General features: G+C 47.6%; 2 protein-coding genes across 6 annotated transcripts in view; one reads left to right on the forward strand and one right to left on the reverse strand.

Annotated features, from left to right (window-relative positions):
• Positions 1-18,012: 18,012 nt before the first annotated feature.
• CD40 (CD40 molecule) lies at positions 18,013-29,746 on the reverse strand. 2 transcript variants are annotated; one of them, XM_049650656.1, is made up of 10 exons: positions 29,624-29,745; positions 25,784-25,862; positions 25,325-25,450; positions 24,924-25,070; positions 24,477-24,570; positions 21,838-21,899; positions 20,134-20,220; positions 19,991-20,019; positions 19,218-19,386; positions 18,903-18,993 (listed from the first exon to the last, which is right to left on the reverse strand). In XM_049650656.1, the coding sequence occupies exons 1-9, from the start codon at positions 29,672-29,674 to the stop codon at positions 19,222-19,224; spliced, it is 840 nt and encodes a 279-aa protein (XP_049506613.1). In that variant the 5' UTR covers positions 29,675-29,745; the 3' UTR covers positions 18,903-18,993; positions 19,218-19,221. The 2 variants fall into 2 exon arrangements, with proteins under 2 accessions (XP_049506614.1, XP_049506613.1); XM_049650657.1 differs by lacking the exon at positions 19,218-19,386 and having other exon boundaries at positions 18,013-18,993; positions 29,624-29,746.
• A 16,571-nt stretch (positions 29,747-46,317) lies between these two features.
• The window catches only part of NCOA5 (nuclear receptor coactivator 5), a 31,693-nt gene continuing 7,254 nt past the window's right edge, over positions 46,318-70,756 (forward strand). For 2 of the 4 annotated variants that reach the window (XM_049650652.1, XM_049650655.1), the window contains exons 1-4: positions 46,318-46,460; positions 59,555-59,621; positions 68,302-68,628; positions 70,230-70,366. In XM_049650652.1, the coding sequence (XP_049506609.1) occupies positions 59,584-59,621; positions 68,302-68,628; positions 70,230-70,366 (502 nt within the window). In that variant the 5' untranslated portion in view covers positions 46,318-46,460; positions 59,555-59,583. Of the gene's footprint in view, positions 46,461-58,852; positions 59,622-68,301; positions 68,629-70,229; positions 70,367-70,756 lie in introns of those variants that run through there. The other 2 variants (XM_049650654.1, XM_049650653.1) reach the window with 2 other exon arrangements.

Below are 70,756 nucleotides of genomic sequence, written 5' to 3' on the forward strand. Positions count from 1 at the left end.
GGGCCCAGCTGCAATGAGGATCCCAGATGGAAAAAGGGGCAGAAGGCTAAAAGGGTGAGACAAGACTTCCCTTAATGGAATCCCAAGTCCACTGAAAGGGGGAAAAAAATGAGGCATCGGGGGCAGGGTAACAGGTGAAAATATCTCTGGGGCCTCCCTGGCCTGGTGGGAAGGTCCACGGCCGACCTGAAACAGCCCAGGTCATTGCCAGTAAAGCAGCTTCCCTGTACCTGGGGGGCACGAGAGCCAGAGCCAGCAGTGACCCCCAAGGCTCAGTGTGAGCTTGTCTGGGGGAGCCTGGGGGGATCCCTCAAAGTCTGGTGGTATCCCAAGGCCAGGGAGTGCCCAAACTAGGGTTTGGAGTCCAGTATAGGAGATGTCTGAATCTGGGGTTGTGCCCGATCTGTGTGTGAGCCCAGGTTTGGGGGCTGTCAGTACTGGAGGGTGAGCTCTGAACTTGGGGCTGACCCTGGCTGTGATCCTCTAGCTTTGGGGGGTCTGTGTGTCCACATTTGGTGTCATCAGGCCTGAGCTGAGCCCAGGTCTGTCTGTCATCCCACACCTGGGAGATATCGGGATTCATGAAGCGAGCTCTGAATTGGGGTCCGCTGATAATGAACCTCAAAATCTTGGAGTATCTGCGAGCCCACGGATGTGAACCCCACGTCTGAGGGATGGGGTCTGTGAAGTGTGAGGCGTGTTCAGGAAGGGGCCAGGCATCTCAGGGCAGTAAGGTGTGAGCCTTGGGTGGGTCCCAGGCAGCAGGTGAAGACCCGTCTGGTTCCCCCATCCTTCTTCGCTTCCCTCCCCCTCTCCCAATGCACACAATCTCCTACTTTGGGTCTCACCCTCCACCACCCATTGGGTCCCCCTCCCTCGTCCCCACCTCTGCCTGGAACTCCAGACTCTCTAGGAGTTCTGAACCTCAAGCCTCAGGAGTCTCCACATTCCTTCCCTGGGCTGAGGAGAATCAAGGGATAGCAGCGGGGAGAGAACCCACCACCCCCTCCTCCTCCAACAGGACAAATCCTCCCAAAGCACCCTTTGGGGCCCAGGGAAGACAGATCCTGGTCCCGGGGAGCTCAGAGGCCTGCTTCCTTATCTAAGTCTCTGGAACAAGCATTTTGCATTTATTCCCCCAAATGTGTTGCCGAATTGCGTTCCAGCCCATGGCTCCCAGCCATCTGCAGAGAGAAATCCAGTTAGACCTTGTATAATAAGTTCCTGACAATCTTGCCGAGGACACTGGGTCATAAAAGTCTCCTGGTTTTATCGCCGGTAACAGACACGGAGTGAAATTAAGTTGTCTTATCAAATTTAGATAATATATATCCCTCTAGAGTAGAAGACTCTGCATGGGGCTTTCATGGTATGAGCCCAGGAGGGGAACGGGCATCGGGGAGTGTTCCTAGGGATGTGGCATGGGGTGGGGCCCATCCCAGAGAGCCCGGCAGGACTGACCGACAGCTGGATGGCTACTGACATCCCGGGTTTCCATGGCAGCCAGGCCTGGATTTGAGACCTGCTTCTGTCATTTCCATGATGAATGAACTTGAACAACCTACTTTATTTCGAAGGGCCTCAGCTTCTTCAACTGTAAAGTGGGTGTGACCGTAATAATGCCTGCCTCCCGGGTGGTTGTGATATTTCAATGAGAGGCTACATCCAACAGGCTTAGCTCAGTGCATGGCATGTCGTGAGCGCCCAACACGTGTTTTCTGTGATTTGGGAACGGGAGAAAAGAAACAAACGGTAGACATTACTATTCTCTGGCTCGTTTTCTTCCCATTTTACCGAGTGGGTTGCCGCGTCACCCCTGTAAGACTAAGTCATCCCAACTGTCTCCCACTCCAACTTGTAGCTCCCAAAGGGGCTGGAGGTTGCCACTTTCCCGCCTCTGCCCTCAGTCCTACCATTCAGTGCCTTGCTCCAGGGGACGGGCATGCGTACTAGGAAGCCCGGCTGCCCCTTTGCCAGCAGAATGGACTCCCAGGATATTACCCGGCACTGCAGCTGGCCTTGGGAATCTTGTCCCACTGTCCCGGGAGGGCGCTGTCACACCCCAAGCAGTATCTGCCTGGTGGAATTGACCTGCCTTTCTCCCACAGGGGGGATCCTCTCTGTGGCAACCTCAGGCTTCGGCATACCTCCACTTATGGAGAGCTCACTACCTTACCAGGAAATCATTCCATTTCCCTAGCCTGGGCTTCCAACAACCTCATCTCATCTGACTCCTAAGCTAAGGCTCATTCATTCACCACAGCCGTCTTCCAGCACAGCCTGAGTGTATATGAGCCTGTGTGTGTTCATGGATTCCTCTCTGTGTGTTCCCCACACGCAGAAAACTGGACCGGTATAACTCTACGCTCCCGAGGAACACACAATAAGACTAAAAATAAAAATAATAATAACAAGGGGCGCCTGGGTGGCGCAGTCGGTTAAGCGTCCGACTTCAGCCAGGTCACGATCTCGCGGTCCGTGAGTTCGAGCCCCGCGTCAGGCTCTGGGCTGATGGCTCGGAGCCTGGAGCCTGTTTCCGATTCTGTGTCTCCCTCTCTCTCTGCCCCTCCCCCGTTCATGCTCTGTCTCTCTCTCTGTCCCAAAAATAAATAAAAAACGTTGAAAAAAAAAATTTAAAAAAAAAAAAATAATAATAATAATAATAATAATAATAACAATAGCTAACCTTTATCAAGGACTTACTACGTGTCAGGCTTGAGTTACATGCATTAAATCATTTAACCACTCTATTAACCCCAAGATGCCATTGCCATTATGATCTCCAACTTACAGAGAGGAAACCTAAGGCACAGAGAGGTTAGGTAACTTGGCCAAGGTCACACAGCCAGGATACGATAGAGCAGTGTGAGTCCAGAACTATTACTCTCCTTTCCCAGGTATTCCTACAGATTGTTTGGAAGGAAGGAAAGAAGGAAGGGAAGGGAAGGGAAGGGAAGGGAAGGGAAGGGAAGGGAAAAAGGAAGGGCAGACCCGGGTGTGTGTATCCACCTCTTTCAAGTCATCTGGGCTCCTGGAGGGCAGGAGATGGAGATTATTTATCTCCCTCTCCCCCAGCACCTAACACAGTGCTCAGCAAGCATAAGATTCTCAACAAATATGTGTTAAATGACTATTTACTCATCATAGGCTTATTTTTCCCGGCCATTATCCCAGGAACCCTGGGATCAGGAACCGGATTATATTCATCTCTGCAGAGCTTCCACTAGCCCAGTCTGTGTGGATGAGGAAAAAGTAGGCACCATCCATGAACGTGTGGATATGGCTTGCCAAGCTAATGACCCATTGTGAGAAGAAAAAGGAAAACTCCCTTCCTCTGGCATCGGGAGATCCGGGTTAACACATGGAGCCCCGCTCTCCCGCTCTCCCGCTTTCCCGGGGACGAGGCTCTGTGCAGCACACAATCCGAATGACTGTCCATGGAAATCCTGCTCTGGTCCCCTGGGGCCCAGCCCTGAGCCCGAACGCGCAGTGGGCACCGGGTTTGTTGAACAACTATTTGCCAGTATTTGTCTCCCTTCTACCCTCTTTTGCCAGGCGCCCGTCTCAGCCCCAGGAGAAGGATTGGTGGGAGAGCCACCAGCTGGGTGTCATGCGGCCGTGGTGCTGATGGGGGAGTTTGCAGACATAAGGGGGACAGACAGGGTCAAACATAATTGGTAAATATTTGTCTATCTAATCAGAGGGCCTTTTAATTAGCAATTTCATCCTTGCAACTGGTTTGTTTTTTTTTTTTTTCTTTCTGCGGGAAGTCAATTAAATGTAACAGATGGAGGAGAACATGGGGGTTTCCTGGTCTCCTACCATCTGTCCCAGCCCACCGCCGCCCCGCACAGCGGCTCCCACACCTCATTGGTGGCGCTGCCTGCCAGTTTCCAGAGGAGGGCGGGGCTAGGACACCGATGAGCAGAAGAAGGGTTTCAGACCACCTCTGGCCCCAGGAAGCCCTCCTCCCTGCTCCTGGTCACCCTGGCCACCCTGCACATCTAGGCTGATCCTGTCGGCACACCTGTGACCCTCAGGTCCTGAGACCCTTTGCCAGCCGGGCCTCTCCCCTTCCTGCCTGGGCGCCAGGATTATGGATCATGTCCATCCAGAGGAGACTCTAGTTTAGTTCTACAAACTTTGACTGAGTGTCTGATGTCTGCCAGGCAACGTATCGGGCACTGGGGATATAAATCGGGCAGTCCCTGCCTTTCAGGAATTTGTAGCCCATGTTGGGAGCGGGGGGAGGTATTCATTCATTCACTGACTTAGTGGTAAATATGTGTTAATGTATATGCCAAGCTCTGTGTCAGGCCCCCAAGAGCACAGTGATGAATCCATCCCTTCCCTTACTTTTTTTCTTAAGTTTTTTTTTTTTTTTTGAGGGGGGGCAGAGGGAGAGGGAGAGAGAGAGAATCTTTTTTTTTTTAATTTTTTTAATGTTTATCTTTGAGAGATAGAGAAACAGAGTACAAGTGGGGGAGAGGTGGGGGGGGGGGACACAGAATCCGAAGCAGGCTCCAGGCTCTGAGCTGTCAGCACAGAGCCCGATGCAGGGCTCGAACTCACGAACCGTGAGACCATGACCTGAACTGAATTCAGACGCTTAACCGGCTGAGCCACCCAGGCGCCCCTCCCCTTACTTTAAATAACTCAGTCAAGCAGAGGAGACAGGCACGTCAATTCATGTATTCAGTGAGTATTTATTGAGTGACTACATGAGCCAGGCACTGTTCCAGCTGTCGGGGACGTGGCAGTGAACAGCACAGAGTCTACGTCCTTTCCAGCAGGGGGAGAGACAATGAACAGATGGACGAGTAATGGCAGGGGTGGTCGGTGATTTGAAAAAACTGCCTATCACCCTGTGTAGTGTGGAATCGGAGCCTTGAAATTAGAAGCCCAGCGTCTCCAGCATGACCTGCAAGGGCCCAGCTTTCTCTGTAGGATCATTTCTTGCCACCCCCGCTTCCCAGGCTACGTTCCAGCCACGTCCACCTTCTGCTGATTCCTCCCACCTGCCATGCTCTGGCTTCAGACCTTCCCTCAGATTGTTCCTTCCGCCTGCCACCCTCTTCCCCTTAGTCTTGGCCTGGCTAACTCCTCAGCTGAAATGCCCCTCTTTGTCCCCTCTGGGTCTCTCAGGCCATCTTACATTTCTTCCACTGCATTCCTGCAGTCTCGGTACTCCGGGCTTCCCAGATCCTCCTTCCAGCTTGGCCGTTGCCAGATACCCATCAGTCTCCCTCCCTGGTCCTGTGTGGGAACCAGCCCAGGGCCCGCACCGTGTCTGTCCCGCTCCTCTGCAATGTCTCTATCGCCAGCACCAGGCACAATGATCCCCTGATCACCTGTCCCACCAATACTGACTGGACCAAATTAAATCAGGTAGAGAAGAGGAGACATCCCGGCCAGGGGCCAAGATTTGCAAAGACAAGGCAGCGTGAAGGATTCCTAAGCGTTCCAGAAATAGGGAGCAGCCGATGTAGCCGGATTAAGGAAAAGAGCAGCGAACGAAGCTGGAGTTAAGCCTTGAATGTTAAACCGAAATGTCTAGACTTTATCCTTATTAAGCCTCTAAGCCAACTTCAATCACTGTTCCGTGCTTTTGCACGGATCCATGTGGGTCTGTCCTACTGTTGGCTTTTTTCTTCGAGTGGTCGCTGTTTTTGTTTGTTTGTTTGTTTTGCTTTATTTTTTAAATAATAGTTTTGAAGCACCCGGGTGGCTCGGTCGGATGAGTGTGTGACTCTTGACTTTGGCTCAGGTCACAATCTCTTGATTTTGCACTGAGTGTGGAGCCTGCTTGAGACTCTTTCTCTCTCTCCCTCTGCCTCTGTCCCCCTCTTTCACTCTCTCTCCCTCTCTCTCTAAAAAAAAATATTTTAAAGATGTTTCTAATTAGATAATGGTTTTATTGAGCTATCATTCACATGGCATAAAATCCACCCTTTTGAAGCATACAATTCAGTGGTTTTCGGCATATTCACAGGGTTGGGCGTCCGTCGCTGCCCTCTGATTTCAGAACCTGTCCAACACCCCCCACAAGAAATCCTGTGCCCATTATCAGTTACTCCCCATCCGGTGCCCCCGCTAATCTGTTTTCTGCTTTTGTTCACCCACTCTGGGTATTTCATATGAATGGAGTCATACAGGATGTGGCCTTTTCTGACTGGCTGTTTTCAAGCAGCAAACTGGTTTCACGATTCATCCACGTTGTAACATGCATCAGGGCTCCATCCCTTTTTATTGCCGACATTCACGAGCAAGTTTTTGTGCCCGCGTCTGCTTTCAGTTCCCCTGGGTATATAGCTAGGGGTGGAATTGCTGGGTCACACGGTAACCCCGTGTTTCACTTTCTGAGGAAGAGGAACTGCCCAACGACCCTCAAAGTGGCTGCACCATTTGGCAATTTCACTGGCAACGGGCGAGCACTCCAATTGTTCCGCACCCTTGCCTGCGCTTGTTACTGTCTGTCGTTTTCATTTCAGCCGTCCTGCAGCTAAATTCTAATGCGTGTCAAGTGGCAGCTCGTTGTGGTTTGATTTGCATTTTCCCTAATGACCGGTGGTGTTGAGCATCTTTTCATGCGCTTGTTGGCCATTTGTATGTCACCTTGGGAGAAGTGTCTATTTAAATCCTTCGCTCATCTTTAGGGGCGTCTGGGTGGCTCAGTGGGTTAAGCGTCTGACTTTGGCTCAGGTCCTGATCTCACACTCGGTGAGTTCGAGCCCCACGTGGGGCTCTGTGCTGACAGCTCGCAGCCTGGAGCCTGCTTCCGATTCTGTGTCTCCCTCTCTCTTTGGCCCTCCCCAGCTTGTGCTCTGTCTCGCTGTCTCTCAAATAAATAAACATGAAAAAAAAATTTTTTTAATCCTTTGCCCATTTTTAAATTGTGGTATTTGTCCCTTATGGTTAAGTTGTAAGAGTTCTTTATGTATTTTGGATACAAGTCGCTTATGAGTTGTTGTTTTTTTTTCACAAAAGGAATGTTTATATCACTGTCAAAAGTGGAAAAAACAGGGGACTCCTGGATGGCTCAGTCAGTCAAGCATACCACTTTTGACTTCATCTGGGGTCATGATGCCTAGGTTCGTGGGTTTGAGCCCTGCATCGGACTCTCTGCAGTCAACTCCAAGCCTGCTTCGGATCCTCTGACTCCCTCTCTCTCTACACCTTCCCGCCTCTCTCTTTCTCTCTCTCTCTCTCAAAAATAAAATAAAATCATTTTTGATTATGAATAATCAAAATTCATTATGAATAATGAATAATATCATTAAAAATAATAAAATAAAATAATAAAAGGCACACGTGGTCCTGTGTGGGGGTGACTGTGCCGTTGGATGGTCAGGGAGGGCCTCTCTGAGGAGGTGGCCCTCAAGCAGATAGCTAGAGGGAGAGGAGGCACCAGGCATGCGAAGATCAAGGGGAAGAGAATTCTGGACGAGAGAACAAGGCGGAACTGAGTCGCATGTGACTGGAACAGAGTGGGCAAGGGGGCAATCAGACGGGATGAAGAGGGAGAGACAGACAAAAAGACCCAGTCACGTGGGGACTTGTAAACCAGAGCAAAGAGCTTGGATTTGTTGTAAGCACAGAAAATGCCCTTTGAGACTTTTAAGCAGTGGAGTGATGTAATCTAATTAATGGGGTTTCTTTTCCAGTGTTTATTTTTTATTTTGGGGAGAGATAGAGAGGGAGCAGGGGAGGGGCAGAGAGAGAGAAGGGGTCAGAGGAGCCGAGGTGAGCGCCGCACTGACAGCAGAGAGCCTGACGTGGGGCTCGAACTCGTGAACCGTGAGATCGTGAACCTGAGCCGAAGTCGGACGCTTCACTGACTGAGCCACCCAGGTGCCCCCTCTGATTAATGTTTTTGAAAGCTGCTCCGGTGTGGTGGATTGTTGGGGTGCAAGGCGGCAGCAGTGAGACCGGTGTGGAGGTTACGATGTGCAGTAAAGTGTGATAATGGCTCGGACCGGGGCAAGGAGCGATAAAGAGAAGCGGTATTTCAGAATATGTTTCACCAGTGACAATGACGGTTGTGGCCGACCGATTGGATGGGGCAGGCAAGCAAGAGAGGGCAGCCAAGGATGACTCCTGGGTGTTCAGCCATCTCCTCATCTCCTGCGACAGCCGGCAGGAGGGCAGGCAGACCTGGGGGGTACCTCAAGCCTCTATTTTGGACTTCTCAGGAGAGACACCTGTTGACATCTAAGTGGAGACGTCAAAAGGCAGCTGGAAAATTCTGAGTCTGGAGAGACGCATCGGGGCATCACGGGTGGTGTTTAAGGCCACAGGACTGGATAGAGTCCCAGACAAGAAGGGGCCCCAAGTGGAACCCACTGACACAGCAGCTCTAGAGGGCCAGCTGAGGAGGAGAAAGCGAAACGGGAGACTGGGGAGGAGCGGTCAGTGAGCAGGAGGCAACCGAGAAAGGGTGGAGTGAGAAGCCGAGAGGAGAAGGTGTTTTGAGAAGAAGGAAATGGTTGGAGAAATCTACCTTTCAAACATCGTGTTCCTGAGTTCCAAGCAGATGCAGTTGTTTGCATGGCTCTGAGTCTGAGCCTGATGTCTCCGTGGCAAGAGGTGTGAAAGACAAACCGCCCCCAAACTGAGATGTCCTCCCTGGCATTGAAAGCGAACTGGGAAGTCCCCAGGGGACACCAGATCATGGTCCACCTGATGTTATCCCTCAACTTCCCGGGGTCTCCTGCTGCACTGGGGGAACCACTTCTATGGGCAAAGGGGAGCCATGGAGGGCTGTGGATGAGGGCAGCGATGGGGTCAGATTAATGAGGGAGGAGGAGAGACTAGGCAGGAAGAGAAGGGAGGAAGGAGGAGCAGTGGCCAGGAGGGACATGGGAGGTCTGGACTAAAGCAGAGGAGACTGAGCCTAGACATCAGAGGGTCACCTGCACCCCCACTCAACCCTTCAAGCCTCAGGGCTGACACCTGCATTTCCACCTTGCTTTCTGCTCACCTCAAGTCCCATGCCTCCCACCAGCAGTCTCTGACCCTCCACACCTACCCATCCCTTCTCACTCTGCCCCAGACGCTATAATGCTAGAGTTTATTGAGTCCTTACTATGTGCCAGGCACTGTCCTAAGCACTTCACATGCACTACCCATTCAACCCTCACACTTCTCCATTTTAAACATGAGAAAACTGAAGCACAGAGGGGACTAGCAGGTTGCCCAAGGTCACACAGTAAGTGAACAGTGGGGCCGGGATTCAAACCCAGGAGCTCTGACTCAAGTCCATATTATAGTGATAGAGAAAATGGAAGCCAGTTTCCTATCCTGCAAGAAGCCCGTTGTCAGTGAGTCACCCCTTGCATACCTCCAGTGATGGGCAGTTCACCACCTCCCAGTCAGTCTGCTTTGCCGATCAGATTGATTCCTAAATCTCCCTTTTTCTATCCCTGCAATCTGTCCCCTGTGACTTCTTCTGCAGGTGATCCAGCAAAAGGCTTGGGGGTGGTACAGTGGCATAAAGGTTAAAAGGAGAGCTCTGGGGGCACCTGGGCAGCTCAGTCGGTTAAGCATCTGACTTGGGCTCAGGTCATGATCTCACAATTCATGAACTCAAGCCCTGCTTCAATTAGCCCTGCTCGCTCTCTTGCTCTCTCTCTCTCTCTCCTCCCCCCCCTCTCAAAACAAAACAAAACAAAACAAAACAAAACAAAACAAAAAAAGGAGGGCCCTAAAGTCAAGTTGACCTGGATTAGTAGCTGTGCTGCCTTAAGCAAGTCCCCTCACCTCTCTGGGCACCGTTTCTTCATTTGGGAACCTAGCTAATGACAGGTGCTTAGCCTGCGGCCTGGCCCACTGCGAGCTCTGGGCAGGTGGCAGCTCCTGGGGTGATGGTGATGTCTGCTCTGCACAGACTGTCTGTCCCCTCCTCCCCTGAGACCCCTATCCCCTGTCCTCAAGGTCCTCAGATTCAGGCCCTGCTTAAGTTCGGCCCCTTCCCATCCCCGGGGTTCCCCCTCTGCCCCCAGGCTACCTACCATGACTCAGGTGAGCCTGGCTGCACCTGCTCTCTAACCAGGTCGCCAGGAGCCCCCACCCCCTGCAGGGCCCTGCAAGCCTCCTCTCTAATTCCCCTTCCTCAATCAGCCAGCTCTCTCGCGGCCTCTCCGCTGATGGCCCCTCTGTCCCCTGCCAGGCCCACGCCACCTCTAGGGCCTGGCTCACCCCACACGGCCCCCTGCATGCCCAGCCCACCAGGGTCTGTCCCTTAGTCTGTGTCTGGGCCTGCAGGCTTCTGAAGGGGCTGGAGCGTGACTGGGGCGTGTACAAACAAAGCCACCAGGAGCGTGTAGTTGTGCACGTATGTGCACACACACACGCTAAAGAGAAATATCAACACACAGGGCAGGAAGCAAAGCACTTGCACGCATCCTTTTAAAAGACATCCACCCTAATGAAGAAGATACACACGGTTTTGGAGGCAAAAACACACAAATACATACCACCCAGGTGCATGCACACACTCCAGCAGGCACTCTGTCCGTTCCAGCCGATTTCAGCTCCCCCCGCCCCTCCCACCTCTTAACTCTGTGGATGGGTTAGTTAATGCCCAAGGCCCTCGGCCTGAGCCAGCACAGATAACAAGGCAAATCTCATTTCCAGAGCGAGTCTGTTTCGGGCTGCCCCCCCCCCCCACCTCGCTCCCGTGTACCTCGGGGCGGCACTCACAGCCGGCCCCCCACCAAGCTTGCAACATCAGTAGGTGCTGATGGTCTGGCTGTCTGGCCCTTCTCATCCCCCAAAGTCATCGTGCCCCTTCCTGGGAAGAGGAGGCGAAGGAGGTAAGACCCGGGGCAAGCTGGGGGGAGGGCTGTCCTGCCAGGTGACCCCAGCAGGGCCTCAGTCCTCATTGTTTCCCTCTGGCTAGGACTGGCCTTGCTCAGGAAGCGGATGATCGCATCCCAGCCGGCTGGCTGCGTCCACTTCCAGCCCAGTGCTCAGGGTGGATGGGGGTCCCCTGAGAGCTGGGAGCAGGAGGCAGGAAGGCACTCTGGGCTTGGCAAGTCCCTGTGTGCCCTTCGGCACTGGGCCCATCCCCTGATTCACTGGGCCTGAAGCCCAGAGGTCATGCGAGGTGTTGGGGGTGGGGGGGATGGGGCGGGGAACCAGATACTGCTGGCCAAAGGGTAGGGAAATGGGGCACCAGAGCTCTTGGGACCCGCTGCCCCAACCCTTGCCCTGTGCCAAGACTGACTTTCAGGTGAAACACACCAGTCCTGCTGTAGAGGGTGTTAAAGTACTGAACTACTTCCAACATGTTGGCCGAGAGGTGCTGCCTCAAGCTCTCCAAGTGGCCCCACGCGCTGGTCCCTTCCCTGGCTCTCTCCTCCTTCCCAGATATGAAAGGGTCAACACTTGGCTCAGCAGGGAGCCTCCAAGGACCGGCCCCTCCCAAGACCCTTTGATTGATCATCAGGTGGGTAAGGAAAGGTGTGGAGGTTACCCAGGACCACTGTCCTACCCTAATTCTGTTACCCCCACCCCCTCACCCTGGACCCAATCCTTCCCCTCTCCCCCCCTGGTCTAGCTGTCCAGTTCAGTTGATCCTGCCCCTTTCTCTGACTCTGGGAGTCTGGAAGTGTGGGTGACTTGGGACCCAATCACAAATCTGAGGGCCCCGCATCCAGCCCCATATCCTATCATGCGGGGGGGGGGGGGGGGTGGTTGAAGGAAGAGTTGGAGGCATAAATGGAACACAGCCCCCTCCCCCAGTCAAAGATTTTAAAGGGAGGAAAGTCAGCAGAGTCCTTTCTCTGGGTCTCAGCCAAGGGGGAGTGGCTGCCAATGGCCCCCCACCAGCGCCCCAGCTTCCTCTGCCACTCACACTCTTTGCCGCCCCCGCCCCCATCAGTACCTCCATCATCTATACAGATTTATTTCACGATAATTTCATTTCGTCCCTGGCTCCAGAAAGATGGATTGCCCGGCGAGGTGATTGGGGAATCTGTGTTGGGCTCATAAATTTGCTGCCCCTCTGTGAAGCTCCCATGAAGTGTCCCGCACTCGGGGAGGGCGGATGGAGAGGGGTTAGTGTGACCACCGTCCATCTCTCTCCCTGCCACCTAGGGGTGAGGGGTGGCAGGAAAGCACGGGAAAGGGGGAATGTCCCCGTCTTAGAACCAGTAGGGCTCTCTCTCCACCTTTGTGACAAACAAGGCTATTTGTCACTTGGCTGGCAAGATGACCGGCCTTTCTCCACCCCTCACCAGGCCCCGCCACCAGGGGAGGCCTTCTCCCACTGAGCACTGGAGCTGACTGAGGGAAGCGGATCCAGAAGCAGGAGCGGCTGCCCCCTCCTCCCTCCTCTCACTGGTCGGCAGGAGGCACCTGTGCTAGGACGGAGTGGGAAGCTTATTGACAGCTAGCCCCTTTCAGAAGGGAGAACACACACACACACACACACACACACACACACACACACATCTAACAAGCATGCACACACATGCAGAATAGTAGCACGCCCACACTGACACCTGCTAGAAAGAGATTACAAACGCAATAGCAAAAGCGCAGCAGCGTGGAAGAAAGGAGCATGGGATTTGGAATCCAGGAGAGCCAGAAATTGGATACTGGGTGTCCTGTGTTCCCTTGGACCGCTAACTCAACCTTTCTGAGCCTCACCTTGATCCTGTGTAAGGATAAGTAATATTCCCTCAAAGGGTTGTCGTCAGGACCAAATGACATGATATGTGAGAGGTGCCTGGCATATAAATGGTAGGCAGAATCATGATTCCAGTGCCCGCGTGCACACACACGCACACGCACAGGTGCATGCACACTCGCCTCTTTCTGCACCTCTCCATAGCCTGATTCGCCCCCTCTTTCCACTGCTGCACAGTCCCTAACTGATCTCTCCTTTCTGATCTCAAGGAACAGCCCGGAATGGTGCAGCTCAGATTCCCCTGGGGCCACATCCAGTCCTGTTCCTTCTCCTTCCTCTCCAACCCAAGCCACCTTTATCAGCCCAAGCCACACAGTCCTTCCTGCCCCCATCCTTCCTGCTCCTGGGGGTCAGGAAACTGGTGACAGGTATGGCTAGGGCTTGGGGGTCACATGGGACCAGCAGGATGAGAGGACAGACGTGACTAAAGGAAGGGAAGCCACAAAGGGCACAAATTCACAAAAATTCAAAACTGCCGAGCAGAGACTCTGGTAGTGAACTAAGGTCAGAGCCAGTGGTCTTCAGTTCCCGGTCAAATGTTAGAATCACCAGGAAGCTCTGAAAAAAATACCGATCCCTAAACTACCAGCATCACACCCCCAGCCCACGGACACTTTATGTAATTGGTCAGGGATGAGGCCTGGGTCATTCTAGGGGTCAGGACCTGGGGCTTCGTAGCTGGGTGGGGACAGAGCTGGGGCTCAGAGCCAGGACGAACCCCTCCCCTCTCTGAACCTGTTTTCCTCACTGGAGAGGAGGAGGCTGCTGACCCACCTGCTGCGGTGAGAATGGTGGGTTTCAGGCTCTAGCACAGCATCTGGCCCTGGTGGCGCTGGGGAGGAGAGGGGACCTTCCTGAGACCCAGCCAGTCCCCTCAGCTCTGGGCGGGGACTGAGATGTCTTGCCACCCTACCACCCACCCCAGCCCAGCATGTCCCCCGCAGGCCCCATCTGCTGTGCCCTCCTGCCTCTCTCCTTACAACGAATTAGCTCCCTGCCTGCCTCCCTCCTTATTACCAATTAGCCCCCCTGCCTGCCTCCAGCCCCAACATTTCATCCCCAGCCCGCCTCCTCACATTAACCCTTCCCTGGGGTCCAGGGTGACCAGGCCTGTGGTTATATTCGCACAAGGTTTGCCCTCAGCTTCCCGGGCGGGGGGGGGGGGGGGGGGGGGGGGGGGGGGGGGGACAGGAGAGGCGCTCTGTTCCTGATTGTATCCTGTCGCTCCTGCCTAATTAGTATTCCACAGAGAGCTGGCTCCACAGGCCTCGGGATTTGTTTGCCGGCCGGCCAGTTCCCTGTCTCCCCAGTTCAGAGTGAGTAATTCTGTCCCTCCCAGGCCCATTTAAGGGAGTGAATAATTAGTTACATTCAATTAGGCCTCTCCGCTGCCACTGTGGCTCCTGCCTGCCTCACTTGGGGGGACAGGCGCACTAATGAGCCAGCGCCTGTCTGACACGGGGGAGCAGGCATTAAACACCGACGATCCCCTCCACCCCTCCACCCCTCCACCCCTCCACCGGGTGAGGGCTTGGAGGGAATGGGGGCAGGAGAGGAGAAAGGAGGGTGGGACCCTGGAGGTGAAAATGGGAGAGGAGGTGGGGGCAGAATGAGGAGAGGCAAAGGGGGGAAGCAGGTAGGGACTCCAGAGGAAAAGGAAAGAGAGAAGCCGCATAAAAGTCCCTCTATATGGCATCCTTAGGTGAATCAGGCTCAGCCCTACACGGAATCCTATGCAGCACTTAAAAAGCATGTTGCCGATCTATTATTTATCGGCATGGAGAGACGCCCACTGTATACCTCTAGGCAAAAATGGCTGCATACAACATAGTGTATGTAATAATAGCCCAGGTTAAAAAAATAGTTTTGGCACAGAAAACAAAGTCTGGAAGGACCTGTAACTTGTGGTTGGTGGGGGTAGTGGGAAGGCTTACAGGTGGTCTTATTTTCATGTTTATTGCTTAGATGGGGGCTGTGCATTGCACAGGTATGATTTTCATAATTAGCCAAAATAACACTTGTTCGAAAGAGAACAGGGGGAGATAGAATTGCCAGGGGAAGGAAGGAGGTGGGTGGGTAGGGAGCAGGCAGACCGCGGGGAGGGGGGTAGAGGGACAGGCAGGGACTGCAGGTGGGGTGGGCAGAGCCCTGGAGGGAGGCAGAGTCTGGGAACTAACTGGGCGCCTAAGCCCAGTGGGATGTGCCAGTCTGCAGGGAGAGAGGCAGAGAGCCCCAGGGATAGGGGGGTAGGAATGGACGAGCAGTTCCCCTCCTACTGGCCCCATCTGTCTGGGCAGAATCTGCCCAGTGACCCTGCTGAGCCCCTCCCAGAGCCCTTCTCCCTTAACGGTGCTACACCTGCTGTAGGCAGGTGCTGTAGGCTGTAGGCTCGAGGAGCCTCCCCAAGTTGCCCCCAACCCCAGCCCCCAGACTCCAGGACCACAGCACGTGGGGGGGGGGGTTCTTTCTTTCTTTCTTTGTTTTTTTTACAAATTAAAACTGTATCTCCCCACCCCTGCAGGTGGGTTTGTAATTTTCTGTGTCAGAATCACTCTGGGGGAGAGAAATCCTTCGGGGCAGAGTCTTTAATAACTTCTGCTGCCCAAGGAATCCACCACAGGACCTGAAGGCTGAAGGGGAGGGTATGTGCGTGCCTGCTAGGGAGGGGGGGGCTGGAGTGGGGGCGGGGAGGGGGGTGCTGGCAGGGGACAGGAGGGGGGTGTATCACAGAATTAAAAGGACACATACACCCGGCTCAGCCCCAGTCCCAAGGCAATTGCCTCGGTCCCAGAGCTTCCATCCTTTATTTACCCGGTGGAGCCTGAGCCCCCAGGAGCCTCTCCAGCCTCCCAGCTGGGATGCAGAGGAAGAGACAAGCTGTATATGACACTTGGCCTAACTTGGTTCTGGACCTTCCCAGGGCCTCAGTTTCCACATATATGAAACAAAGGGATTGGACACAATGTCATTCCCAGTCTCTCTTAAATTCTAATCCTCTGTGACATGCTTTCTTGGGTTCTCACTGACTTTTCTAGTTCTTGGAATTGGTAGGATTTCAGCATTGGGAGAATCCACACGGAAATCTGGATTCTCGGTGATAATCTGGCTTCTCAGGAACTCCCATTCCTGCAGCGTTGGAAAGGACTGATCGACGCTGCCCCCCCCCACCCCCCGCCAAAGATAGAGCCTCCCCACTTGGCCATAGTCTCTGCCGTCCTGATCCCGACCTGGCCTGCCTCACTCTGTAGCTCCTGTGCAGGAGCAAAAACCACAGGCTTTGGGTCAGCCTCATTAGGTCCAAATCCCAGCTCTAACCCTCCAGACCTTAGCATATCATTTAGCCTCTGAGCCTCATCTGTAAAATGGGTTATGAGACTGTGCGTTACATAGGGTCGCCCTACACACTAAGACAATGCATAGAAAGTTCTTAGCATTGTGCCTTAGTACGTAGTGAGCACTCGATCCTTGCACGCTCTTAGGGTCACTGCACAACCCTAGCTAGGGATGAGGCCACAGTGAGAATGCAGTCGATGCTTGTCAAATGGGGGAAGCAGTGGAGAGGGAGGCCTCCACTGGGGAACGGATGAAGTTTCAGAATACAGGTTGCAGGAGGCTCAGGCCTTTGGGGCCCCAGAGAGGAAAGGCCTCTTCTCCAAAGGGAGGGTGGGATGCAGCTTGAAAGTCCGCGAAAAGCGGCCGCCGGGGTCTTCGCACGTTACGTTGGCGCCACCTTCTGGCTGATACATGCCTCACACCCACCCTCCTCCAAGCGCAGGCCAGAGCGGCTCCTACAGCGGGTTGACCTTCTTCACGTATTTTTAGATTTGGCGGGGCCCTTAGAACTCCTAGGGCACCAGCCCTTCATCACACATCGGGAGGGAAAATTTCCAGAACCAGAGCGTAACTTTCCCAAGGTCACACAGAAAGTTTCTGGCTGAGCTCCATTGAGAAGCCAGAACTCGCTACAGTTGCCAAGAACCCCTTCCCTTTATACAAAGATACACAAAATTGTGCCTTCCCATGTATGCGTTCTGCTGGTTCTTAGGGGGAACCTCTTCCAGAAACAGACTCTGTGGCAAGGAAGGAATGCAGGTAGTTTATTCGGGGTCGAAATCAAGAAGCACCAGTGGGGGAGTGGGGAAGTGAGACGGGGGGGGGGGGGGAGGAAGCCAATGGCAGAGGGGCACAGGGGCTCGAGGCCTTCAGATTTGTCCCTCCCAAGGGCGAGTAGTAGGCTGGGGCATCTACTCTCCACCTTTCATTCCTATTCAGTGGAGAGTATTCTGGGTCATCAACTCCCCTGGGTAGATCTGACCACCGCACACCTGCACCCAATACCGGGGGGAGCCCCAAGTCAATCGATCTCCAGTGCTTGTAATAGGAAACTCATGGCTCATCTGGACATAGCAATGTAGGAATGCCGAGGGAGGGGCGGTACTTCTCAAAGTGTGGTCCCTGGACCAGCAGCATTGGCGTCACCTAGGGATCTTGCTAGAAATGCACATTCCCGAGCTCCATCCAGACTTACCCCAACACTGGCCCTGGGGGCCCAGCAATCTTTTAGCAAGTCAGGTTTTGATCAGGTGGTTCTGGCACATGTTCAAGATTGAAAACCTCTGACCCAGGAGAAAACAAAGAAGACTCAATACCATCTGCTATGGGTATTATCCCCATTTGCCAGATAAGGAAACTGAGCTGGTCCGAGATGAAAATGACGTACCCAAGGTCACACAGACAGCAGGTGACAGAGGAGGGTCTCTTGCCTCTTGCCACCATACTGCCACGCGCAGAAGTGAGTGACACTAGTCTTCGGACTCTAGGTAGAGAATAAGGGTGAGGTCCCAAAGCTCCCCCCCCCCCCCCCCCATGACGCCACCACTCTGTTCTGCTTTCTAAACCAACCGTCTCCACCTGGTGCATCCAAATTGTTCTCATAGCCCTTCTGGGAAGCCTGCCAAGCCAGGTGCCCCTCTCTCGGCTTGCAGCTGCCCTCAGTCTCCATCCAGGATAAGCCCTCTCCACCCCCACCCTCCAGCCAGCAGGACACACGGGAAATCCAAAAGCAGCTATGTACTGGGGAAAAGGTTGAGATCCCTGGGTGAAACCAGCCCGGTCTCATCTTCACTGTGAATCTCTGCGCAGGGGCTTTGCATGGCTCTTCCCTCTCCTCGTCCTACAACCTTCCTCCCCTCCCCTCCCTTCCCCTCTGCTCCCACCCCATCTGCTGCTCCTCCTGGCTAGGCTCCCCCTCAGTTGGCACAGCAGGAAAAGAGAACAGGATGGTTTATTTTTATCCTCAGATACTGCTGGGGGGGGGGGGGAAGGGGGCACCATCTGACCAAGAAGCTGCAGCTCCTGTAGCAGTCGGGAGGTCAGAAGGAAGTGGGAGGCCCAGGAGCTCCCCAGGAAGGAGCCACAGATGTAGGTTTCAGAGAGCAGGAAGATCTGGAAGCAGCAGCACAGGACCGGGAGTGGGGAGCTCTGAGTGGCATCTCTAAGAATTGCTGTGTGGCCACAGGCAAGTGGCTTCACCTCTCTGGGCTTCCATTTTCACCTCTGTTCAAGAGGGAGGGATGTGGAACCCTGGCTGCCCTCAAGGCCGTTTTTTGACGAACATAAGTAAAATGAAGAGAGTGCTTTGCAAAACACAACGCCAAATGCGAGCACACATGGAAACCGCCCTGGAAGGACAGCAGCCTGGGGACATTGTTATTATCCTCAGAAAGTGCCCTAATTCTGTGAGCCTGACAGTAAGTTAAACAGCTCATGTCATCGAGCATTTCCACCCCCGTTTTCCTTTATACATGTTTGATGACTTTTTAATTACATAAGCATTGTATGAACTCACTCTCCGTTTGGGGGGGGGTGGGCAGCCAATTCTTCCTTTAACCCTTTGCCAACCCTTCTTCCCCAACCCAGACATTACAACTCCTGGAACCGTGCGTTTTCTGTGTATCCTCCTGAACACTGGCTATAGCTACACATACACGGGTATGTTCTGTGCATACACATAACCCCAGACGACATATCATGCTGTTGGGGTGTGTGTGTTTTTAAAGAAATGTTTTCATACCCATCATTCTGCCACCTGCTTTTTTTGTTGTTGTTGTTCCACAACAGTGTTCTTGAGATCTTGTTGTATAAAATATATTACACTTTTATTTAGCCAGTCCCCTGCTGCTGGACAATTAAGTGGCTTCCAGTTGTCCAGGGTCACAAACAACACCGCGACGGATATTCACGTATACGTCTTCCTGGGCTCGTCGAAACCACCATGATACATCTCTGGCCACTGAACTCTGGACGGGAGGATTTTGGTGGATATTCCTACACGGCCCCCCAAAAGTTTTGCCTCCGCCTTTACAAGCAAGTCGGGGGATCAGTGGGCTCCAGGGCGGGGTGGAAGGTTCTGTTTCTGCACCACAGGGGTGCAGGCCGGGGGCGCCCCGCACTCTCCCTCTGCAGCACCAGGCTGTCCGGCCACGTGCCCGTTTCCCATGCCGCCACACTCCCGGGCACACACCGCCTCATACTCTCTCCTGCACCGAGATGCGGCTCTCTTTGCCGTCCTCCTGGGTGACCGGCTGACACCCGTGTAAGGTCTCCTGCACCGGAGCAATGGGGTGGAGGGAGACAGGAAGGACCTCCAAGTCCTCCACAGGGTCCTGCGACACAGCCTTAGGCTGGAGGACCTGGGGAGCCAAGGCGGGAGGTTACCCCCGGCAATCCTGCAGAAGGGGACCCCCCCCCCAAACGCGCACGCGCGCGCGCGCGCACGCACACGGAAGCCCCTTCCCCTTTCCCAAAAGGAGGGTCGGTGCTGAGTCAGTGGGTGCCTCCTGCCCCCTGCTGGCCACACAGAGCGTGTCAAGAGGCTTCCAGAGCGGGAGGCTTTGGATCCAAGGAGCAGGGGGGCTGGAGAGGGGGCCCCACCTCATGACCGCTGACCAAGGCCACAGAGACGTGGTTCCCCACGTATCAAATGCCGGGAAGGAACAGCAAATGTCAGATTTTACCAGCGGTGCCAGGGCTGTTCTGTGGGGAGGTGAGCTCCGGAGGTGCCGGAATTTGGTGGTACAGGGGAGTGAACGGGAAGAGCCCTCCGGCCAGCACTGGGGGCGAGGGCATCGTGGGGGGGAGGGGTTGGGGGGGGGGGGGAGAGGAGCCAGTCCTGCCGCCTCCCCACTGGCCACAGGGGCAGACCCTGAATCAGTGTTACTGCCATAGAGGCAACAATGAATCAGGCTTTCTTTCCAGTTTGCCAAAACCCTCAGCCGGTGCCCAGGGTTGACCTACCTTATTCTCTGGCTTCTTGGTCACCTTTCCTAGAGAGAGAGAGAGAGAGAGAGAGAGAGAGAAGGAAAAAACCAAATGGGATGGGGAGTTGGCAAAGCCAATCTCTCCCCCTTCCCTCATCACCTCCCCACCTGGGGACTCACTGATATAGGCAGACACCAACAAGACAGCAAGCAGGACCACCATCGTGATGGGGATCACCACCAGGGCTCTTATCCGATCCTGGAAACCTGGAGAAATCAAGACTTCGGGGACGGCCTCCCACCCGCAGCGGCCCCCCTACCCCCGTGCCTCAAGCTGCTCTGTCCCTTGCCGGACTCTCAAATGCTCCAGTGTCTGAGCTCAGCTGTATCACAGGATTCAAACAGGTGGCCCTGACAAAATGTGGCCAGATGTGTTTAGGGTGACCAGCACTGAGTAGCGATACAGCTGTCTCTCCCGGCTCCCCACACGCCCCTTGCCTCCCTACTCCCTGCCCAATGCTGAGGTCCATCGACATTGATGTCTGCATTGCTGCCTTTGTTATAGATGGAGGGGAAAGTAAAGGGTTTCCTGTACCGAAGTCTCTATCCTAAATGGGAAAATGAAAAAAAAAAAAGACCAAGATGCATGGCAGCAACTAGGGGAAGGCAAGTGAGACATTCACCTTGCAACAAAATTTAAGGGAACACCAAAAAACCTCAGTAATCAAGAAGAATAATGTTTTAATGTCATGTTTTGAAAAATCATATCAACAAGCTGTGGCCCACAGGCTGGCTGCCTCCTTTTTATTTTATTTTTATTTTTATTTATTTTTTTATTTATTTTATTTTTTTAACTGAGCAGGCTCCATGCCCGATATGGGGCTTGAGCTCATGACCCTGAGATCAAGAGTCACATGCTTTACCAGCTGAGCCAGCCAGGCGTCAACAGATGTCTGTTTTTTAAATAAAGTTTTGTTGGGGGTGCCTGGGTGGCTCAGTCGGTTGAGCATCTGACTTCAGCTCAGGTCATGATTCTCACAGTCCATGAGTTCGAGCCCCGCGTCGGGCTCTGTGCTGACAGCTCAGAGCCTGGAGCCTGCTTTGGATTCTGTGTCTCCCTCTCTCTCTGCCCCTCCCCCGCTCATGCTCTGTCTCCGTCTCAAAAATAAATAAACATTAAATAAAGTTTTATTACAACCAGGGCTGGGATTAGGCTGAGGCAAGTGAGGCAGGGTTGGGTCATGTTTTTATGTAAATTTTGATATTGTATTCTTTCTAGACTTTTTTTTTACATTAGCTTTGTTTTTTAAAAAAAAAATGTATCTAACGTTATTGCATTTTCTGCCTGCCCACCTGCCTGCCTCGCTCACCTCGCTCCAGTCCCAGCCCTGCCAAGAGGAAAGTGGGTCTGAAGAAGAAACAGAGTTTATTTTTCTTACCCCTGACTCTTTTGCTCATTAACATGACCTGCCTAGTCCCTGCAGCTATTTGGGCCTATGGCCTGTGCTACTGTAGGCCAACCTCCTCGTTATAAAATCAAAACCAAGGCTCTGAGAGGAAACAGTGGCACGCCCACGCTGGTGTTGAAATGCAGGGTGGAGTATCTCCAAAGTGCAGGAACCCATGCCAGGCACTCCCCCCAACCAACGAAGGAAAGTGGTGTCATCAGCCCATTTCACCGATGAAGAAACTGAGGCTCAGAGTGGGGAGGGGACTTGCCCAGGCTCCGCAGGTAAGTGGCAAAGCTAGGACACCTCAATCCCAAACTGCCTCCTCTCACTTCACCTCTCTCTTTCCGCACCAGGTGTCTCTGTGCGACCCTGCGCCCCCTGTCAGCTCGCCACCTTCCCGGCCTGCTGCCAGAGTGCCTTCTCTAAGACTCACCGCAGACAGCATCCGTCTTGTTGGTCCCCGCCTGAAGCTCCACCAGGCCTTTGGTCTCACACCTGTGCACAGACAGGTGCACGCACATGTGCACACATAGACACACAGTGAGAGAAAGAGACATTACATTTCCCCAACAGTAAGATTTCCAACCCCGGAGGGAGACCATCAAAACCAAAAGTTCAGGTTCACTGAGCACGTATTGTGTGCAATCCCCTGTGCTGGTTATTATGGGAATGACACAGACTCTGTTCTTAGGGAAGTCATGAGTGCAGAGAAAACATTATTGCGCATCTTCAAGGAGGAATAATAGGCCAAAGTTTGTCACATAGGTCAAAGTGAACTGGGAATCGTTCAGAGAAGGGGAGACAAAGCCCACAGTGGCTGGAATAGAGGGGTGATGAATTCAGTTTAAGGCAGGGCTTCTCAGCCTCAGCACTACTGACGTGTGGGGCCACATAACTCTCTGTTGTGGGACTGTCCTGTGCACCGTAGGACACTCAGCAACACCCCCGGCCTCCACCCACTAGTTGCCAGTAGCGGCCCCTCCTCAGTTGTGACAACCAAAACGTCTCCAGATATTGCCAGATGTCCCCTGGGGAGAAAAATCGCTCAGTTGAGAATCTCTGGGTTAAAGGCTCGTCCAGAAAGACTTCCCTAGGGAAGGGCGATCTGAGCGGCCCTGAAGGATGTAAACTTAGAGCAGCAGAACACTCTAGCTGAAGCAGGACAATGTGATTTGAGGGATTAGGTGGGGGAGGGGGGCGTGCCAAACAGTATTAGGAAACTATGGAAAATTGGGTCTTTAGAACCAGATCACCGGTAATCAGCCATGAAGGTTTCAACTGGATTCAGCTGGGAAGTCACATCAGCACCCAACCAGACGCCCCAACAGTGAGAGGACTCGCTTGGCCCGAGAGCTTGCAGGAGGAGAAATTATGGAAGAGTGGACAGCTGGGAGGCCTGCGCAGGGGTCTCAATATGGGATGATGAAGATGTGGTCGCTGGAGGGGTGGGGAGGAACGGATAGAAAAGGACACCACGAAGAAAAAAAACATCTAAAGTGGGAAAAGGGTGAGAAGCTTCAAAGAAAGCACATACATAAGAATGCTTAGGTGTCTACAAGGGACCCCTACATGTCTTTTCCTCATGCCTTGTGAGATGAAGGTCATTCCCATTCTCCAAGTGACGGCACTGAGGCTCAGAGGGTCGCACACTTTCTAAGCTGCAGTGAGGCTGGAACTCAGGGCTCTGATTTTATTAACCAAGGTACCCCCAGTTATCATTCAACATTTATCGGTAAAGATTAATTGAGCACTTACTATATGCATGGACACTGTTCTAGGCATAAGGAATGCATCACCGGAAGAAAAAAAAAAAAGGCCAAGTCCCTACATTGAAGGAATCTGCAGTGGAGCAAGGCAGACAGTAAACAAATAACAAAGTATATACGAGATGCTAGTATTTGTGTGGAAAATACGTGTTTGCATGCGTGTGCATTTATTTATTTGTACATAGACTCTCTGGCAGGACACACAGGGGGAAGAGCTGCTTCCAGGGAGGAGAACTGAGTGGCCAAGGAACAGAAACTCATCACCATAGGCTCTCTCGTGCCTTGTGTTTCATGAGCCTCTCTTACCCGTTTTTTTTTTTTTTTTTTTTTAATTAAATGTAAAAAGTAACTGGGCAGGTGTTTAAGGGTATTCCAGGCAGGAGAGTTTGATGCAAGAGGACAAACAGCACATTGAGGGCATCGCAAGTAGCATGTGGGGAAAAGTCAGGAAATGGTGCCGCAAGTTAGGGGAGCAGGTGAAGGAGTCTGCGTTTCATCCTAAAGGCATAAGGAGTCACGAAGCCTTTTAAATAGGGAGCACCATGATTTGAAATAAACTAGAAAGCTCGCTTTGGCAAGAGGATAGAGACGCAGCTGAAGAGGAGAGACCGGAGGCAGGGAGGCTGGTGAGGAGGTGAAGGCACCATCCAGACCACAGGGATGACCACTGGAGAGAAAGGGAATCCCAAAACATTTGGAAGGCTAGATAGACAGGACCTGGTTCCTGATGTGGGCTTGGAGGTGAGGGAGGGACCACGGGACAAGTGCCCAAACACAAGTGCGTGTCTTCCCAGAGGGTGAGAGGGGCGGGCAAGTGAGTCCATCTGGTGCCTGTGGGTCAACTGCGTGGGGTTGGACCCTTGGTGGTGGCATGTTACTGTCTTGGACCCAGGAGACAGATCCAGACAATAGATGTTGATTGGGAACCATGGATACGGATGAGATGCCCGGGGGAGGCGGGCAAAGTGATTGGGGAGTAGAGCCTAGAACAAAGGTCAAGGAAATCAGTTAGGAGGAGCAGAGGAGAAGTAGAAGGAAAGCAAGAAAGGTGTCCTGGTGCCCCCAAGAAGGGAGTTTCATGAAGATCAAGAGGTCAGCAGTATCTGTTACCGCCAAGACAGAGCAGAAAAAAAAAAAAAAATGCTGAAAAGTGGCCTTTTGGTCAACCATGTGGACACTCTAGAAGTTCTCTATATGCACAAGTGTGTGGACATGGGGAGCAGGGGCCGAAGGACAGGTGGCCGGATAGAATAGAAGTAGTCCCACACCCCTCTTAGGGCAGGAAACAAGGGGTGAATCCTTGTACCTCGTCCAAGGGTGACACTTTTCCGAAGCAGATGACACATTGGAGAAGAAGCCGGCTGGGCACGGATGGCAGGTGGTATCAGAAACCCCTGTAGCTGGAAGGGAGGAGATGGCTTTCATCATCACAGGGGACCACCCACCCGACTCTCAAGGAAACAGGTGGACAGGAAGGGCCAGAAGAACTATCTACGTCAAGTGCTGTCCCCCAGCACAGAGCTTCCCCGACTGCTGCAGCCCCTAAGAAGCCTCCTCCCACTGCCCAACCAAGGCAGATACCCAGGGCTGGAGGCAGGACAAGAAAGGTGCCATTTCCTGCTCACCAAGCAGAGATACCAATGCAGGGTGGCCCCTCCACCTCCGAGACCGAGCGCCCACTGCCCAATCCCTCACCGTGAGTGTCAGCTCCTCTCTCCTGCCCGCAGAGCCAATTCCCAGACAGGCCACTTACCAACCTGCTTGACCCCAAGGCCAGGGGGGCACAGGGTGTGCTGGATGCAGCTTTCACAGGCGTCGCTGGTACAGTGTAGACCTTCGTCACATGTGCAAGTGGTGTCAGTTTCTGAGGTGCCTTCCCTCTGGACCTGGAGCCCTTGGTCTGAGCAGAGATGGCAGGAAGGATGGGGACCCCTTACGAGCCATGCTTGGGGGATCTGCCCCTCACACTTCCTGCTTTTATCAGACCCTCTTCCAAGTAGGGATAGGAATCAAATTATTTAACAACAGGTACAACCCAGACTCCAACCAATCAGAACAGACCCTGGCTATTAAAAAGCAACGGCTACATTGTCAGGAATAAGTTAGACTATCAGCCTGACTCCCCGCGCACCCCTTCCCCAGCAGCCCACGCACTGGGGTCGCAGTACTTGTGCTGGTGACAGTGTCTCTCTATGTTCCAAGTGTCTAGGAATTCGCCTTTTTTGCAAGGAACGCATTCCGTGGAGGTGAACTCTGTGCAGTCATTCACCAGTTTCTTTCCTGGAAAACATCAGGAAATGAAGCAGCTCCAGACGGCTCAATGAGTCAAGACATTTATCAAAAACTGATCAGGCTGCGTTTTAGGGCAGGGGATTCAAAGATGACAGTCTCGGACCCTTCTAGACTTCATAGTCTGGTGGGGGACATGGGAGAGATAGGAGCCCCACTCCCGGGTAGGCAGAGAGGGGACCCAGGACATTCTGGCTGCAGGGCGGGGATGGGGAAAATCCCAGGGGTCATTTGAGACTCGAGTTTACAGTTGACACACGGGGCCTGCACCCACCAGGAAGCCAGGAAGGGTCCCGCTGTGGGGCTAGAGGGTCGGCCGCTCACCTGGCTGGCACTTATCACAGCACCGACTGTTTATCAGGTACTGGTTTTCTCTGCACGTCGTGCGTGGTTCTGGGTGGACCTAAAAACAGAATTGGACGATTTGAGGGGATCTTGAAATCTCTACTGCAGCCTCTGTGGCAGGAAGGTGGAAGTCAGCCAGCACAGAGGTTAGAACTGAAGTGGAAGTCCAAAGCAGAAAACTGGAGCCTGCATATTACTTGGTGTGTTTGTTTTTAACTAAACTGCCAACTGACGTGATTATAAAAGCACCCAGAGGATCGGTCTGGCATTTTACAAAGCGATTGCACTGGGACATCGCAATATTCTCGGCACTAAACAGATCTTCCTTTTGGCTTGACGCCTGAGTCTTTCCGCTTCCCAAACACCCAGGAGCACACGAGGGCTCCGGTACCTCCCCTGGCGTCCTGAGGCTGGCTAGGCAGCTGGTCCTAGGCCTGGCTGGGGCTATATTTAGCACTTGGCCGCTTCCTTCAATTCTTCTGCTCCCCACCCCTTTCCCCTCTCCAAACCCTCATCATCTGATTATCCAACCCCTCTCTCGTGAAATGCCAGGACTGTGAAGCTGGAAGGAAAAAAAATCCAACTTTTTTGCTTTACAAATGGTAAGGCTAAGGACCAGGGAGGTTGGGTCACCTGCCCAGGGTCACACAGTGATAGAATCTGGATAAGAACTCAGCTGTCAATACTCCCCCTCTCCGTCAACTGCACTATTTTTTTACTCCATCCAGGTACCATTAATTTAAGTACATTTGTTTTATTTGTTAACCATTGTGATTTTTATTTATTTTTAAGTTTATTTTATTTATTTATTTTGAGAGAGAGAATGCGCACGCTCGTATAAGCGGGGGAGGGATAGAAGGAGGGGATGGGGGAGAGAGAATCCCAAGCAGGCTCCGCACCATCAGTGCAGAGCCCGATGCAGGGCTCGTACTCACAAACCATGAGATCGTGACCTGAGCTGAACTCAAGAGTCAGACGCCCAACTGACTGAGTCACCCAGGCACCCCTTATTTTATTTCTTTTTAATGCTTATTTATTTTTGAGAGAGAGAGAGAGAACACGAGCAGGGGAGGGGCAGAGAAGAGGAGGAGACAGAGGATCCGAAGCAGGCTCTACGCCGACAGCAGCGAGCCCAATGCAGGGCTCCAAATCACGAACCATGAGATGGTGACCTGAGTGGAAGTTGGACAGTTAACCAACTGAGCCACCCAGGTGCCCCTGAATACATTTATTTTAAATGTAAACCTTGTAGCGTTGCCATCAGAGAAGAACCAGTATCACTTCTCATAAATAAAAGGCAACCCTAAAAATATATTCAACAGAAGCAAAACAATGTTATTAAAACCCAGCCGGTTGCTTTGCTTGCTGACCTTGGCTTTTGTTTCAAAAAGGGGGATTAAAGGGGCACCTGGGTGGCCCAGTCAGTTGAGTGACTGACTCTTGATTTCGGCTCAGCTCAGTGTTGTGGGATTGAGCCCCACATGGGGTCAGCACTGAGAGTGGAACCAGTGCTGGGCAGTAACCTGCTCAAGATTGTCTTTCCCTCTCCCTCTGCCCCTCTCCCCTGCTCATGCTCTCGCTCTCTCTCTCTCTCTCTCTCTCAAATAAAATAAATAAATAATTTTAAAAATAAAGAAATAAAGAAATAATAAAAAAAGGAGGATTAGCAAATGCTGGAGAGGTTTTAACTATATTCTAGCTCCAAAGACCTCCTCCTTGAAAAAAAGGAGGATTTTAACAGAACTGTAAAGTAAATCTATGTTGTTTAGTCCCGTACCCTTGTGCTCCCTAAAATCATGCCACACTTGGGAAAGAGCCAGTGAAAAGAGCACAGGATTGAGAATCCAACAGTGTAAGGCTGCAATCTTGACGTCATAACACTTACTAGTTATGTTGTCTCTTAGCCTCAGTTTCCGCATCTCTAAAATGGGAGTAATGCCTGCCCCACAGATTCGGTTGTGAAAATCAGAATGAATATATGTATATGGCCTGGCACGGCAGCTAGAACATAGGAGGTGCTCATTAAAAGGCACTTTTAATTATCATATATATGTGAATATCTGTTTGGATGACTACCGCCCTGGCTAACTGGCTGGCTGTCCAGGATTCTGCCTAATTGGTGGCTCTCATTCAGTGAGAAAATTACCTACAGAAGTGAATCTTACTCCAAATGGAGAAGGAAGTATGAAGGTCTGTTGCCTCCACCACTACATCCTGTGAATGTTCTTCCTACAACCCTGTGGACTTTCCCACTAGACTCCCAGGGCAACGAAAGTCCTTTATGCCATTTTCAAACCTATGAGAAATACGGCTTCTTCTCTGAAAGTTTGTCAATCTCCAGCTCCCACTCCATAGCTCTAATCCTTCTGACAAAGCAGCTCTGGACCTAGGCTTGGGGAGGCGGGCGTGGGAATCAGGCAGACATAGATTTATATCCAGGTTCCACCTAGCTGTGAGAACCCTGGCAAGTTCTTCCTTCTCTCTGAGCCTCTGTTTGCTCATCTGTACAATGGGGGAGTCAAAAAAATCAGACCAAGAATGCATGTAAAGCATTTTGCTCGGAGCCTGACACAAAGGAAGCTCTCAAAAACAGTCCCTGCTATTGTCACAACCCAGTATCTACCTGGCGCCAGACCTGGTAGTGTGCTCTTGAGAAGCCCAGACCACCCTTCTTCCTGAATCCCCTGGCTCTCCCTCCAATCCTCCTACAAGAGCCCTCTTCCTCCTCTCACTAGCTCCAACACCGCCCCGCCCCCCCCCCACCTCCCTTCTCCCTAAGAACCATTGCTTAGAGTGAAAATGAAAGTTCTGGGACAAAAGCAGCTTCCCCAACTGGTCTCTTCCCTTGCTGCTGACTCCCCTCCCCTACGCCTCCATGGGTCTTTCCTGACCAGACTTCATGCCAGAAACTACAGCCCTTGAAAGCAGGGGGAGGCCGGAGAAGTTGGAATGAGAGCGGCAGGTACTTGGGGGGATTCCCAGCCTCCAGAATGAGGAACTACAAAAATACATTTGAACAAAAAGTGAGTCAAGTGTGGGCCTCTGAAAATCCCGGAGATGTGCTTGGTTGGGCATAACTGAGACTTTCTGGTGCCTGGAGAAACCCCTGCTGGTCTCCTCACCCCTCCTTGGGTCCCATGAATTATTCATCTCCCCCAGGGGTCCTCTATGTCATCTTAAATTCAAGAGGCAGAGACACAGCCTTGGGTATTCCTCCTAGGTTGGATCACCCAGGATTTGGGGGTCGAGGTGGGGTGGGAGTGTTAAAAACCCCTTGCCTTCTCAAAGAAGTACGTGGGCCTCTGCACCCACCCTTGTTCCCACAAGATACCCCGCAAGAAGGCGGCCCCAGGGGGCCAGGACATGATAACCGCTCACAGAGCCTGCCTGCCATCTGTCCACAATGTTAAAGGGACAGGAAACCTGCCAGACCCGCCCCTGCCCTTGCCCGGCCTCCCTTCTCATCTCTGAAACCCCTCAGCAGTCTCCGCGTGGCCAGCCTCTGAGGCAAACCCGGACTCCAGCTTCCCGACCAAATAAAGGCTTGAGTCTCCCAAAATCCCAACCCCGTCCACGCCGCAGGTGCACGTTTCCTGCAGTGCTCCCCCCACCACGCGCCCTCTTGGTGCTACCTGGGACCCCAACCTGGGATGACACAGAAGCAGCCGGGACCCGGGGTACCTTACGCACCTTCTACCCCGTCTTCTATCCCCCAAAATCAGCTAGGAAGTTCCCTTCCCCGAAATATTGCTTCTCTTCCCATTCTCCACTCTCAAATCCCCAAATCCCCTGTCGGGTCGGAGCAGAAACTCAACTTACGGCGGTCAACACGCAGCCCCAGAGGAGACAGCGCACAGGCAGAAGAACCATGGCGAGGTGAGTACCTAGCGGCGGAGTACGGGTGCGGGCACTGCGCGCGTAGTAACTCCCTCGGCCCGTGCCCCACCCCACGCGTGCCCGCCCAGGAAATGGGCGGGGTCTTCGGGGACCAATCGCGGCCAGCATCGTTGGGGGAGGCGGAGCTCCTGACTAGGCGGCGCGCCGGGATTTCCCCTGAACGTTCCTAGGAGTCGAATCTCCCGGGAGAGTAGGGTCGTGCTTTCGGCGAGGGGGCGGGCGCGTGGTCCCTGGAAGTGCACTTCCTCCTCGCCCCTGGGACTCAGAGGCCAAGCTGAAGAAGGCAAGGAGCTAGCAGTGTTCCCGGAGCGCGAAGGCAGAAAAGAGAGATCCCCCGCGTGCTGGGAAGAAGCCCCAGGGACACTCCCCCAACGGTTCTCCACCCCCCCCCCCCGCAGCCTCCGGGAATTCCGGCAGAACCGAAAGTGTCCCCACCGCGGATGCAGAGGCCTGAGGAAGTTCCCCGCATCCCAGAAACCGGGAAGGCCAGAGCTGGGGTGTGGGGGAGAGGAGGGCTCCGGTGGCGTTTCAAGGAAAACAGTTTCCCAGCTTAAAGTTTCCCTCTCTTTCAAAGGAAATTCCCTCCTGTGGATGCAGCGTCCCAGCCTCCCCATCCATCCATCCATCCATTCATGCGTCTCCACCAGATTCTATTCCAACGCCGCCGTTCCCATCTGTCACCTGGAGACAGGCATTTAGAGTAGCACATCAGCCTTTGTGTGGGAGCGCAGGACCCCGTGAGAATCTCAGGAGACTCGGGACTCTTTCCTTCTGCAGAAACACACACACCCTTGTGCCCACATTGCCCGGGTTCTGGCCCTTCTCCAACCAGTGTTAACAAGGTCTACTCAGCAGCATAGAATCCCTGAATTCTGACTGAGACTCTCCTTCTGATGGGTTGACTTCCCTTGAGCTTTGGTTGTCGCCAGTGCAACGTGAGGAGCGTGAACTAGACAGCTGGTTGTCGGGGTGACGACTCCCCACGTTCTGCATTTCCGGGCCAGGCCAAAAGGCCAGGCTGCATGGAATCAGACAGGATGGGAGAGGAAGAGGCTGTTAACTCCACCCTCCTGGCTTCTGCTGCCAAGGGCACCCTCCTTTCCATCACCTCCACCACAGATTCACAGGCTTATCATCTCTCACCTGGGCTGTCCCAACAGCCTCCCTCATTCACTAGGTACCTTTTGAGCCCCTACTATGGGCCAGGCAACTCTCAACTAACTAACCGTCCCCCACTCCCTCCTTCTCTCGTTGTTCATACTGTAGCAATTCTCTTTGCAAACCCCAGGTCTGATCTGCTCTGGACACTTCCCTGCTGAATAACCTCTTTGGGCTCCCCATCCTCAAGATGGTCCAAACCCCTCCTCCTGACCCAGCAAGCTCTTCTCCACTCTACCCCCACCTGTCTCCCCATGCTCACTCCCTGCCATGTCCTCCCATGCACACTGGCTTCCACCATACTCTCCTTCTCCCCACGTTCAAACGATCTTGTCTTCTTACTGTGTCTTGCTGTTTCCTTCTTTCCCCTCTCCTTCCTGGAACCAGTTTAAATTTCACCTTCTCTTTGGTTAAACCTCCTCTTAACTTCCTGCGCCCCTTCCTTAGCCCCTTCTCCATGTTCCCACAGCATTAGCCTGCTGGACTAGAACTCCATCTGTCTGGCCCCATTGGACCGTGAGCTCCTTGAAGGCAAGGCTGACTTCATCCCAGTCCGGGGCACGTAATAGGACACCAATACATATTTGCTGAGTGAATAAATGAGTAAGTGGGTTCAGTAACTTCTCATTTGCAGTACATCCTCCATCAGGAAGGATGTGGGGGGCAGGAGATGCAAAGCTGATTGGTAGCCGCAACACATCACAAGCTCGTGGTCAGAAACCGATAACCCAGGAACGCTTGAAATCAGAGTCCAGGGGACTTCACGAAAGCCACCAAACGTGCCTGGGATGAAGAGAATATTAAACTATCTTTTCCCTTTTTAACCCACTTCAAAAAGCAAACACAGGGGCGCCTGGGTGGCGCAGTCGGTTGGGCGTCCGACTTCAGCCAGGTCACGATCTCGCGGTCCGTGAGTTCGAGCCCCGCGTCAGGCTCTGGGCTGATGGCTCGGAGCCTGGAGCCTGTTTCCGATTCTGTGTCTCCCTCTCTCTCTGCCCCTCCCCCGTTCATGCTCTGTCTCTCTCTGTCCCAAAATAAATAAAAAAAAAAAAAAAAGCAAACACAGCTTTAATTCCTTTGGGAGGGGGGAGGGCGTTGCTATAATAACTTCAGCCATTACTAATTCTTTATTTGCTTGATTCCAAAATTGGGCCCTTCACAAAACTGCCTTGGGAAGCAAGTACACAGAATTAAAACGTTAATTATATTATATAAAACATATCATAGTCGTAATTAAAGCTGCTTAAATTAATGTGTGGAAGAATAAATAGTAGCCTTCGGGTTGCCCCATGGGGTGAAGACCAGATAAGATAAAGGGAAGATATTTTAGTATATGCATATCCCAAGGAGACATGTGCTGTGGGGAGAGGCTAAGAGAAGGCATAGAATCCTCCTGGGCTGAGAAAAATATACTGGAAGAGGAAAGCGAGATGATTTATGGGGAGGATGGCAATATTTCAGAGTCCTGTCATAGAGGGGAACTATTTAGGAAGGGTTCAAAGGTAGGGCAAAGGACATTCCAGGAGTGGGGACCCAGGATTCTGGAATGACAAGATATGCCCTTTGCAGGAGGTGGGGAGGGGGGCAGTCACAGGGCCACATGGATGGGTAAGAAGCAGGCCTGGAGGTCAAGTCCACAACATAGCCAGAATCTGGGGAGCAGATGATTCTAATATGAAAATCCCATTGTGTTGCTCTTAGGTTTGAAGCAACTCCCTAGAGCCCTCACTCCTTAAGCTCACAGGACCTCAAGGCCATGGGCTCCTTCTGCCCTCAACTTTCTGCCCCAGACTGTGCCACCACCTCTGCCAGAAAGACCTTCTCCATTCTCCTTTCATTGGATCAACCCCTTCTCATCTTTCAAGTCTCAGCTCAGGTGCTGAAGCAGAGCCCTCTGCATCAGCCCTCTGCAAGCCCAGAAAGCCCTCTGCATCAGCCACCCTGGAATGTGCACCCACCTACCTCCCCTTGCCCTCTCAGAACCCTGCGGCTGCTTACCTAAGCAAGCCTCCAGCCCTACCACACTGTATTTCAGTTATTCTGTTTACTCATGGAACCGGTATACTGAGGCGACTCGACTTGATAGGGCATAATAATGAAGCTTTCCCCCCTAATCTCTACCTTCAGCTATGCTGTGGTGAATTTCCCTTTTCCATCCCTTAATGACATCTTGGGCAGATTGCATTACTTTTGGATCACTTTCTGTTGTTAAACCTCCATCCTTGAAAGCTTTATTCTCAAACTCAATTTAAATCTCATTCTGTCTTCTCCCTTACTCATCCAAGGGTTGACTGGAGCCAGGATCCTGCCAGTTCGAATAAAGGGGGGTGGGGGGGAGGGAGCCTAGCCGGCTTGGAAACACGCCCCAGCACCCTCCCCCTTGTTGAAATTGGGAAAGGGGGAATGGGAAGAGCCCTCCACAGTAGCTCCCTCCCTGTGGGTTGACCCTGTTTCCCGGGCTAACCTGGAGTAGCAAGTGTTTACAAATGGTTTCTCATGGGGCACATGAGTATATCTCTGTGGGCTTCCCCATTGCACAGTCCTCTGACAGGGGGCGTCCGGCTCAGGTTTCAGCTTCCCCACCTTGCCCCGCCACCTCTGCTTCTGCCTCTGGTGGGACCCTCTTGCTCTGCAGTCAGCCTGCTCCGGTGGAACACTAGGAGCTTAGCTAACTACTACTGGGTCCACTTGACCCAGAGAAACTCAAGACGTCCTGGCCAGTGGCTCCACGGTGACCCCTCTCTTCACCTCTCTCTTCCCCTGCTCAGGGGGGAAGATCACCCAGGGGGTGACCTGATGACCCAGGGGGACATCAGCAAGTCCACTACCAGGTTGACCCCCACTGGGGAACAGCATCCCAGCATCCCCTTCTTGCAGCCACCCCTCAATCTCCAGAAGGGACTCCCAATGAAAAGGGGGAGAAAAGGGAATTGCTTTCACAATAAACACTATATTCCTCATCAAAACCAAAGAACTCCTCCCTCCCCAGTATTACTGTTTGGGCAAGGAAGAGGAAAGTGAGCTTATAGCTAGGGGATCTGAGCCATTTGTGCCCCCTTTAGTAAACCTTGCAGGCTCCATTCAGAATGCGGGTTACACAGGGCCCGTTTGCTTTGGCCGTGGGACATGGTACCATTTCCTGAGTAATGGGGAGTTCCCACTCAGTAACCTTTGGATTGGGCCATCCTTCATGCTTAACGTGATGCTTGGAGAGGAAGGCCTTTGTAGCCTGAGGCCCACACAGAGCCCAGGCACATGCTAGATGCTGAGCAAGTATTTGTTGAGTGAACGTGGGACTATAAAGTAATGAGACTGTAGGGCCCCATCGCGTCCACCTGATCATTCTCACACTGTCTGGGGAGCTGCTCATCTCCCTCCACCAGAGAACCAGGCTAGGATTCCCAGGCCCAACTGTAAACACAAATCTCTCCTTTCAGCTCAGCATAGTTGGGGTGGGATTTATCAAAAGGACTACAAAACTCAGAAAAGAACCCAACCACAAGTTAAGAAAACCTGAGAGCCAGCAAAAAAAAAGATGGGTGAACTGACAAGTTATAGACATTTTTTTAGCATGATCTGGCCAAAGCCACTTACTGACTTGGCTGATCCTGATTTCCTAGACCTCGGGGTCTTGTCCTCAGCCTTGTCAAGCTCTGATGTCTGGAATGTGAGATGGCTTTGGTTGGGGGAGAGGATCCAAATCCCTTACAGTGACCTCAAGATCTTGAGTAATCTGACTTCTGATGATAGTACCTTCTACACACCCACTCGCTGGCTACACCCCAGCCATCCAGTCTTCTTGGTTCACCTCAGAGCCTTTGTCTGTGCTGTTCCCTCTGCCGCAAAGGCCCCTCCTCCCACTCTTCATCTGCTGACCCTTCATCACCATTCAGATCTCCGGGCAAATGACACCTCCTCAGAGAGTTCTTCCCTGATAACCTTATCTAAAGTTAAGTTCCTCTGCTGCAACCCACTTCCCCACCACTGTCCTCTCTCATGGCACCTGTTCTAGTCACAGTTGTCATTGCAAGCAAGACAAGTCGGAGCTGGTGAACTTAAATAGAAGAGAACATTGTTGGAGGGTGTCAGGTGGCTCATAGAACTGACAGGAAGGCTGAAGGACCAAACTCCAGCAGGAACCGCAGGAGGCAGGACATAGTCAAGACTCTGCTACAGGTCTTACAGGTCTTACAAACCAGCTCTGTTAGCCAACCTCCAAGATGGCCCCCAATGACCCCACCTCCTGGTCTTTACACCCTCTGTGGTGCCCACCCTCACAGTACCGAGGTTGGTCTGTGTAACCAATAGAAACAAGGGGAAATGATGGCACGTCACTTCTAAGATTAGGTCGTAAAACTGAGATTTCAGGCTTCTGTGCTCTATAGAATATTCCCTCTCTCTCTCTCTCTCTCTCTCTCTCTCTCTCTCACCTTCCCCCTTTCCCCTTTCCCTTTCCCTTCCCCTCCCCCTCCTCCTCTCCTCTCTTCTTTCTTCCCTTGTCAGGCCCACCTGGGAAGCCAGCTGTCCCGTCAGGAAAATGTTCAGGCAGTCCATAGAGAGGCCCACATGGTGAGGATCCGGCAATTCTGGCCATCGGCCACATAAGACGAGTGGCCCTCCAGGCCCAGTCAAGTCTCAGATAAGCGAAGGCCCAGCTGACACCTTAACTGCAGATTTGTGAGCTCATAAATGTTTCATTATTTCAGGTCGCTAAGTTTTAGGATAATTTCTTACACGGCAATAGAAATAGATAACTAACACGATCAGTAAGTGACCCTGACCTTGAGCATCAATCCCTCAAAGTTCAGTGTCTTGGGAAGGGACATTAGAGTGGCCACACTTGGCTTACACCCCATGTTCTGGCTGCCAGGGGGTGGGAAGAACTATCTGAGTCCTCCTGGCCCCTGGTGAGTCCTGCCCTTCGACGTTCCCCTCAAATAAGGATGTTCAGGGGCGCCTGGGTGGCTCAGTCGGTTAAGCGTCCGACTTTGGCTCAGGTCACGATCTCGCGGTATGTGGGTTCGAGCCCCGCGTCGGGCTCTGTGCTGACTGCTCAGAGCCTGGAGCCTGTTTCAGATTCTGTGTCTCCCTCTCTCTCTGACCCTCCCCCGTTTGTGCTCTGTCTCTCTCTGTCTCAAAAATAAATAAACGTTTAAAAAAAAATTAAAAAAAAAAAAACGAAAGAGATACTTTAAAATAGACCAAGAAATTAGCCATGGTCCCATTCCAAAATTAAATCAGTTTTTCATTTGTACATGTCACCTTGCTGTCCTTGTCCATACGTACCTTCAGATTTTTCTTTTCTGAGGATATCCTAGATAGATTTCCTGTTTTATGTTTTTCAATAGCATGGTATCCTATGCATTATTTCCACTTCTGTAAATACCTGGTTTTTTTTCTTTATCTTTACACCCCCCCCCTTCCATAACAGCTTGATAGGTATCCTTCTACACATTTATAAATATATTTGTTCCTTCCATAAGAAAAAGAATGTTTGCCATTTTTTGGCCCTTTTCTCACTTAACTCTATCATGGAAATCATTCCAGGTTAGCAGACACAGATCTGACACATTCCTTTTTTTAATAACTGGGTAATATTCTGTGATGGGGGCTTGTCACAACTGATTCAATCATTCTTCTTTTGATGTACATTCAGGCTGCATCCAGGTTTTTACCGCTGCAAAGCATGCTGTAACCACATGTACTTGTACCCATACGCTTAGGCATTTGTGCTTCTATTTCTATAGATTTCCAGAAGTGGAATTTGCAGATATGTATATTGTAAATGGGAACAGTATTTACAAAACACTTGGGAAATGTACAAGTGTGAAGGGACCTTTGCTTTGTATGCTCTCTATCACTAGATGTTGTCATTCATTTTAATATTTGACAGTTAATGGGTGAAGAGAGAGGTCTCATTGCTTTGATTTACATTTTCTCAGTTATAATTGAAATTGAGCATCCTATCAAATGCTTATTAACCATTTGGGTTTCCTCTTTCATGAACTAACTGAATATATCCTTTGCCCATTGTTTTACTGAATGTCTTTTTCTTAACAATTTCATTCATTCACGTGTTCATTCAACAAATATTCATTGAGCATTTGCTATATGTCACTTTTGAGGTTATAGCATTGAATTAGATAAGTCCCAGCCCTAATGAAGAGCTGTTTGTATGATTTCAATGTTAACCCTTTACTATGTCACCCATATTTTTAATTTTTTTAATGCTTATTTATTTTTGAGAGAGACAGAGCGCGAGCAGGGGAGGGGCAGAGAGAGAGGGAGACACAGAATCCGAAGCAGTCTCCAGGCTCTGAGCTGTCAGCACAGAGCCCAGTGTGGGCCTTGAACTCACAAACCGTGAGATCATGACCTGAGCTGAAGTCTGATGCTTAACCGACTGAGCTACCCAGGCACCCCATACTGTGTCACCCATCTTGAAAATCAGCTCAGATGTCTGATTGTACCTCGAAGCTCTCCCCATAGCCATGCTCTGGAAGACTGCTAATCTTAATAGTTTCAGATTTTATGATGTAAAATACCTAATACCAAGCACCACTAGCCGCTAGTTTGTTAGAGCGGAAAGACCACTTATACAATCCCCTAGGTAGCACCTTGCTGCTACCCCACTTTTATGTCCTCCATAGTCACTCTTCCTGTCCCTCCTTCAAGCACCTGTGACCTTCTCCTGAAGGGCCTTTTAAGGCCGCCTGAGCATATTTAGCCCTTGAAGGGGGCAGGACAGAAGTGCCTGGGGGAATGCCCCTGGGAGCGGCCTTCTACCAATGACAAAGAGTCAGTGAGTACCCCAGTTCCCTCGTCCCTCGAGTGTGATAACTCAGCGGTGTGTGTTCTACACTACCGCCCCCGTGAAGATTAACCCCCAGTTGTCCACGGCACAATCAGCACATGAACCTAGCCCGTAATGGCTTCCTTCCCTCCCTGTTTCACTTCCCCACACCCCCACTGATGCTTCGTGGGGTCACCTTCCAAATTACTTGCACTCAAATCCTTATCTCAGTTTCTGTTTCTGCGAGACTTCCAACTACGTAAGACCTCTTGGTTTGCAGATGAGAAACTAGCAGGAGGAGACTGTGTAGACTGATGAACAGAAATGCGGCCTCTGAAGTCAGAGGCCTGGGTGCAAAGCCTTCTTCTGCTCCTGACTGTGGCCTTGAGTACACTCTTTCCTTTTTCTTTTTTATTTATTTATTTTTGAGAGAGAGAGAGAGAGAGAGAGAGAGAGCACGAGTGGAGGGGCAGAGAGAGAGGGGGAGAGACAATCCCAAGCAGGCTCCACACTGTCAGCACAGAGCCTGACGCAGGGTTCAATCTCGTGAACCCGTGAGATCATGACCCGAACCGAAATCAAGACTCAGATGCTTAACCAACTGAGCCACCCAGGCGCCCCCTTGAGTACATCTTTATTTTTTTATTATGAAATTTATTGTCAAACTGGTTTCCATACAACACCCAGTGCTCATCCCAACAGGTGCCCTCCTCAATACCCATCACCCACCCACCCCTCCCTCCTAGTACATCTTTAATCTCTGGTTTCTCCTTTGTAAAATGGACCTAATAGCTCACACGGTTGTTATGAGGATTAATTAATTATGTATTTTTCTTGTAATATCCAGTAAAAAATGTTATTAATCATTAATATTAGAAACAGGACAAAACTGCATCCTAGAGAGTACAGGTAGCTCACCTAAGGTTATACGGAATGTGGGACGCGTGTGCCATTTCAGAAGACTCTAATCCTCTACCTTCCCGTTGGCCAGGGTTGTTACAGCCATCGGGTTCCACTCGTCCTGGACTTTGAATACTCCTAGACTCGTGGGAGGAATTGGGTATTTATCAACACTGTCCAACAGAACCTTCTGTGCTGATGCCAACACTCCAGATCTGTATCGAATGTGAGAGCGGCTAGCTAAGCTCTATGTGCCTATTAACTTGGAATATACTTAACGCAGCTAAGGCCGTGGGCATTTAATTCCATTTACTCTTAATAAATGTAAATCGTCACACATCGCTAGTTAGACAGCTCAGGTCTAGAGAATGGGGGTTGGGCAATGACAGGAAGAGTCCTCTAAGTTCTTTTCTTCTCCCCTCCTCTTCTCTCTGCTCTTCTGCTTCTCCCGCAGCACCAGCCATTCAGCAACCCCCTCAAGGCACCCTCTGCCTTTCCCTCCTTGGTACAGGCTGGGCTCTATGAGAGGAAGCAGAAGGGACTGTGACAAGCCTTGTGCTTTCATACACCCAGCAAGGTGAGACAAGCCCCTTTGTGGTCCCCGTATTGAAAGACCAGATGAATACCTGCTATAAATAAAGCTGAATAAAGATCCTTTTCTAGATGGCTTCCATTGTTCCCTGTTCCCTTATGGTATTCACGCCGAGATAATTTCCAGCTTCTCAGACCCTCAATAGTTATAAAACATACCATTACCTCATTTTCATTTCATTAGATTTACAGGTCACAAGACCACTCTGATCCTCACCAACTTCATCTTTAATGGTTTCAAAATCATGGTTCTTTCTGTTTCAGTGTGAGGCCGACACAGAACTCCCTACTTGTGTATTCTTACATCTCCGGCTTCCCACTTTTAACTCTCTGTCTAGACAATAGTGGCTAATGGAGTTTCCCAAATGCCAGTGTGTATTTCACATCCATGAAGACGCGCCCCGCGTTGCTCTGTAACCCCACAGCATGAGCAGTAAAAGCAGTCATTTCTTTCCAAACCGTCTAATCCTGATGGATGGCATAGAAAGGTCTACCTGAGTCATATATCTGATAAACTGTCAGCTCTCCCAGGCTACATTTGCACGGCACCTTGAATTCGCTCTGCAGAGCACAGTGGAGCACGTGCGCTTTGGAGCCTGACAGATGTGGGTTTGAATCCTGTGTTGCTTAACTGCGAGGAAAAATAACTTATTCTCTTTGAGACTCAGTTTCCCCATCTGCAAAATGGAAGAATGGGAGAATTGCTTTGCAGGATAGTGGGAGGACTAGATTTATATGGAAAGCAGGATGTTGGAGGCATTAAAAGCATGAACTCAACCACTGGTGCACTGCTCTGTGACCGTAGGTAATTTACCCAATTACCCAAGCTTCAATTTTCTTCCCTACATCCCAGGGATAGTAATAATGCCTACCTCTTAAAATGCTGGGAGGATTAAATAAGGATATATATATATATATATATATATATAGAGAGAGAGAGAGAGAGAGAGAGAGAGAGTCCTCAGAGAGTGCTGACTCAAAGAAAGTGCTCACCTCTTAGAATGCCCTAAGGAGAGCTTCTCATCCCAGGTATTAACTACTTTCTTTAGAGCAGGATTCTCATGTGTGTGTGTGTGTGTGTGTGTGTGTGTGTGTGTGTGTGTGTTGTGAAGTCCTCTGACCATACGGAGAAGCCTTTGGACCCTTTTTAGAAAAACATTTCTAAATGCATAAAATATAATAAATAGAGGTACAAAGAAAACCAATTATGTATATTGAAATACAGTCATCAAAATAGTAAAAAGACAAATCTGTGATGTAGCACTGAGCATCTTCATTAATGGATTACATAATAAGATCTAGTGGCAAGTCTAAAATTTCCATAATTTCAAAGCAGTGATGAGTGCAAACAATAATTCAAGACATCTGCAATAATTGTAATGTGATATGAAATATCTGTGATTTCTACTGGAGACAGTGTAGCAGGCTCTGACAGTATCACGGTTTGTTGCTTGCATTCATAAGTGAAAGAAACGCTTTGGGGCACCTGGGTGGCTCAGCTGGTTGAGCATCCGATTCTTGATTTTGGCTTAGGTCATGATCCCAGGATTGTGGGATTGAGCTCCCATTGGGCCCCGTGCTGAGCATGGAAACTGCTTAAGATTCCTTCTCTCTCTCCCTCTCTCTCCTTCTTCCCCTCTCCCCTGTTTATGCTCTTGAAAGAAAGAAAGAAAGAAATAAGAAAGAAAGAAAGAAAGAAAGAAAGAAAGAAAGAGAAAGAAGGGAAGATAGAAAGGCTTCATTTTAGTCAGAGGTAAATGAAAGTAAAGAAGCAGGTTTTTCCCATCCAAGTTCATGAACCCCGGGTTAAAGCCTCTGCTTTATAAAATATCTAGCACCCCTTTATCCTCAGCTGTGGGTCCAAAGTCACAGATTAGGAGGTACTCCCCAAATTCTCCTCACATCCCATTAAATGGCCTCTGGTTGGAAGAGTAATTTCAAGACAGAAGTGCACAGTTCTACACGAGTGGGCAACAGGCTGACAAACCACGACCAGCTTAATGCTTATTGTGCAGTCCATGACAAGCACTAAGTGTGCTAAGTGTTTTTCGTGGGTTTTTTTTTTTTTTTTAAATAGGCTTCACGCCCAACATGGAGCCCAATGCAGGACTGGAACTCAGGACTCTGAGATCAAGACTTGAGCTGAGATCAAGAGTTGGACGCTTAACTGACTGACCCACCCGGGCAGGTTCCTCCTAAGTGTTCTAAGTGTTTTGCAGATGTTGACTTACATATGTGGGTTTGAACATTCACAATAATCCTTTTAGATAGATAGATCCTATTACTATCTCTGTTTTACAAAGGAGAAAACTGAGGCACAGAGAGGTTAGGCAACATGCCCTAAGTCACACAGTGAGTAGATGGTAGAGCCAGAATTCGTACTCAAGTGGTCTGAATCCATGGTCCGTGATCCTAGCTACCAGGCTATACTGTCTCTCTATTCTAGTGGAGAGGGGGAGGACGATTTAAAGAAAATTTTATTAACCTTAAAAATAAAATAGCCAGTTATTTTACAAAAAAAAAAAATGAGTTTATTTGGGAATTGCAGAGGAATTTATTTGGGACACGCTAGCTATGGTAAACCGAGGGCAAGTCCGGAGAACAAAATGGGGGAACATTACTCCGTGCAGAGAAAGGAGGAAGTTGGAGGGGGCTGCTCTGAACAAAATTCCCTTGGAGCAAAGCAGGAGGTCAGGGTAGTAACGGTTTCTCATTGGCTGAGTGGTGGCAGTTTCTCATTGGCTGGGCTGTTGCTGGGCAAGGAGGAAATCTTTCTTCTTCCTGTTGGGGTAGTCCAGTGAATTTCTTCCTGCCCAGGAAAGCAAAAGGATCTGCGCTGGAAAGTTTGTGAGTGAGAGCTTCCCCCTGAGAGCTTCCCAACTCCACTCTAAGTGAGGTTTCCCTTTAATTACTTTCACAACCTTAAGGATGAATAGAATTAATTAAAGAGGTGGCAGAGAAGGGAGGAGGGAGGATGGTGATGCAGGAAAAGGGTTGGGAGAGTATTTAAGCGGAGGCAACAGGAGGTACAAAGGCCCTGAGGTGGAAAGAATGTGGTGAATGTAGAGCCTGAAATGATACCAATGGGGTTGCAGGCTGGAAAACAAGGGAGACAGTGGCAGAATGTGAGTCTGAATGGCAAAGTTCCAGATCATCGGGACCAGCTTTATCACTATCCCAAGGACAGTGGGGAGTGACAATAGATTTGTTGTATAAAAATATTCTAGCTATAGAAGAGAAAGAACTGGAGAGAAGAAAAGGTGAAAGCAAGGAGCCTAGTTTGGAGATAAGCAAAGAGGTGCAAGCTAGGAGTGCTGACAGCTTGAACTAGGTGGTGGTCAGGGCGGACCCATTCGAGAAACGTTAGGGGGAAGGATCTGGTGCACTGGATATGGGGACGAGGGATAACTCTGTGGCCGACTGTATTCCCTAAAGGTGACCACAACTTCATCTTCCACCCACAGGCTCTGCTCCCAGCGAGTCCTTGCTATTCCTCCCATTGAGTGGAGGGCCTTGAATATGACAAGCATTATGAGGCTATACGACTTCTGAGGCTCTGTCACAGAAGGCAATACAGCTCCTGCCTGGTTCTTTCAGCCACTCTCCCAGGGCCCTGAGCACCATGTAAGCAGCATAACTGCTCTGAGATCACCATGCTATGAGGAAGCCCAAAGTAGCCCATGCAGAGACTACATGGAAAGAGCCAGAGACTATGTGGGGAGAGAAAGACATCCAGCCAGCCTCCAGCTCCTCCAGCCCCCCCTGCTGTTCCAGCTGCAGCTACTGTCTAACTCAGAGCCACAACCACTCAACCAAGCCCTTCCCGAATTCCTGGGCCCCAGAAACTATGAACAAGAATAAAATGCTTTTGCTTTACATCATTAAGTTTTGAATCTGGAACGTTCCTCCTTCAGATTCTGCCTCTACTGACTCAGCCAGTTATCCAGTTCCAACTCTCATTCTCGGTGTGAGTAATTTGTGAGAGACCCTGAAACATGGTAAATGCCTTTAAGGTATGTTATCTCTGTAATCACCAAGCCCCATGGTGTGTACACCTGGGAGGAGAGTTTTGTTGTTGTTGCTGTTGTTATTGTTAACTATTCTACCCTAGACTCACTGAACCAGAATCTCCAGGAAACAATGAGCCAGGACTTGACCGAACTGTCCTACTCTCTGACATCATCCTTAACCATTTTTATAATTATTATACTTATATTGTATTTCTATACCCCAACATATGAAGGCAAATTTAGAGATGGATCCTTTGAGAATTTCATGTGAAGGGAGGGATTAATCAGATTGCCCTGGCAATCTGAGTAGCATAAAAGATTTATTTACCTGCTCTTTAAACATTTTCTCTCTTTAAACATTACCTGCTCTTTAAACACTTTCGTAAGTATATTTCACTTGCTCTGGAAACAAAACAACTAAATATGTGCTATCTAGAGTAATAATAATTGAAACTCTGTGAATTGTCTCCAAAAGAAAGAGATATTACAGAATCAATGAGGAGCCCTGAATTTAATCCTCCTATAAAAAGTGCTATATGATAGAGAAGAGATACAAAAATGGTTTGGAGCTGTTATTTGGTGTTGAAATAGCTTGGGGAAAGAAGGAATCTAATTTGGAATCAAAAATAACACATAATGTATGATGTGACAGCATACATCAAAATCAATGTTAATCAGATTAAATTATTAAAAGGGGAAAGATAAACCATGGTAACATTAGAAAAGGAAAATATATATTTATTAAGTTTTCTGAAGGGAGGAAAGTCAAAAGTTAAAAATGAGTCAGCAAGGCTGTGTTCCTTCTAGAGTTTCTAGGGATAAATCTGTTTTCTTGCCTTTTCCAGCTTCTAGAGGCCTCCTGCATTCCTTGTCTCAAGGCCCCATCCTCCGCCTTCAAAGCCAGTAGTGTAGTAACATCTTGTCTGTCTGTCTGTCTGTCTCTCTCTCTCTCTCCCTCACTACCCCCTGCTTCCATTATCACATCTCTGACTCTGACCGCCTACTCCCCTCTTATAAGGACCCTGGTGATGATATTGGGCCCACCTGGGTAATTCAGAATCATCTTCCAATCTCAAGATCCTTAACCTAATGACATCTGCAAAACATCTGTTGTCACGTAAGGGGATACATTCACAGGCTCCAGAGATTAGGACATGGACACCCTTCAGAGGTCGTTACTCTTGACTTCCACAGCTGTACAAACGGTACTGACATTGATGGCTGTGTCATAGACACTGGTCTCCCTGATGGCTGAGAGGAGTCTTAGAGCGGCTATTCCATAGTTCCCTGAGCCACTCCTTTCAACATACAACAGAACTTGTTGAGTGGGGATAGTCCCATTCTGATCCACTTTGTTGACAGAATCTTGCTCTGAGGAGCTATTAGCTCTTGTTGGGGTTCACCAGGAACTTAATATCACAACAAAGTCCCCTCCACTCCCACCCCAGTGTCCTGGGGAACAAGGACTCGTTGATCAACTCCCAGTGACATTTATTCTATTTATTCCACCTGTGAACAGAGTAGCCGATGAAAACCCAAGGGCCACTGTTTTCTAGGGATGTCTCACAAACTGTGAACACAAAAAAATCTATAGAAAGACACAAACCGTGGGATTATAAGAAATCTATGAGCTGATGAGCCTGCACGATGAGCTAAGCATGAATCTAAGAGCTTTGTGTATGATACTTACTACCTAATTTAACTTCACACTGACTTTATGAGGCACGTGCTATTCTTTTTTAATTTGTTTATTTATTTTTGAGAGAGACAGAGTGTGAGTGGAGGAGGAGCAGAGACACCAGGAGACGCAGATTCCTTAGCAGGCTCCAGGCTCTGAGCTGTCAGCACAGAGCTTGATACGGGGCTCGAACTCACCGACCACAAGATCACCACCCTGGGTGAAGTTGGACGCTTAACCGAGTAAGCCATCCAGGCGCCCCAGAGGCACGTGCTATTCTTATCCTTATTTTACAGATGAAGAAAATGAGCCATGATGAATTTTGAATTATTAAAGATCTAAAGACCAAGTGTATTTGTCCATAGGCATCAGGCACACCCTGCATTTGTCACAGGTGAGAAAAACTAGACAATACAATGCATCCCTGTTTCTTTCCTTCAAGCATTTACCTGTAATTACACACTCAAGTGTGATAATTCACCTATTTTCTCTTTCCACTAGGCAATAATCTCCAAGATAGCAGACATGGGTCTGCATTTGCTCATGATAGTGCTTTGAAAGTAGGTGTCTAATAAAGCATAGGGCCACCTAGTAAGTGTATAGTAAACATTCAATGAGCAAATGAGTGAAGGGATGAGCAAATGAGTGGTTGTCAGAGAAATCTGACTTCCCATAGCGTTCAAATTCCACAGCCACCGTGTTTGCTTGGCATGCACTGTTCACAAGGAGAAAAACTAGACCCCCACAGGGTGTGAAGCATTTCCTAACTAATAAAAAAGCCTACCTGATTCATATAGCAATAGCTGTGATTATAATATTTACAATCATGTGAGCAAACTCCATTCCCTCCGACAAATTATTCTGGGAGTTAAATGAACGATACAACATTTTACATGCTTCACAGTCAGCACCTACATTCCGTGAAATTTTTTTTGACGTTGAATAAATATTCCAGGAAGAAAGAACTCAAAAAGAACCTGTGACTCTGACTCTATCACCAGAAGCTGTCTCTTGCCAGCGAAACTAATAGGGTACACTGCCTATTTAAATGCGAATTTAAATAAAACATTTTCTCTACCTCTCTGCTGTCTTTGTTCCTTGAGATCCGGAGGTTGCAGGAGTCTGTACGCTACTCTCCAATACACATATCTAAAGGTGTTTCGGGTTTTGTTTCGTTTCATGAAAAACTAAATAAAGTATTTCAGGATTTAAGTGAGCCGTTTCCACAGTTAGAATGGAAGGAAGACGCTCCGAAGACTAGAAGAAAGGCGCAGCCTCTTGGGATCAGGGAACCAGGCCTGGGACCCATCCTTAGCTGGGGACGCCGTTACTAGGCAACCCCTAGCGTTCTCAACCGCCGCCCCATAGCTACTTCCTCTCTCTCGTTGCTAAGGAGATCGACGCCCAACTCAGCCCTGCCGTAAACCCGCGCGCTCTTGCGACATTGCCGCGCCTGCCGCTGCGTGCGCGCCCTCTGCCCCCACTCTCCGCCCCGGCCGCCATTGCCTCGTGCCCGCGCCGGTCGGTTGGTGGCGCCTTTGTCCTACGGCGGGCAGGTGGGCTGAGGTGGAGGCGGCAGGGGCGGGCCTGAGGCGAAGGAGCGGCCGAGAGCCCGCCGCGCTGGTAGCGGTGAGTGCCGGGAAGCGGTGGCCGTCTGCCGAGGCGTGGGGCTTGCGGCCGACGGTTGAGGGGCCCGGGGCCGGATGGGGAGGCTGAGGCGGGAGGGCCCGCTCGACGCGCGGCCGCGGCCGCGGCCTCGGCTTCTCTCCGGGTGCGCGCGGAGCTGCGCATGCCCGGTGCGGGGCGCGGCCTCTGGCTCCCGTCAAGCCCAGGCCCGGCCGGCCCGGGAGGCCCGTGGGGGGCTCCGGTCCGGGCGGCGCCGCACCGCGGCCGCCTCTCTGTGCGCGAACCGCCGACCGTAGTCCTCCGAGCTTCTCTGTAGGGTAGGGCTGCACACCCCGCGCCCCTTTCTCGAAACGGTGAAGTCGGTCGCCTGCGGGTCCTCAGCCAGTCGGTGGCGCAGGCGGGATTCGAACTCGGAGCGAGGCGGCCCGCCTCTCCGGGCGTTCTACGGGGCGTGCAGCGCCGTGCGGCGAACCGAGCGCTGGTCCCTGTCGCCGCCTCCTCGCCGCCCCTTGACAGCATCCTCGAGGCGCCTCCGTGTCGTGTGACGCCCCCACCCATTTTGTAACGCGGACCCCGGCCCCAAAGGACGGGGAAAGAATCTTTGCCCGAGGTTCTCGCGGAAATTAGCGACAGAGCCAGCGCCCCAAGTGTGACCCAGGGCACTCCGCTCCCGACTACCCGCCAGGGGCTTTTTTTTTTTTTTTTTTTTTTTTAAGACGGCGCTTCCCAGATTTCAGTCTCTCGCGTTGCACCTCTACGTCCGTGTACCATCTGTACTGCTGTTTATTTCCCAAATGTTAATTTTTTCCTTTGCACTGCCTCTATTTTCCTCCTCCTTAAATACATTTGTTTAAGGTGGAAACGTAAATCCCAAACCGTATGATGGAAAGCCAGTTATTTTTCCAATGCTCATAAAAAAAAAAAATAATAAATACCTGTCTATTAAAATAAACAGCGCGTCCTTGTTCCTGCTGAAATTATTGTGCGTTCCACGCTTTGGGAAACGCTGCCCTACGAGTGTGGGGTTCATTGCGGTCCTGGCTTTCGCTCTGTGCACGGGATTTCTCTCTGAAGCATAGCGGATTCCGTGAAACGCCCCCCAGGATCTTCGGGGGTGGTAACATGAGAAGCTTTCTCGTTGCGAACTGTTGTCGGTGTTGACCTACGAGTGGCAGTCCCACGGAACCGCACGAAGCGTCGGCTCGAGCGCGCGGGGTGTGCCGCCTCCGTTTTCTCGTTGCGTTGTGGTGTCGTAGCCTCCTGACCCTTTCTGCACCCGACGACGGAGCCGTTTGGGCGTTTGACGACTGTAGACGTAATGTTTTCTGTGTGAGTCGGTCTGGGTGTGAAAACTAACTTTCGTGTTGCCTTTTTCCAACCCGTAAAACCCAAGCTTTTGCACTGTGGGTATTGGAGATCCCGTGGCTATTTAACATGTTTCTTCCTGTATTCTGGTTTCTTTGTGTTTCTTTCAGCTCCTCTTGTCACCTTCCAGATGCTCTTTGAAACCTCTGGCACGATCTTTTAACCTGAAACGTAGAAACAGTAATTTTCCTTGTAGAACGTGCCGGAGAAACCGTATTTCAAGGCCCCGTGGAAAAATGTTTCCTAGGTGCAGGTTGTGCAACGTTACAGGGCAGGTAAACACCATACGTTTAAGGAAGGCATTAGGCTGGGGCGCCTGGGTGGCCCAGTGGGTGAGCCTCCGACTTCGGCTCAGGTCACGACCTCGCAGTCTGTGAGTTCGAGCCCCGCATCGGGCTCTCCCTCCGCCCCTCCCCCACTCACGCGCTCTCTCAAAAATGAATACACTTTAGGGGCGCCTGGGTGGCTCAGTCGGTTGAGCGTCCGGCTTCGGCTCAGGTCATGGTCTCACGGTCCGTTGGTTTGAGCCCCGCGTCGGGCTCTGGGCTGATGGCTCAGAGCCTGGAGCTTGCTTCGGATTCTGGGTCCCCCTCTCTCTCTGCCCGTAACCCACTCGCATTCTGTCTCTGTCTCTCTCAAAAATAAATAAAACATTTAAAAAAAAAAAAAAAAGGAAGGCATTAGGAGCTCCTTTTGATTTGCTAGGTCATATTGGTGAATTGCCGAATAAAGCTAATTACGTCCTCCAAAGAAAGGGAGGCATTGACCGGTTAACTTATGTAAACAGCCTGTTCTGTTTGTAGTCTGTTCATAAACTTAATGTGTGAGAGAGCAGATTTACTCTAATTCATTGAAAGGAAACTCAAAAAAGTCTGTTCGGATCATTAAAGTGTTTCCTCAAGGGCTGTGTAAAAAAAAAAAAAAAAAAAAAATCCATACTCCTTGGGGTTACTGTGGTATGAGCACAACGTAGTACTTACAGAAGGCCAGAGTGATTTTCTTCAACATTTCTCAGCGTTGGTCCTGTGTAGAGAAGACATGAGAACTTCTTACTCAAGTCAGTTTGAGAACTCAGTCTCCCTGTGCTCAAAAGCTAAGTCCGTTGCAGAGGCTACAGGCGTGTGCTGAACAGGAGTGCCTGGTGGCTTGAAACTTCATTCTTAAGAACCGTTGCAAGCATTCCATCCCTCTGGCCTGCAGATGGCAGTGCTTTTGTATGGCTTGTTACTGCTGTGAGCATTACTGGAATTCAGTTGTGCTTTTAAGAATGAGAAAGCTTTGGAGGAAATGTATGTAATATTCCCTTCAACTACCGTGGCTTCTTTGTTTTTGACTCCCCACGTAGAGAATGAGAGGTCTGTTCCTAAACTCACTATTACTCTTAATGGTAATGATGGCATACAACCAGCAGCACGTGTGATTTACAAAGCAGGTTTACAATACCAACTCGTTTGTTCCCACCAATCTTGTGAGATGGGTAGGCTGATGTTGTATCTTCTTTGCGTATGAGGAAATAATGACTCAGGTTAGACTTCTTGCCCGAATCCCATACTTAGTAGAACATATTGAAGGTATTGTTGAAGATAAAAGATTTTGTGGTCAAGCAAAATTGGGAAATTTTGAGATAAAGAGGTGTCCTTACTCTAGAACTTCTCAGAGGCTTTAATATGCTAAACATGTGCACTATAGATGTCCAAGAGAGGAGAATATCATTGGTGCCTTTCTCTTGCTATCCTCCTACAAACATCTTGGGTCCTAGTGTTCTCCCAAACCTGACTACTCTTTCTGCCACACTGTTTCTTCTCTATACCTTGTGGTTTACTAATGATTACCGTGTGTCTTTGAGACAAGTGCTTCTAAAGCTCAGTCAGCTTTTTTTGTGCCAAAAGATTTGTCCTGTCAACAGCGTAGGCATTTGTGTAGACTATTTGGCTTAAGCAGAGTTAAACTCTCAAGAAGTTAAAAGGGCAGTGACCAACAGAAAATTACCCTCTATTCCACTTTCATTAATGAGAAGTGTTAATGAAAGGATCAGGGTAAGGCCACTGTCTGAAGCAGCAGCACATTAGGGAAATATGAAGTATACTGACAGCTAAATATATAATACCAGCATGCCTGCTGCTTTTTAAATGGTGGTTTTATTACCACCAGATATGAATATTTATAGGGATGGTCATTTTCATTCTTTATGCTATCACTAAAAAAATAAGAGATAATAGGTCAGCTGGACGAATTACTTTTTTGTTAAGAAAATAATTCTCTTCAAAGAATCAGCACTTTTGCACACCATAAGACTCTTTTCCCTTTATTTCAATTCAAAACAACATTATTACTGACCTGCCTAAAGACCGACAACTTTAGGGAAAGATCAGGAAAACTTAGGTTGCATTGGAGAACATTTATAAAGCAGTCTTATACCTTTATCTTTATAAAATATCTTGAGTGGTTCCCTGGTTTGGATCTAGAATGATTGAATTACTGAAGATTAGGTTGATCCTACAGTTAGTGGGCAAGCTTTGCAGAACTTTGAATTATGAGTAATTTGGCCTTAAGTGGATATACTTAATTATGCAGTTGGAGATTGAGATAATAATAACATGTATTTAGTTAGCATCAGAGATGATACAAGAAATTTATTTTTAAATCTCTTTGGAAATTATTCTTGATATCAAAAAGAAAAACTAAGAAAAACATGATTCCGTTCAGTACAAAAACTTAAGATTATGAACTGAACCTTTTTTTGGAAAAGTTATAGTAGGACAGCATCAGAGTCACTAGAACAGCTAGTTGGAAATGCATATCCGTGGATGCAGCTCACCACCCCCTCCCCCGCTAACTGAACAGTCTCTGGAGGGGCTCTGGGGGCTACAGAATCTGCCTTTCAGAACCCACCCCTGCGGTTGTTACGTACATTAAAGGTTTGAGGACCTCTGATTTAGGCTTTAGAAAATGAGTTTTCACTGGAAATAGAAGTTTGAAGTAGATTCTAGTACTAATCTGTTCGTATCTCAGATTACTAATAGGAGTTAACAACTCTGGTTTATGGTTGGTTATACATTTTAAGCAAAACTGTAATTTAAAATGTTTTTTGGCTTGATAGTCTGGACTAGAGGTAATAGCAATAGTTAGAATATCTGTGTAGTTTTCAATATTATAATTCCTTCCATTCACATCAGTAGGATGATTTCACTTTCATGTGAACAAAGACAGCACACTTACCAAGATTCTATGGTCTGCTTATTAAATTTAGGTTTGCTCCACTTTGCTTTTAGCGGTGTGGATATGAAATTCTGTGTGTGACCATTTTTCTCTTCTTGCAGAGAGATGCATTTAGATATGAAAACCAATTGCCTCAGAAGAAGCAGGAGTTTCAGCCCCTGCCAGCAAACCAATACCAACAAGTCTAGTTGGCAGAATTTAGAGAAAACTTTAGTTGCTAGTCTGCCATTTATTAGCCAAAGAAGTGGATAATATGCTATCAAAAAGTGGCAAGCTCAGTGGTTAATATTTTTCTTGCTATTTCATAACTAGGTAATAGGGAAAAGACGCGTAAGTTTTCAGGGTACTTTTTAAAATGGTCAGATGAAATCGAAGAGAAGGTGTTGGTGCACACTCCTCCTTGGGGAGCAGGGGCACAGACCTTATAATTGGATACTATCTTTAGTACTATGGAAACTTGGGTTGATGATTCCATTTCCTTTGGGGATAGCTATGTGATTATGTTTACTGTTTTCAGCGGTTGTACTTTGACAGATTTTAACCATTGTCATGACATTTTCTTTGTAACAGATTATGTTCATGGGTTATTACCCCTTGAATACAGGAGTTTGAAGAGGTTTCTGAATGGAGGATCTAAGTATATGTTGTACATAAGCTAAAGGGATAAACAGAATATAGTTCTCAAATACCTGCCAAGAATCACCTGAGAAGCTTGTTCAAATACAGATTCCTAGGCTTCATCCTCAGATTCTAAAAGTTTGCGATGGGGCCTGAAAATGTGTTTAACTATCTTCTCAGGTGGTGCTGATACATCTTCAGTAAAGGAGTGCAGTGTGAAGAGTGAAAAAATGTGTATGTATATAAATGCGGAGAGGGGAGATGGGGAATTGTTTACTGGATATAAGGAGTTGCAGTTTTATGAGATGAAAAAGTTCTGGAGATCTGTTGTACAACAGTGTGAATAAACTTAATATGCTCACTTAAAAATAGTTAATATGAGGGGGGCCTAGCTGGCTCAGTCAGTAGAACCTGCTACTTTTGATCCTTAGTTCAACCCTCATGTTGGGTGTAGAGCTTGCTTTTTAAGAAAATAATAGTTAATATGATAAATTGTATATTGTGTGTTTTTTACCACATTAAATTTTTTAAAAGATATTAGAAGAAAACTAAGGAAGGGTGCTTGGTTGTCCGTTTCTTCCTGAACGGTGGGTTTAACTCATTTTTGTTGGCTATTAATTACTGACTCTGGCCCTCAGTTTATTTTATATCCCTTTACTGAAGATAACCTTTTAAATATTTGTCTCGTACCTGAATAGGCAATATTTTTAAGGTCTGAGGTTTAAATACTCTTGACCGCCCCCCCCCCTTTTAGATAACATACATACAGTAAGCCTTCATTAGTTTGGCTTCATTGAGACTCTTTTATGGTAGCTCAATTTATATAGGCCCTCTTGCCACCAATCTCTTGCTTTTCAGTAACAAAAGTTTTTTGTGACCTTTTTCCGATTCTGGCTTGCATCTGTAATTCCTCTTTTCTTCCTCTTATCCCCCTATTCCCTACACTAAACTTCCTATAGTATTTCTAATTATGTTCTTCACTCCATTCCTTCACTTTTGCATGTGCCAAATGACTTCTCTCTTTCTGGTAAACTCCTATTCATCTTCCAGGACTCAGTTTAAATGTTACTTTTAGGCCATCCCTGCCCCTTACTCTTTCCAGTCTCCTCTCTGTCCTGTTCCTCTCCCCTGCGACACCCATGTACACAGAGTTAGGCCTTTATTATCTCTGCTATAAACCCATTTTAGATAATATTATGATTATCTGTATGTGTCCTGCTCTCCTTTATTAAGCAGCGAACTCCTTTAAAGCAGAGACTTTACCCTTTTTATTTCCATATGTCTAAGGCATGGTACATAGTACATAGTAGGCCTAGATGCATTTGGTGTGCTGGTGATGAACTATCCAGTTTATTAATTTAGTTCTATAAGGATCTCTACTTGTACAGTTTAGTTGAAATTCTACCTGTGTTAAATAAACCTATACTTGAAATTTTTTGCAGCTCAGACTATTTTACTAGTTTAGATTAGCTCAATCTTTGTGAATCCAAATTAGTGAGTTTTTTTCTCTTAGCTGATGTTCTCCTTGAAGCAACATAACCGACACAGGTGGAATATCCACTTCATCAGATTCAGAGAAATCAAATGACTTGACTAACCACATCCCACACACACGCCAAGTAGAACTAGAACTCTGATATGCTGATCCCAGGCAAGTGTTCTTTCCTGAAAAGAAGTAAAAAGGGTAGGAGATTAAATGTTGATAGAGAATGTTTGTCTGAAGTGTTGAAGTGAATAGAATATCAGTAGCAAAGCCAGAAACATTGTACAGTTGACCCTTGAACAACATGGGTTTGAACTGTGTGGCTTCTTATGTGCAAAATTTTTTTTGGTACTGTAAATGATTTCTTTCGTAACATCTTCTCTTCTCTAGCATACTTTATGGTAAGAATACATTATATAATACATATAACATACAAAAATATGTGTTCATCAACTGTTTATATTATCGGTAAGGCTTCTGGTTACCAATAGGCTATTGTTAAGTTTTTGGGGTCCTTGGGGCTCAGTGCCCCTAACCCCTGCATTGTTCAAGGACCAACACTGGTTTGAGGTGATAGGTGGGTGTCTGGGGTACTTAAACATTGGAGCGACTGGCATAGACTGGGCCTTTTCCAGGTTCTATCAGTTTGATCCGGGAGTCTTAGCAAGTGTTCATAATGGAAACCCTGTCTTTCCACTCCCTGTTGAGGCAGCATAGCATAATGTTTAAGCACTTTGGTGTCCAACAGACCTAGATTTGAATCCTAGCTCTGTCTCCTGATGATCATGTGACCTAAGTCATTTAATTTCTCTAAACTTCAAATTTTCTCATTCACAAAATAGAGATCATAATAGTACTTAACTCCAAGAGTTGTAGAAAGGATTGAATGAGGTAATGCACATAATGTTCTTAGTTCAGACTCTGGGACAGAGTCAGGGTTCTGTAAATATAAGTTATCATTGTTTCCCCCGTTCCTATACTGAGGAATAATAATCTAATACAGTTAAAGGTAGAATAATTATTTTAATTAGAGAATGAAGGAGATAATCAAATAAGAGGGAATGCATAGTTTTTAAAGTGAGCTTAAAGGGTTGATTTAGAAACCACAAGCAGAGCATTCTCTTATCCTTAACTCATTATAGTATAACTGGTTATAATATTCCTGATGTTACACCGTCAACGTCATCTTCACAAGTATAGTTTAAAGGAGAAGCGCTGTCCTTTCCTCTCCCGATTCGGGGCGTTTAATGTGTGGTAACCACTTTATTGTCAGTGTGATTTTCCAAGTGGCATTATCTTTATAATCACATATTTTCAATTTAGTAGTAACTGATTTTTAGGTGGTTTCAGCTAAGGCTTTGGAGGATTTTATTTCGTTTGTAATCACTTGACAAAATTGTATAGGCTTCTGGATTCTTTCAACAGCCAAGGGTGGTAGTGTCACTAAGTGCAGCGATTCATACTGCACTTATTCAGCATAGTCTTTATGGTTTTTCCATTGTGGTAGCTTGTGATAAAAATTGATTTTAAGGGGCACCTGGGTGATTCAGTCAGTTAAGCGTCCGACTTTGGCTCAGGTCATGATCTCACAGTTCATGGGTTCGAGCCCCACGTTGGGCTCTGTGCGGACAGCTCAGAGCCTGGAGCCTGTCTTTGGATTCTGTGTCTCCCTCTCTCTGTCCCTCCCCTGCTCTCACTGTCTGTCTGTCTGTCTCTCTCTCTCTCTCTGTCTCAGAAATTAAAAAAAAAAAAATTAATTGGTTTTAAATTGAAAGGAATTGATTTTATGATAGTACAATTAAAGGGGCACCTGGGTGGCTCAGTCGGTTGAGCGTCTGACTTCGGCTCAGGTCATGATCTTGCGCTTCATAGGTTTGAGCCCTGCGTCGGTCTCTGTGCTGACAGCTCAGAGCCTACAGCCCGCCTTGGATTCTGTGTCTCCCTCTTTCTCTGCCCCTCCTTACATTCCTTCTCTCTCTCTCTCTCTCTCTCAAAAAAAAAAAAAAACATTAAAAAAATTTTTAATAAAAAGAGCAGAGCAGCTCTTGGTGCTGTGAATGAAACATGCATTTTTATTTATAGCATTATACAAAAACCATTGTGTGAACCTTGTCTAGCATATTAGTCTAAAATAAAATTGTACATTAGGCATTGTGTTGTTCTTTGAAAGTTCTTTAACCCAGTCTTTTGTGACTTAAAACAGCTCTGCCACTTCCTCTGTGACATCATGTTTTCTAGATTATTTTCTAATTTTTTCCTTTTATGTAGATCCCTTCAGTTGGTGTTATTTTTCTTATCTAAAAATCCTTACCTGAAAAGTGCTTTTAACCATTTTCAGAAAACCACTTAAAAAATATTCAGGCCGGGGCGCCTGGGTGGCTCGGTCGGTTGAGCGGCCGACTTCGGCTCAGGTCATGATCTCGCGGTCTGTGAGTTCGAGCCCCGCGTCGGGCTCTGTGCTGACAGCTCAGAGCCTGGAGCCTGTTTCGGATTCTCTGTCTCCCTCTCTCTCTGCCCCTCCCCTGTTCACGCTCTGTCTCTCTCTGTCTCAAAAATAAATAAACGTTAAAAAAAAAAATTTTTTTTTAAATATTCAGGCCAAGGTACCTCAGAAAATATTCAGGCCAAGGTACCTCGTAGTGATGGTGATTTCCAGTGGTGCTCACATTGCTAGTCTAGTTAACAAAGTATAGAGGTACCAACCAGGCCAAGGTGAAAGAGGCGCTAAGAGACTGACTTTTGATCTTACAGGCATTTGGCCAGAATGAGATAGAGCAGGAGGAGAAAGAAGCCTTAAAGTTTCCACTACCCTCTTGTTGGTTACATTTTCTCCCATTATTGTTCCCTACCTAATGTCCAGAAAGGTGCCCAAATTGTCTTTCCTTCTTTTTTTTCTTTTCCTTTACATTAATGTCATTTCTATTTCCTTGGCATAGGACTATATGTCTCTGAAAGGATGTAGGAAGAAAATAATCTGATTCAACTAATTAATACAAAAGCCCTCTTTCCCAGTCCCAGTATTTGCATTTTCAAAGAGAAACTTGTTCAAATGAACTTCCAGCCTCCCAGTTGATGGGTTATTAAGTTGTATAACAAAAAATTGTAAAAAAAAAAAAAAAGGGGGGGGGGCAAGGGTTTTTTTCCCTTGACTTTTTAAATCTTTGCTATACTGTCTGATCAGCTCCCTGAAGTTATTTGTACTTTTGTAGCTTCTCTATTCTTCCTGTATTTCTGAACTCATAGGTTTTCCAAAAGTTCTGGGTGACCATGTGTTAGGATGTTTTGTGTATTGGGATTGGTGGTGACGATAGTTTTGTTTTCATAACTCTCACTGAAACCTGCCCCCCAGCTCTCCTGTAACCTGAGCAGCCCTCTTGGGTGGCACTGAAACTATCAGAAATTTCCAGGTCTCATTTTCTCTATAACTCATCCAAGATGGAAGTATAAAGAACTCTTAAATAGCTGTGAATAAACAAACACTTGGCGTAAGGGAAAAAAGAAAATGGTCTGAGAGTTCTCTTTTTTGCAGAAGAAACATAAGTCACACCATCAAAGTATAATTGCTTTAGACTATTCGATGAGGAGGCAAATTGCAGTCAAAATCATTTAAAGATACAATAATCTTGGAATGCCTGGGTGGCTCAGTAGGTTGAGCGTCCGTCCAACTCTTGATGTCAGCTCAGGTCATGATCCTGGGGTTGTGGGATTGAGCCCTGCGTCAGGCTCCACACTGAGCATGGAGCCTACTTAAGATTCTCTCTCTCCCCATGCGCTTCTCCCCCGCTTGTGCATGTGCTCTCTCTAAAAAATAAAAATAAGTAAAAAACAAAAAGATAAATTAATCTTGAATTTTAAATAATATTTCAAATAATTACAAAAACTTTTCACTAACTTCAAAGTAAAATATTTACCTCCTTCAGTCTAACTGGAACCGGTTTTGCCCCAGAGGTATGTCATACATGACTGCTTTGGTCTCCGCAGTCCTATATGTAGGTGCTCACAGAACAGGATATAATTACACAATGTAATAGTCCTTTTCATATCATATGGGCAAATTATATGGCATTGATAGAAACTTCCCTACTAAAATAGTACCCTGTGTTCTGTACTCTAACATAATCAATGTTCAAGTCAATCAGTGTTTAGGTGAGCTTTCTTTATTCACAACCAATTAATAATATATAGAATCCTACTGGGAGTTACAGTGTTTATTTAGAAGAAATCTTTACACCACCACCACCACCCTCAGTGTATTCCAGAGATACTCTGAAAACTACCTCAACAATCGAAGAGATTACATTTCTCTCTGAATCATAGTCACTCCATATTAAAGAGCAGACTAGGTCAGTAGGCCCTTCTAAACCTGAACTGATATTCTTCACAATTACATAGAAGAGAGTTAGGTGTTCCCTGTAAGGCCTATCATTATATAATGTGTAATTCAGATGTTCGTTAACTTTGAGGGTTGTAAATTGTGAAAGTGCCACTTGCCATACCAAAGCCATGATCAGAGATTATAGACCAAGTCCTATATAGATATTATTTTCTGATTTTTTTTATTAGTAGTTCATTTATTTCTGTTGTTGAGTAGTATTCCATTTTATAGATATAACACATTTTGATTATCCATTCACCAGTTGACCGACATTTGAAATGTTTCCAGTTTTGAATATGTTATTATGTATAATGCTACTATCAAAGTTTGCATATAAGTCTTTGTGTGGACACATGTTTTCATTTCTCTTGGATATATAGCTGGATGATAGCTTGGGTCTGCTTAATTGAAAATGTGAGAGGCAGTTTAGGGTGGACTGTGCTTCTCTTACTGTTTAAATTTATGTTACCTTCAATTTATCAAAAGTCATTCTTCTAGACATAATAGAAACTCTGACTTAAAATGGAAGTGAAGATCGTTCTCACTTGAACGGGAACTCAGAAGTTGACAACATAGCGGGGTAAAGTCTGTGCCAGACCTCTTAAACTTTTGGTTATTACTATAGTCTCTCACACCATAGGACTCTGGTTGGAATTTTTTAAATACATAATTACAATTTTAAAGCACTCTAATTATGTGAGTGCTTAATACCACTTAATGTCATTAGATACACTACTAATCACTTAACATGGAACAAGGGGAACAAAACTACACCATAGCAGGACACAGTTTTATTTCTTCATTCAACTAAAGAATGAAATTATGAATGAATTTATTCATTTTTAAGTCATATAAAAATTGGTCTGTGTTATCTTTGGACATAGATGGGTACATTTCTTTAGATACTTCATCAATTCTTTCTTATACATGGTGTTTGTATTATTCACTTCATTTTTGCAAAGCAGATTTGTATTTAGCAAGCAGGCTTTAACTGCACAAATTGGCTTTTCTAAGTAAGTTTGTACGATTCCACTGTTCTCCCTTACCTAGTTGTGAATGCCAGTCTTCTCTAATGAAAACTTCTTCTAAAATAAATAAATTTTTAAATTTTTTTTTTCAACGTTTTTTTTTTTATTTATTTTTGGGACAGAGAGAGACAGAGCATGAACGGGGGAGGGGCAGAGAGAGAGGGAGACACAGAATCGGAAACAGGCTCCAGGCTCCGAGCCATCAGCCCGGAGCCTGACGCGGGGCTCGAACTCACAGACCGCGAGATCGTGACCTGGCTGAAGTCGGACGCTTAACCGACTGCGCCACCCAGGCGCCCCGCTAATGAAAACTTCTTATGTGAAGTGTTTTGTTATCTAACCCTATTATACCAAATGCCAATTCTTATTCTTAGCTACTTATCTGTGAGGGCTATAGATGTTAACATATAATATACTTTGTTTAGGAAGAAAATTAATTTCCTACATGTCATTCTGGAAGATTCTATCTAATGGAATGCAACACAAGGCACATTAAAAGTAGGCCTGCTTTATGGAATATTGGAAGTTTTAAGACAGCAGGGTCCAGTTGTTACTTCTTTGTCACATAAAGTGGAATTATTTGCCTTTGTTCTTTTTTTTTTTTTTTTTTTTTTTTTTTTTTAACTCTCTCCTTCTCTTTCTCCCACTCTCCTTCCCTCAAAAAAGAATCTTAGAGCTGGCTCTCCAAGAGTTTAGAAGACAACCGTCCCCCTTTTGGAAGGGGCAGTTGTTAAGTTTGTGACTTGGCAGAGTGTTAAAGCATTGACATAACCCGTTTTATGCAAACTGTGTTAGCTAGAAAACTGAGGGACGTTCCTTACGAAACCGTGACAATGTACTGCCGTGACTTAATAAAAATTGCCCAAGTGACAGTGTGTCTGCTGAATGGATTTTCTTACACCATCTGGTTGTCATTGTAGTTTTTTTGTTGTTGCTTTCATTTGAAATGTGCTGATGATTTTGTTTTTATTCCGTAGCATTGAACAGATGGGTTGATTATTCTTTTCAGATATTAATAAGGCAGCGGAAAGAAGAAATATGAATACGGCTCCATCAAGACCCAGCCCCACACGAAGGTAAAGTACCCTGAAGCAGTGAGTTACCTTGGGAGAGTTGGGCTCTGGGGAGTTAAGCCCAACTTCGTACATCAAGGGTCTTTTCTTCCCCCCAACAAATCAGAAACGCTCAAGCAAACAATAAGAACATGAACCTTGTGTGAAAGGCCTTGCTGCTTTTTTTAAACATACATCAGGAGATGCAGAGAAGCTTTGTGTTTTCGGTGACAAACCCAGCAAGTTCAGCCTGCAACATGAGTTGCAGGCAATTGGAAGAGGATAAACCTCTCTGTCCCCAGCTCACGTGTCAATGGGAGCCTCCACAGCAGGAGGAGTGCCCCGGGGTCGTTGGTGTGTGCTTTGCTGCGCTGCAGCGGGCATCAGAGATTCGACTCTTCATTCCACATGGCTGCCGGTCCAGATGTTAACCCAGGTTTACGGAAAGTGCTGCTTGAGAGATTGCTGCTGTGCCTGTGCTGCAGATCCCCTGTTTGCTCGCATGCTTGGGTTACTGTTCGAGGGGAAATAAAAAAGGGCAAAAAACACTCCAGCTCTCAAAAGTCTCCCTTTTTCTTAGCTTTTCTGGAAATAAAAGGCATTTCCCTAATATATTCTTTCTGCTAATATATACAAAAGAGGTTGTCCTGATGTATACCCTTGAGATATGCATTAAATTGGCCCCTTCTCTCAAAGAAGGGTTTTATTAATGTTGCCATTTACATCAAAGATACAGTCTCCAAACTAGCAGATGCAGCGTGTGCACTTTTGTGTGGATTGCAGGCAGATACGCTGTATTTCATATCTGGCGTCTCTTCATGGCCCAAATGCATACTCAGTATGGATTTTGCTTTTTCCTCTAAGTAAAAGTACCGATTTCCCACAATAAACTATACATCTAAACTATATACCATGATAGACTACGTTTCCTATAATGAACTGAACACTGCTGAGTACAATGAATCCTAGTCTACAATGTACTAGGAGCTCCACAGGTCACCCGGGACATACCCAACTCACTTACACATAACATACAGCTGTCCTTTGAGACACCTATATTTTGTTGCCCACTTATAGGAAAGAATGGCTGCTGTATGTTTGGTGTATATCGTCCCACTTAGATGTGAAGGATGGGTATTTTCTAAACTAGCAGGAATAGATTATACACGACTGCTCGGCAGAGTTCAAGCAGATTGTAGCAGCAAGGTGGTGATTTCAGTTGGATTCTTTGAGCACTCTGCCGGTGCAGAGGAGTTGAATCTGACACCACAACTATAGCTACACTATAGCTGCCACGTGGGTGCCCTGGCCCTCCATTAGTCTCACTGCACAAGTGAGCATATACGTTGGCATTATGTCTGTTGTCTTTAACACCATAAGGGATGCCTGCAGCTTGCAGGTAAATACTGTGTTGGTTGATTTTGTGGGTATGTGTGAGCATCCTGAAGAACTTAAATGAACCCTGTAGAACTGCAGCAGTTCTGTATGATGTCTGCTTCCATTATGCTGCATCAGACCATACTGGAGATGTTGGGCAGTCCCATCTGTGCTCCTCATTGCCCCAGTAAACATGGACTACAGAGGGCTGAGAGTTTGCATCTAACTAACAGTCAGAAATATGGGGCTTCCGTTGGAAGCTGTGGTTGCCAAGTGGCTTAAAAGGAGATAACAGTGTGTATCCACGTTCCGAGGAGCTCTGATGTGTGTGTTTCTGGACTAGGTAGCTTACCAGAAGGAGTATGAAATTGGTAACTATGTAGACCCTGACTCCACTAGTAAAATCCTCTCCACTCTTTCTTTTCCCCACAATACTTATAATCTCTAGATAATATCTGTGTGTTTTTTCAGGCAAAAAAAGAAAACAAAAAACAGACCAAAATAACAACAAAAAACCAAGGCACATTGCAAAATACAGAGTAGTAGATTTATGTCATCCTGTTAATGACACTTAACCAACTGCTTTTAATATTTCCAATTGATTATAGGTATTCAACAAACATTGGTAGTGTTGGGGAAATAACCATCTCCTCTGCTTGGAATCCAGTATAGCTATTGCCAGGACATTAAGTTAAAAAGATTAATTTCATCCCAACTTAAAATGCCACTCTGTAATTTCATCTGTAATGGAAAAAACAGCTGTATGCTTTTCTTCTTTTTTTAATAACATACAAACAACGTTAGAGGGGGCCTTTTAAAACGTTCTCCCTACTAGATACATACATATGATCCTTTTAAAATCCCCCCTTCCTCGGTAACAGTTTCTAAAATGAGATTATTTGGGATACAGATAGGACAGTAGCTTCCTGCTTTTTTTTTTTTTTTTTTTTTTTTTTTACAATCATTAGGAGGCACAGCTAGACTAATTCAATTTCCATCAAAAGTCAGTCTTCCCCCTTGGTGCTGTGTCCCTAACTGGGTTCCTCAGCATGTTATTTAACGTGATGAAGTATCATACTGTCATGCTTATTAATAAAGTTCAAGGAAGAAAGATGTTCGCATTTAATAAAATCTATTCTGAGCCCCATCTCAAACCTGAGCAGAGAGTCCCAGTTTTTTACCTTTAAGAATAAAAATGTAAAAACTCTAAAGCCAGGGGTGCCCGGGCGGCTCAGTCAGTTAAGCGTCTGACCTTGGCTCAGGTCATGATCTCGCAGTTGGTGATTTCGAGCCCTGTGTCAGACTCTGTGCTAACAGCTCAGAGCCTGGAGCCTGCTTCAGATTCTGTGTCTGCCCCTCCCATGCTCATGCTGTCTCTCTCAATAATAAATACACATTAAAAAACATTTTTTTAATAAAAAAAGAAACTCTAAAGCCAGAAAAATTGAATATTCAAAACAGAATACTAACATTTTGATCATCGTACTGATCATGTATTGTCTCTTAAGGTGTACCAAGAGGGCAGAAATAAAATGGAATAAGTAGGCAAGATGGATGACTAGTGAGCCTGGAAGAATCTAATCATTTCTTCAAGGGTGAACACTAGATACCACTCTTTGGGTGCATACTTCCAGTCAAAGCCTTGAAGTAATTCCAGTCTCTTGACAACAGCCAAACTACCTTCATTTGGCAACCCTAATCATTTGTGTGTCTCCTGCCGTAGGGAATGCAATGTTTCCGGGGGGGGGCGTGTATTTGTGGCAAATATTTCCCTTAAGTTGTACTTTTATGTCTTCGGTGTTGCTACTTTTGATAAAATAGTTTCTAAGCATGCTGGCAAGACCTTCGTAACACCTTGTTTTGCTGGACGTTAACCTTGAGTGTCAAAACACCTCCGTATCTTTGGGAGTTTTCACAGGATTGTCACCTCTTCAAATGTCTCCGTGAGCCACAGTTCTGCTGGCATTGCTCTCTGTTCAGTAATGTGCCTCCCTAATGACTCCAGCTGTCAGTGTGTAGTTCTAACAGTATTGGTCCGGCCAAGCACAGAATGGCTGCATCAGGGATCCCTGCTCCGGATCCAATTTCGGCCTGAATTCGCATCATTTAGCCCTTGGACCGCCTCATTGGACTCTTGAGCACGTTGCTTAGTTACCACGTAAGTTGTCTAGCTTTGGTACTAGGCGCTGGCCTTTACCTTCTTTAAAGACTGGACCGTGATTCTGACTGTACCTCAGATGTTCTCCGTTTCCATCTTCAGCTCAACACCCTGGCAATCCAGGTCTTGGGAGCATACCCCGACACAGATGTGACCTCCAAATGAGACGCCGTATTTCCTAAATCTTCCTGCCTGGCATAAAAAAGAGCAAATAGAACTAATTTGTGTACATCAAAAGCTCTGCAGAGAATTTTTCCCACGTATTTGTTGAGGATGTTAGGCCTGGTGCCTCTTTGGTGAAGGTGGTCCAAGATCGGTTCCTCAGAAATACCCTAGCCGTAGACAGTTTTCTTACGTGGCCCAAGGTGATTTCTGCATATCCACGGCGCTGATTCCTCTGATGACCACTTGCTCTTGGGTATGAGACAGCGCTAGCTCTAGGTGAGCCTCACAAGTTAAGATACCGGGCACTAACACTTAACGAACAGCCGTCGATTCTCAGAGCAAGTGCCACCTCTACCGACAGAAAAGTCATATTTGTGCTTGAGAAAATCACCAGTGTGCTTCCTAGGGAGAAGCGTGGACACTTAACAAAATTCGGATCTGTGAGGTGTGGTACCTCATTGCACCCCATATCCTGCTGTCACCTAATGGCAAAATTCCACACAAGTCTGTTGTCTCCGTTTCTCAGTAGCACGGAGCCATCGTGGTGGGGGATCAACATCACACAGCAGCCAGCCATTTAGATCATGATATTTGTGGACAGTATCTGTGACAGAACAGAAGTACCAAGAGCTATTGGAGAATTTTTTTTCAGGAGTAAACAAAAAACTGGCCCTCCCAAGGAAAATATTCCATTGAACAGAAAGGCGGAACGGAGATGCCAACAAAAAAGGACAGAGGTCTTTCTCCGGAATGTTCTGTGGAGCCAAGGACAAAGAACACCATCCTGGGCTTGAGGTTTCATTCTCTGGAGGAAGAAAAGCTCACAGTCCATCGTGCTCTTCCAAGGTGGTCATTTGTCGTTCTTACTCTGTAGGCTCTTAAACGCCTAGTGCTCTGCGCACCTCTTTAGTCCCCAGGAAGAGAAGCACTTCTTCCGGAAGCACATCACTTGCCACCTGAGCCATGGCTTTTCCCTTCACCCACCCTTCCCTTCCCCGTCACGTGTTTCCAAATGATATGACAATATTTCTCTCAAGGCAAAGAGCACTTGGCTTTTTTTCCCAGCTGAATAGATGAGAAATTTATAACAGTTTTAGTAGTGTTTGTCATCTGCCTTCAGTTTGTGGACTCCAGTGCTGAAATTTCTCTAACTGGTTCAGTTTAAAGGTTCGGTTTCATTTTAGCCTCTAGTGACCTGGTACCTAAGGGTACACTGCATTTGGTCTAAGTAAAACACCTCTGGTGCCATGGGATGAGATTGAGCCTTATTGGGCTCCAGAAACTTGCTTTTAACCCACTTGTTATCTAAGGTCACACATCTTGTTCAGGGGCTTCGTCCTTGCGGCACTCTGAATCCTGCACACTGTACCTCCCTTTTGTTAGCTGGTTCTTGTTTTGAGAAAGATGTTGGGGCCAGCAGCAGAAGCCCTTTTGTTCTGGGGAATTCTTGATTTGGGTCCTACAGTGACCCTAAAAGGTTTTTTGTTTTTGTCTCCAGAAGAACAGCTTCTGCCATACTGCTCATCTTTTGGAGAAAGGAGAAAAGCTTTGCCTTTTCATTTTAGAGAATTGTTGTCTTCTGTGTTCCTACTTCCACCATTCTTTTGGTTCTTTCCACCTTGTGAATATCGTCTTTTCTACATTTTACCCAGAAGGCAATTGAGGGGGAATTAGTAGTTTTGTTGCACATGGACTTTAGATTCATTGAGGGGAAGGGAGTGCTTGCCTTCTCACACTGGAAGCGTGAGCCGAGACTTTGGGAATCTCGGGTTATGGTCAACCTCCAGGGATGGACTCTGACAGGTAAGTAAGGCACTTCAGTGGATTCAAAAGAATGAGAGTGATACAGCCTTTATACTTATCCTAAGGCTGTGATCATGTGCTGTGACTCGGTGTTCTTATCCATATCCCCACCCCTCATTTCCAACACCCAAAGGCTGTGTGTGTGGTCTGTGGTCTGTCAGGTTCATGATCTCTCTCATCCCTGATTGCCAACAACACTTGAAATCTGATTCTGCCTCTAATGACTGCTTCCAACTGCTCCCCAAGGCAGGTTTATCTACCGATCATTAATCCAAAAATACTTAATGGTTGTCCCTTCCCATAGAATCTTGAGTGTTTGCCCACATTATATACTCTAGCAGATGTTATACATGTGAGGAAGATTATATGACCTAATAAGAAAAACCAGAGTAAGAATCTTGGTCAGTCTGCACTTGAATAGGAAAACTGGTTAGTACCTCATTTAAATTCCCTGGTCTCCCACAAATCAGGAGTACTTGTGAGCCTTAAAATATATGACAAGGACTTTTCATAGATGCAAAATTGGCATTTAAATTGGTTTCGCTGTGCCCTTGTGGATGAAGTGGAACTGAGGCTCTCTACCAAGCTGATGGCAAGGCATCATGATGGCTGCCTAGTAACGTGTAATCATGATAGATGACGGAAGTATAAACGAAACAGGATGCCTGCTCATGAGAGGCTTATAGTTCAGTTGGAAAATTCAGTTCATTAAACACTGAACTCCGTGCTGTCGTCCTAGGGATCCAAAGACTTCAAAAGAGCTTAGTCTTTAATAGAAAAGCCATGTAAACATAATTACAGAACAGTGTGATAAGTGCAGCGACAGAAACACGTACAGGAGCAAGGTTCATTGCGCATGGTCATGGAGCGTTCGCTGCATATGCCAGACATTATAAACCTACATAGTGGGTTTATGGTGGAGAGTCACACTGACAGTCCTTGTCCTCATGGACTCACAGTCTGACAGCAGACATTAAACAAGTAAATAGATGTGTCAAATTGTGATAAGTGACAAAAACAGTGCTATGAGAAAACGTGGCCAGGATTTAAGGGCAGAAAGTAAACTTTTAGACTGTTAGAATCAGGGGTAAGAAACATTCATTGTGCTGAGACATAGAGAATGAGTGTGGATCTGTTTTTGCCGCTCAAGTAGAGGCATCAGGAAAAGCCTTGGCTAGTTCTAGCTGAAAGGCCAGTGTGGCAAGATAATGGTGAACTTGGGAGGGGAGGGGACAAGATTGGAGAAAACAGCCAAGACCATGCAGCACCTGCCCAGCCTTAGTAGAGATTTTGGATTGAATTCTGAACACTGTGGGAAACCAGTAAAAGGTTTTATGTATTTGAAAGATCACCCTAGAATAATCTGGAAAAAAGATTAGAAAAAGAGGCAAGAGCAGAAATGGGGAAATCTTTCCCCACTTTAGAAGTCTCTTGCTGTGTTAGGGAAAGATCATTATGAGTTGGCCTTTAGTGGTATTAACGAAGGTAAAGAAATGCGCAGAATTGATAATCAATTTCAGAAAAAGAATGGACAGAATTTGAAAATATGATTGGAAGAGCAGTTGGGACTTTGGAAGAGATGACATTCAGTTTCCTAGCTTGAGCAACAGTGTAGGTAGATGTGGCATTTATCGAGATGGAAAGGACTGGAGGAGGAACATATTTGTTGGGGAAGTTCAAGAGTTTAGGGCAGATTTTATGGAGGAGGTAATCCTTAAAGTAGGTCAAACAAGAAGACATTGTTGTAAAAACGTAACTATATCAAGATGAGTAATAGGAATAGTAAGTGTTCTAAGCATTGAGCAGCCAGAAAGATCAGCAGTTACTAGGGAGATTAGAGAAGATTTCTTGGACGATTTGAGACATGAATTTGCCTGTGAGGATTGGATGATACTTGCATTAAGTGCAAGAAAAATATTCCAAGTTGAAAAATCATATGAACAGAAATCCTGAAGCAGATAAGAGTCCTATGAGTTAAGTCATAAGAACAGACCTGAGGGGGTTGAATCAGGAAATGGGGGAGGGATAATAGTTGGAAAGTCCAGATTTGTTATGGAGGGGTACACAGAAATGTGATCGTCAAGCTGTGATTGGCAACAGGTGGAAATTTGGATGGTTAATCTGATATTTATGTGTAGAATGAATTGAAATCTGGAAGATTGGTTTTTGGTTTGTGTTTTGGAAACTTGTTGGTACCGAGCATAAAAATAAGGGTTTGGATTGATGAATCCAGGGGGAATGAAAAGGAAAAATGAACAGGATTCAGGTGACTTAATGGGGATAGGAAAGAAAGAATCAACGTTAATTTTCAAAAACTTAAACCTTGGTAACTAGGAAGAATGAATCTCGGCAGAGTGAAAAAGTCGGGAATGGGACTGAGTAAGAAATGGGTTGAATAAGAAGTTTAATTTTAGATAGGTTGAGTTTCCAGTGGAGTGGAATGTCTCATGAAGAATATTGAATGAGATCAGCACAAATACATCTGTGACTTCAAACACTGTTTTAAAAGAGGGGAGGGAACTGGGTTCTGCATTAAACTCAGATTAAGAGAGACCACTCACTACTCAATAACTGTTGAAAAGACAAAGAAGCTGAGTGTTCTTCTACTTTACTGTGTGTGTATCATATTGTACTTTTTCTTTTTTCCCTTAATTTGATTATCATACTATATATTTTAAGTGAAGTTTTCTGTACTTTAGGGACAACTACTTTGATCACTGTTCCTTTGTATGAGATTGTGCATTTGCTCCTTTTTTCTTCATGAGTCTTGCCCCTTACTGTGTCCCTCCAACTTTTCCCCCCTTTTAAAATCTCTTTCAAACGAGTCTGGTTGGAAAAAAACAGGTTCTAGGGGAAAGATGCTTTCACTCTGAAAACCTGTGGAAGTGATAACATGGTGTAAGGAATACCGAATTACTCCCTGAAACCTGACAAATACTATGACCGCAGTCAAGACATTTGGCTTTGGGTCATACATTCTTCCTCTGATGTCCTAATCTTTTGAGATCCTGGAACCTACTAGTCTTTATTTGCTGATGAGATGGGTGACTGTCTTTAAAGTTGTAGTCATGTTCTCACTGTTTGGCTGCTGTGTTTTAGAGAAAAATGCTTGGAAAGGGTGGGGGCTTCCTCCATTAAAGAGCTGAAGGGTTGGCTACCTTCAATTTCTTTGTCTTAGCTTCTTCTTGCTACCTCCCACAGAGATCCATATGGCTTTGGAGATGGTCGAGATACAAGACGTGATCGATCCCCAATTCGAGGAAGTCCAAGGAGAGAGCCCAGGGATGGCAGAAATGGCCGGGATGCCCGGGATAGCAGAGCCATTCGAGACCCCCGAGACTTGCGGGACCACAGAGATAGCAGAGACATTCGGGATCACAGAGACAGCAGAAGTATGCGTGATGCTCGGGACATGAGGGACCTTAGAGACTTTCGTGATCTAAGAGACTCTAGGGATTTTCGGGATCACCGGGACCCCATGTATGACAGATACAGAGATATGAGAGACTCCCGAGAGCCCATGTACAGGTACATATTCAGCCATCCGCGTAGATCTTTGTTGGGGTTTTTTTGTAACAGTCTTTTTTTATGGGTGTCCTGCTGAACTAATTGGAAACTCTGTAAGGACAGTGACTTTATCAGCCTTAGGTTTCCAGTGTCTAGCGAGTGGCAGATGTGCTCCTCAATAAATATTTGCTGAATGTGTGAATGTTCAATGAATTATGCTTAGTGAATGAATCTGGATCTCTCCCTGTAGCCTATGAAAGGTAGTATTGTGCCAATGGACAAAAAAGATGGAGTGCAAATTGTTTTGGCAGTGCGAAAACGCAGGGAAGATACACACGTAGCCAGTAAGTCTGTGAAAAGACTCTCCGCATCATTAGTCAACAGGGAAATGCAAATTAAAGCCACGATGAGATACCACCTCAAACCCACTAGGACGGCTGTGATAATTTACTAAGGAAAACAACAAAAGAAAAGAACAAGCACTGGCGAGGTGTAGAGACTGGAAGCCTCAAACATTGTTGGTCAGAATATAAAGTAGTATGGCCGCTGTAGAGAGCAGTTCGCAGGCAGTTCCTTAAAAAATTAAATGCAGTAGAATTGCTCTGACCCATCAATTTCACTCCGCATGTGTACCCAGAAGACTTGAAAAGAGGGACTCAAACAGATAACTTGCATGTAAATGTGCAGAGCAGCACTCTCCACAGTGGCTGGGAGATGGACAAAACCCGAAAGTCTGTCAGAAGGTGAATGAATTAAAAAATGTGATATATCCATACAGTGGAATATCATTCAGCCATAAAATGGAAGGTAATTCTGACACCTGCTGCAACAGGGATGGACCTTGAAAACATGCTAAACGAAGTAATCCAGACAGACACAAAAGAACAAATAATGTGTGATTCCACTTACATGAAATATCTAGAGAAGACAAATTCACAGAGACAGAAAATAGATTAGAGGTTATAGGGATGGGAAGTGAAGAGTTACTGCTTAATGAGTGTTCTGCTCAGGGTGATGAGAAATTTATGTATAGATTTATATGAAATATTTGTATTTCTGTATGTATTTTAAACAACAATTTTTTATTTTCAACGTTTTTTATTTATTTTTGGGACAGAGAGAGACAGAGCATGAACGGGGGAGGGGCAGAGAGAGAGGGAGACACAGAATCGGAAACAGGCTCCAGGCTCCGAGCCATCAGCCCAGAGCCTGACGCGGGGCTCGAACTCACAGACCACGAGATCGTGACCTGGCTGAAGTCAGACGCTTAACCGACTGCGCCACCCAGGCGCCCCTAAACAACAATTTTTTAAAAAGCACAGGCAGGGGGGATGGGAGTCCTCAAAATTAATATCAGTCATTACTATTAGTTATTTTGCATTTACTTTAAGCCAGAAACTATTCTGAGAGCTTTCTGTACATCCTCCCAGTCATTTTGCAAGGCAGGTTAAGAGTCACAGCCACCGAACTGATAAGCGGTGAATCTCGTTTGTCTAATCCCAGAGTCCACTGCCTTACTGTGCTGCTTCCTCACAGGGGACTGGGCCTTGAAGAATTCTCTATATCTGAGTTTTGCAGGATAGGTGAGTTTTAACTTTGTGCAAATTTCTCCCACTTTTCAGGAGAGAAAGCTCTTATGACCGATACCTGCGAATGGATGACTATTGCAGGAGGAAGGACGACCCTTACTTTGACCGTTACAGAGAAAGCTTTGATGGACGAGGCCCTCCAGGCCCAGAAAGTCAGTCTCGTGCAAAAGGTAAAGTAGCAGTTTATTTGTTACTGATAGAACACTTTACAAATAACCAACTGGAAAGGGACTAGCGACTTGGCTAAGCAATCCACAAAAAGAAGAAATACAGATAGCCTATTAGTATGTAGGGAACATTTAGCTTGAAAATAATTTGTAAAATGCAAGATTACTATCATCTGCTTTAGTCCTGTAACAAGAAGTAAACACAAAATTGTAGCAATAAGAAATGAACAAAAGATTACAGCTGGAGAGGATTAATAAGTGCTTGCTTTTTGCCTGTTAACCAAATAACTACAACTGCACTCTCTGTGCGGCATGTGATGTGGGGTTTTTTTGTTTTATATGTAATTTTTACCTAATAGCGTCTCTTTTTTAGATAAAGACAAAATGTTTTTT

Source organism: Panthera uncia (assembly GCF_023721935.1).
Source record: "Panthera uncia isolate 11264 chromosome A3 unlocalized genomic scaffold, Puncia_PCG_1.0 HiC_scaffold_11, whole genome shotgun sequence".
Lineage (NCBI taxonomy): Eukaryota > Metazoa > Chordata > Mammalia > Carnivora > Felidae > Panthera > Panthera uncia.

What these genes read in the sequence shown, in the direction of transcription:
- CD40 (XM_049650656.1), bottom strand. Translation starts at nt 29,674, where the DNA reads ATGGTTCTTCTGCCTGTGCGCTGTCTCCTCTGGGGCTGCGTGTTGACC. An exon ending in CCTTGGGGTCAAGCAGGTTG is followed by an intron (nt 24,571 to 24,923) that starts GTAAGTGGCCTG and finishes CCTCCCTTCCAG; the next exon opens with CTACAGGGGTTTCTGATACC. An exon ending in CCAAGAAGCCAGAGAATAAG is followed by an intron (nt 19,387 to 19,990) that starts GTAGGTCAACCC and finishes TTGGCTCCCCAG; the next exon opens with GTCCTCCAGCCTAAGGCTGT.